At 34.1% G+C, this 54,408-nt stretch overlaps 6 protein-coding genes and 1 long non-coding RNA gene across 12 annotated transcripts; 3 read left to right on the top strand and 4 right to left on the bottom strand.

Annotated features, from left to right (window-relative positions):
* Positions 1-3,892: 3,892 nt before the first annotated feature.
* On the top strand, positions 3,893-9,771 carry LOC120253419 (WD40 repeat-containing protein HOS15). Its single transcript, XM_039261763.1, has 14 exons — positions 3,893-4,044; positions 4,717-4,862; positions 4,991-5,318; positions 5,662-5,744; positions 5,849-5,895; positions 6,460-6,610; positions 6,848-6,911; positions 7,048-7,206; positions 7,307-7,428; positions 8,065-8,139; positions 8,573-8,626; positions 8,708-8,781; positions 9,104-9,178; positions 9,283-9,771. The coding sequence occupies exons 1-14, from the start codon at positions 3,978-3,980 to the stop codon at positions 9,500-9,502; spliced, it is 1,665 nt and encodes a 554-aa protein (XP_039117697.1). The 5' UTR covers positions 3,893-3,977; the 3' UTR covers positions 9,503-9,771.
* A 2,153-nt stretch (positions 9,772-11,924) lies between these two features.
* LOC120253398 (zinc finger protein 4-like) lies at positions 11,925-12,570 on the top strand. The gene has a single exon (XM_039261738.1). It carries the CDS (start codon positions 11,991-11,993, stop codon positions 12,477-12,479), a length of 489 nt encoding a protein of 162 aa, XP_039117672.1. The 5' UTR covers positions 11,925-11,990; the 3' UTR covers positions 12,480-12,570.
* Positions 12,571-12,789: 219 nt separating this feature from the next.
* On the bottom strand, positions 12,790-14,623 carry LOC120253397 (cyclin-A3-1-like). The gene is given in 8 exon segments (XM_039261737.1): positions 12,790-12,930; positions 13,021-13,155; positions 13,239-13,388; positions 13,472-13,582; positions 13,661-13,736; positions 13,836-14,068; positions 14,179-14,341; positions 14,343-14,623. Coding segments are annotated over 8 exon segments (1,092 nt in total). The 5' UTR covers positions 14,495-14,623; the 3' UTR covers positions 12,790-12,858.
* Positions 14,624-24,161: 9,538 nt separating this feature from the next.
* On the bottom strand, positions 24,162-25,235 carry LOC120253425 (putative F-box protein At1g19160). The gene has a single exon (XM_039261771.1). It carries the CDS (start codon positions 25,233-25,235, stop codon positions 24,162-24,164), a length of 1,074 nt encoding a protein of 357 aa, XP_039117705.1.
* A 2,092-nt stretch (positions 25,236-27,327) lies between these two features.
* LOC120253388 (protein NPGR1) lies at positions 27,328-32,047 on the bottom strand. Of its 4 annotated transcripts, none has more exons than XM_039261726.1 (7): positions 31,811-32,047; positions 31,553-31,610; positions 30,702-30,955; positions 30,366-30,624; positions 28,716-29,932; positions 28,432-28,579; positions 27,328-27,857 (listed from the first exon to the last, which is right to left on the bottom strand). In XM_039261726.1, exons 3-7 carry the CDS (start codon positions 30,900-30,902, stop codon positions 27,547-27,549), a joined length of 2,136 nt encoding a protein of 711 aa, XP_039117660.1. In that variant the 5' UTR covers positions 30,903-30,955; positions 31,553-31,610; positions 31,811-32,047; the 3' UTR covers positions 27,328-27,546. The 4 variants fall into 4 exon arrangements, with proteins under 4 accessions (XP_039117660.1, XP_039117661.1, XP_039117663.1 ...); XM_039261727.1 differs by lacking the exon at positions 31,811-32,047 and adding an exon at positions 31,725-31,790; XM_039261729.1 differs by lacking the exons at positions 31,553-31,610; positions 31,811-32,047 and adding exons at positions 31,182-31,229; positions 31,335-31,407.
* Positions 32,048-35,912: 3,865 nt separating this feature from the next.
* LOC120253416 (ADP-ribosylation factor-like protein 8a) lies at positions 35,913-39,188 on the bottom strand. Its single transcript, XM_039261762.1, has 6 exons — positions 38,970-39,188; positions 38,471-38,552; positions 38,350-38,382; positions 38,125-38,246; positions 36,422-36,583; positions 35,913-36,306 (listed from the first exon to the last, which is right to left on the bottom strand). Exons 1-6 carry the CDS (start codon positions 39,005-39,007, stop codon positions 36,189-36,191), a joined length of 555 nt encoding a protein of 184 aa, XP_039117696.1. The 5' UTR covers positions 39,008-39,188; the 3' UTR covers positions 35,913-36,188.
* Positions 39,189-45,878: 6,690 nt separating this feature from the next.
* LOC120253417 lies at positions 45,879-47,352 on the top strand. Of its 3 annotated transcripts, none has more exons than XR_005534259.1 (4): positions 45,879-46,382; positions 46,471-46,775; positions 46,899-46,964; positions 47,056-47,352. It is a non-coding gene; the product is annotated as an uncharacterized LOC120253417 (long non-coding RNA). The 3 variants fall into 3 exon arrangements; XR_005534258.1 differs by having other exon boundaries at positions 45,879-46,215; positions 46,306-46,775; XR_005534257.1 differs by having other exon boundaries at positions 45,879-46,775.
* The last annotated feature ends 7,056 nt before the right edge of the window (positions 47,353-54,408 follow it).

Raw genomic sequence — 54,408 nt, forward strand, 5'->3', positions numbered from 1 at the left:
ATGATCCTTCCTCTATATTATGTTTATTTCTCCCACTAATATTATGATATAGTTGTACATGTGTGTGCATTTAATTGTATTATATTATTGACAAACTTTATAATATTTAATCGCTACTACTTGTGTAAAAGCTTTGTATGTGTGTTTATTTTAAATAAAATTCTTGTTACATTTTATTATTATTAGACCTTATCTACCTTTAATTTATTTAATTTATTAAAAAATAATTATTGATATATTTACAAAGCCAACAATTTATATATTTACATATGGCCACAGCGTAAATATAGGCCACCCTGCCAATTACAAATTAACATGACATAAATAAACCTTCCTAATTTTATATCCCATTAATTATAATTAATAATCATTTATTATTTATTTATTTATTGCCAAATGAGGCCAAGCCCTAGGCGGATCTAGAGAGGGCAAGGGTGCGCTTAAGCACCCCTTTGCCCACGAATATATATATATATATATAAATTAATAATTATAATTTATATATGAAAAGGTGATATTATTTATTTATTTTTCATATTCTACCTCACAATATTTAAAATAAATTAAATAATAATATTATATTAAATAAAATTAATGTTGGGTGATAATAATTAATAAATAATATGGCTAAATGAATATTCAGATTTTTTTTAATTTTATATTTAGATTTATTTTTTTATTGAACTTATTAATACATAATTATAGATTTTTTAGGGTATTAATATAAAAAAAGTAATAATAAATAAAAATAAAAATAACCCAAAAAAATGCAATTGCTATCTCAAAATCTCTAAAAAAAATCATTGTAGGTTACTCAATTTGTGACTTTTCTCTCTTTGCTTAATCTCTTCTGAATTTATATTTTTTCTTTCATTCTAGGGATTTATGATCAGTAATGCTATTTAAGCCGAACTGATAAGCCGAGTTAGAAGTCTGAATGACGTGGATGCCAAGTTGGCAACCATATCAATATTGATGTTATTCTTTATATCACTCTTTTTTAGAAAAGATTTAATTTTTTTTTATAATCTAAATACTTGTTTTATAATTTTAAAAGCTTAAAGATTTATCGTAAACTCTAAACCCTAATACCCTAAAATCTTTAACCCAAAATTCAAAAAACATAAACCCTAAATCCTAAATCCTAAACCCTAAATAATAAAAATAATTGTTGGATATTTGTTAAATATTTGTTTGATTAATTATTTGTTATGAAAATTGTTATTGTCACACCCCGAACCTGGCTCGCCAGACCTGGTGCGCCGACAAACCGCCACACACCTACAAGGGCGAGACCCCGTAGGTGTGCAAGGCCCCAAAACCCAATTCTCAAAGCGGTGAACTATTAAACTCTTGATCTGAAAAAAATTTAACAACAGATTATGAGCTTGACAGCCCAGTAAGTACCCACTAAAAAATAATGGGGTCATAAAAGTTTCAAAATTTCAAAACTCAAACAAGTATAATAAAATACAAGTTTATCAGAATAAAATTCAGAAGTTAAGTTTTTCAATAAAATATAACTGATCAAAAAGTCTAGCATATATATCCCACAAATAACTATTGTCAAAACAAAATGTCAGAGGTCATATGTTTATCCTCGGTGACCCGAGCCAAAATATCATAGGTCATAAGTTTACCCTCGGTGGCCCGAGCCAGAATTATCATAAGTCATTATTCTTCACCCACAGAACGGTGAAAAACTATAGTTTCTATTTTACAGATACATATCTACACAGTCAATGTTTAACCTCCAATGATAGGGTTATTGCAAAGTTAGTTGAAGATTACAAGTTGCTATGTCAAAATATATACGTAATGTCCAAACATTTATCAGAACAGAATACATAAATTTGATGATACCGTCTTCAGATAAAAATAGTTCCAATTCATTTCCAAAACTAAATACTTACATACGAATTGTAAATAATAAATAAATAAGTAATTCAAAATATAAATCGAAATAATAAGCATTTTTTTCTCAAAAATTTCATAAATTCAAAAAGACTAGAATTTTCAAGTATATACATATAATAGGATTTATATGTGGGATACTTACCTGATTAACGATCAGATTTTGAATTCTTTCACCAATCGAGTTTTCTTAGGAAGTCCTATATTTGGGAATAACCCATCAGAATTACAAGTAAATCAAATTCTAAAATTCACACCAACGTAAAAACATATTCAAGACACTAACAAAACTACCAAGGTCGAGACTAATAACTAATTCCCCTACAAACCTTAAGATTGAAATCAACATAGCTTTGCAAATTATAACCCAAATCAGAAATTTCAATCTTCTAAGAAAACTAGACATCTATATCTATAACATATCCAAATCTCACAATGATTTGAGATCTACAGAATTTAAGCCATCACTTTTAAAACTCATAAATATGTAAACCAACTATTTCAGACATGCCCTTTTTAATAAAATATAACTCACAACATATAACTTCAAATAAGATTAAACTTTAGGAGCATATAATTAACTCAAAATTGAACAACTTCCTTATTAAACCATCTTTCATAACTTTCTTATATAAATATAAATCTAAATTAGAACTTATAATCATGAAATTAATCAAAAACTGTTCAAGGGCTGCACAAAAGTCTTATAAGCGTCACTTGCGTCTAAAACTTATAATTTACAAGATACTTATGTAAAAATTCTAAAATTTTGCAGGTATTTATCCAATGTTGAACTCTACAAGTTTCTTATTCGACTCTCCCCCAAACTCGGCCTCTAAGACCTTTAAAATCGAAGATGAGTTTATGCTATGCTAACAGGAAATTTTGAATCTTATCCTCAAATTAAATCAAATCAACATCCTCACCAAACTCTAACCCTAACTAGTATCATGCCACAACAATCATAAGAAATAGCATAAAAAAATAAATCAGAACCTTACCTCAATAATAACAGTGAAACGAATCCCTACCCTTCTCCCGTCCTCGCCCCCAACACCACCCGCAAAGAAGGAGAGAAAGATATGAGGTAAGGTCTCTCTCTTTTTTCCCAAAACGGCAATCTAAAACCGAAGGAGGTGAAGAGACGGCTAGGGTTTCAAAACTAAAAACAAAATCAGAGGCTAGAATTAAAAGTAAAAGCAATGACAAGGATTTAATTAAGGGGTAGGGCTCACAGTTATGAAAACGGTTTGATATTTGTCATTATTAATTACAACAAAAAATTGAGTATTGGTTAGCTTATTTGTTAAATAATTGTTATATTTAATAATTGAATTAAATTGTGAATTTGTGTTAAGTTATTTTTAAAATAATATTATTTGTTAATTTAATGTTTAACTGGTAATTGAGTTATTTACAAATTATAGGTTTTTTACACCTAAACCAAAAGTTTTAGATGATGTATATTTATATTTTCGAAATATTAATTATTAGGAATAGAACCTTCTCGTCGACTCATAGCTCCAGACTACCTCCCATTCATTCCCTTTCTTCTTAAGTTTGAATTAATAAAATTATTTAATATTTAAAATTTTTAAAATTTGAATTCACCAAATCCTAAATTTTGTTTCTAGTTTCGCTACTAAGTCAAGCTACGTGTCAAAGATGAACACATAAGAAACTAAACTTTACAGCACATGTGACCTCTATCTGTGTGACTAGGTTCAAATTCACCTTCTCATAGGATGAACATCGCATGCAAGGAACTGTGTTGATAGATCAAACCGTCTGTGGATAATGGCCATTATTTAATATAAACTGTTCGGATAAGTTCAATTGGGCTTTTAAGTAAATGGGCTCCTCAATGGGCCCATGGATTTAATGAAAGCACGGTGGATTTTTGTGGAGAAGTCCTTATCTTTTTTTATAATAACATCAAAAAGCCACATGTTCTCCACGTGATCCTTCAATTTCTTGGAAATAAAAAGATTAAAAGCCCCGAAGAAGAGAGCAAGATCCTTCTTTTGCTCGCCGGAAACCTCCGATGCTTGCTCGGAGATCCAATGGGGGCACCGTCGATCACTTCCCAGGAACTCAACTTCCTCGTCTTTCGTTATCTTCAGGAATCAGGTCATCTTCTCTTTTCTTGTATTGGTTTTCAATTTTGGTTTGAGTTCCCTGAATTTTTTTCATCTATAAAAGATCAATTTTTTTCGGTTCTTAGACTAGGGTTAGGGTTTGTGTGGATTCTAGAGTGGATTTGTGTGTGGCTTTGCTATTTTGATCTGTGAGGAAAGATGATTTGCGGTTCAATTGAAGAAAAAAGGAGTTCTTTTGCACAAAAAGGGGCGAGATATGGGGATTAGGTTTTGTGAGATTATAGAGATGAAAATAAATAATCGTATTTTTAGAAGGGAAAACGCCTGGGGATGGATGGTTAGGGTTTTTGTTCATTGTTTTGAGATGGTTGGAATTATGACATGGGTACTTTATGGGTAACAGTGGTGAGGTTGCTTGGCAATTAGTTTGAGCTGTGAAAATCCTATGCTTTGTTGAATTTATATTTCAATAGCTTATGTGTATGACCAATTGTTTGGTGGATTGATATTTCGATTTGGAGGGGCGCATGGCCTAGTTCAACTATGCATTTTTCAGTATTTGAATTGATTAGGTTACTGCTAAAATAGATCAAGTTAGAGGCATAACAAGACATTTTATTTTGGAGCATTAGACAACATTTGTTCTTAAGCCAATGCTATGATGTTTAGAAAATGCTTATTCCATTTTAATTGCATCTCTCAGGTTTCACGCATGCGGCTTTTACCTTAGGTTATGAGGCTGGGATAAACAGGAGCAATATTGATGGGAATTTAATTCCACCAGGCGCCCTTGTCACTTTCGTGCAGAAGGGACTTCAATATATTGAATTGGAAGCAAATTTAGAAAGTGTAAATTGTTTGTGCACCCTTCTTTTGTTGCATTGATCTTGAGAAATATTGTTTTTGTAAAGCATGTTACTTACTGAAGTTGGAACATATATTGTTCTTATACTTATCCATGTTTGATTCAATGCTAGAATGATGCAGCTGTGGATAGTGACTTCTCTTTCCTGCAACCCCTGGATCTTATCACAAAGGATGTCCCTGAATTGCAACAAATTATTAAAGAGAGAAAGGAACAACTTCAGATGGCTAAGGGCAATGATTTAGACAGCCAACGTGGATCAGAAAAAGAGAGAGAAAAGCAGGACAAAGATCGTGATAAAGAAATGCAGAAAGAAAAGATGGACAAGGATTGTGAGCGAGAGAAGGAGAAGGATAGGCATCATGAAGAGAATAAAGATATGGCTAAAAATCGTGAAGATAAAACAAAATCTAAACCAGATGAAAATGATGTTCGTGGAGGTAATATCTTTAATGTCTGTTTTCCTTCTTTTTCTAAGTGTGTTTCTTATTGTTTATGACGTTGCGATCGGTATAATATATTGTTTCTTATTACTGATTAAATTTTCTATGATGGGAATATGGAAAGAGGTTAGGAGCACTCTGGACTAGGATTGATGAAACCTAATCTGATTTGGATTATTTAGTACTATTAAGTTTTGTTATTTTGGGTTGTTTTTAGTTGTAATTTATTATCTTTTGGTGTAGATTTGAGATTGCTGAATTATTCGTTGCCCAGATGATGCTGATGTGTGCATCTAGCTAACGTTGATGTATAATATTCATGTTTGTTGAATCTGAATAGGATCTGAGGCAATGGATTGTACGCCTGTGAGCTTTGAGATTCCATCATCTGAAGTTACCATTTTGGAAGGACATAGTTCTGAGGTTTGGATATATAATCACTTATCTCAACATGCCTGATATTTTCTTACTACATGCTTTATTTTTCTTTTATGTTTTTCAATTTGTTCTCCATTTGTGTACTTTAGGTTTTTGCTTGTGCATGGAGCCCAGCAGGTTCTCTTCTAGCATCTGGGTGAGTTTGCTTTCCTTTTGTGCGGACCCCTACATCTAACTACGAGTCAGCATTTCCCATAATTGATTCTTTTTGTTATGACCAGTGGCCATAGTAATTCTTCTTTGATGCAAAATCCTTCTAGTGGCACTATTATATTTTCCAAAAATTTAAAGTATGCTAGATTATTGATCACACCTTCAGCTCTTGGAAAACCATATCTTTCAAAATCATGTCACCTGCCACTTTGTGCTTGAAAAATAATCCAACTGAGTACTATAATCTTCAAGAATCATGTAAATTCGATGATGCTGGCACATAAAAAATGAATTGTTCAAGGACAATGTAGGGTAAGTTACTGGTTTTAAAATAATCTTTTTAAAGAAACTTTTGAATGAGTGAATGTAGTTACCATCAGTTGTTTCCCAAACAGCTTTTCTGTTTTATGAATTCATATGCTTAATTTGGCATAACAATTATGATTATGCCTATATATTGATCTTTCATATTTTATGAAATCCATTTGACATCTTTTGTGTGCAAATTTTGCATTAGCATAATGTTTTGTTGTTCTGCCACTGACAGCTCTGGAGATTCAACAGCACGAATTTGGACAATTCCTGATGGACCCTGTGGCCCTAATTCACAAATCACGGCGCAAAGTGTACAGGTTTTAAAACATTTTAGAGGAAGAACTAATGAGAAGAGCAAGGATGTTACTACCCTAGATTGGAATGTAAGGTTTATTTTCCTTTTTGATTAGCATGTTGTTGATCACCATTTTCTTTGATATAAATGAATTCATTTGTTTCCTTGTCGATTATGAAATTAAACTCTTCTAATCGAAGATTTATTGATATGATAAGTTTTGGTCAATTTTTGTGCTCCATTATAAATTTTTGTTTCAGTGTTATTCTCCAATATATGAGCAAATATTGATTTGACCTATCATGATTTATGTACGTTTGTCTAGGGTGAAGGGACACTGCTGGCAACTGGTTCATATGATGGTCAAGCAAGAGTATGGACTAAAGATGGTATGTTAGGCGTATTTAGGAATAACAGGCAAAATTATTGCTTAACTGATTATATTTATGGCCTATCAGATAGTTCTTCTTTATGCTATTTGGGGTTCTCATTTTTATGTTTTAATAAGATTTGATACATGAACAGGGGAGTTGAAGAATACTTTAATCAAGCATAAAGGACCAATCTTCTCCTTGAAGTGGAATAAGAAGGGTGATTGTCTTCTGAGTGGAAGCGTGGATAAAACTGCTATTGTTTGGGATACCAAAACATGGGAGTGTAAGCAACAATTTGAATTTCACTCAGGTACTGTGTTTGCATTGTAACCTTCTCCGTTTTCCTTTTGTGTTTGTTTATCTCAATAGCATTGGAGTGTATTCTTCCTTAATGGGTGATAAATTTGCAGCTCCAACTCTTGATGTCGACTGGAGAAACAATAATTCTTTCGCAACATGTTCAACAGATAGCATGATTTATATTTGCAAGATTGGAGAGAATCGCCCTATCAAGGCTTTCTCAGGCCATCAGGTGTGCGCATGGAACATGCATATTTGTTTGTAATTACTTAAATCAAGTAAAGGTCATTATATAATTTCACCTCCAATCTGCCTTCCTCTATTATTCTTTGCTTCTTCCAGCCTCTAACTTTTATTTATTTGTCATCCTCTAACTCCTTTTATTTTAAGGTTTGAACTTTGTGGTCAAACTAGTGTCTGCTTAAAGTTAAATAAATTGAATTTTATGAAGTTTCAATCTAGAAATTCATAAATGATTTAACATGCAAAATTTGTTGAGACGTCTTAACTCAATACTATTGCTCTAGGTTTGTCAATTCCAATTATACCTTAAGGAGATATCTTGATTTCCAAAATAATATTTGAATACAAATACAACATTGAAGATGCATCTATTAAGAATGTTAAACTGATGTAATCTAATTAATTTCTGTATGTGAACTAGAATAGTAAGAAGACCAAATTATGTGCTCTTTTTGAGTTGAACTAATTGTAAATAGGATTCCGCGTGTATAGCCATAAGTGGAGAGATATTAAAGTTCTACGTCTTATCCAAAACTTATTGCTAACATTTGTCCAAGTTGAAGCCAAGCATCTTTTGTTAAAGACTTGCATATGGTTGGTGATTAACTCTTTACATGCCACCCAGGGTGAAGTTAATGCCATCAAATGGGATCCAACTGGTTCGCTTCTAGCATCATGCTCTGATGATGGAACTGCAAAGGTGAATATTCCACACTCTAGTTGCATGTGCTTACTTTATGGTATTATTTGCATGTTGTTCTTACCCTACTTCTCATATAAAAGAAAAGCTATTTTGATTCTCTGGATAATAATATTGTTTCATAGGGTCTGACCTCTCTAACCTGGAGTCAGCAATTCGTTTTTTATATGATTGCTGAATTTATGGAAAAATTCAAATGGGGACTATCATTTTTCAATGTAAATTTGGAAGAAACCTTTCAGCGGTATTTAACAGAAAATATGCAGGGGTTGTTCGATGTTGTTCATACTTATAGAAGTTTTTTGAGAGCACAGCCTGCCTGTTCGTAAAATAGCGCACTGCTGATTTACTTGCAATCAGATTACTTAGGGTCAGATCCGATTTCACTTTGCAAATAAGGTACTGAAGATAGATTTTATGCCTTTCGTAATAGATCTGGAGCATGAAGCAGGACAAGTGTTTGCATGACTTGAAGGAGCACATCAAGGTTCTTTTATCTTACTTTAAATCATTTTTCTTCTCTGTATCTGAAACCATTTATTGACTTTAAGAGTTTATTCTCTTTCAGGAGATATATACCATCAGATGGAGCCCAACTGGACAGGGAACAAATAACCCAAACAGGCAATTAGTGCTTGCAAGGTAACTTTTTTCTGTTCCTAAATCATCTAACCCTGCACGTCTGATTGAACCATTAGTTTTTATCACTTTTTCAGGCAATACATTCAGATATGCCCTTTTTTTTTTTTAATAAAATTCTTCTGTGTGGTTGGTGCTTAAGAATTTTCCTAGAAAATAAAATGTTTGAAAAAGTTCCTTTCACACATAAATATTAGAATGGGAAATTGTTCAAAGCGGAGAATCAAATTATGTTGATGACCCTTTTTCTTTTTCTTTTTTTCTTTTTTTCTTTTTTTTTTGTTGTGCTGCTTCATGATGACGTTTCATTTACACGTATACTTAGTGCATCCTTCGATTCAACCATCAAACTATGGGATGTTGAACGCGGAAGCCTTCTGTATAGTTTGAATGGTCACAGGTACGCATTTCACATGCTAATATCTTATCGGATCATCTCATGATGAATCTACTGAAATCTTACTCTTATTTTCTTGTTGCTTCCGTCCTCAACTCGAATATCAGGCAACCTGTGTATTCTGTCGCATTTAGCCCAAATGCAGAGTATCTAGCCAGTGGATCACTTGACCAGTGTGTCCACATATGGTCAATGAAGGAAGGAAAGATCGTTAAGACATACACGGGTGGTGGTGGAATTTTTGAGGTGTGTTGGAACAAAGAAGGCGACAAGCTTGCCGCATGTTTCTCTAACAGTACCGTATGTGTCATGGATTTCAGAATGTAGTCGATGAAATTTATGAGCACAATCCATGAAGTTACAGATAAAATTTAATCTATGTATATCCTGATTGGAAAAGATAGTTTCATTCCCTGACTTTTTAGGGCTTCCTTGACAAATTTAGATGACCCATTTTGCTGCTAATTGTTATGTTATGCTTTGGATTTGTTTATCATCTCAGCTTAGTGTTATGTACAGTCTTAAACTGTTGCTTATTGTGGTAAAAACCAACTCCCATTATGTTTTAACTAGTGATTTATTGATTTAGACTCTCATCTTGATTTGCTTTGTTGTGTCTTGTAATGTCTTGCTGATTCAATCCTTTTAATTATTGTTATTATTTCTTAATTTGAGTTCTTAGTTTAGAAAATTAAGGAATTGTATCATTTATCTAAGATGTCCCCATGGCATGCTCCCAAGGACCTCACAAACCCTAGAAAGAGAAGCAGATCTAATGCTTTGCATGAAAGATGGGGAACATCAGTATCCTCAATATATTGTCTTTACATAATAGAGGAACCCATCATAGAACCCTATCATGCACAAACACCAAAAATTAATAACAATTATTATAAATAAATTAAAGAGAATTAACCAAAAATTTAAACATTTCAAAATGAATGATTCCTTAACCCTAAAAAAGAACACTCACAATGAAGTTCAACCACCCTAATCAAATAATTCAAAAGCAAGATCTCTCCACCATAAGATACTCCATCTTTATCCAAAGTTGAGCATGAGCTAAGACTTCCCAACTAGAAACCCTAGATATCTAAGCCTCAGGAAAAGAAAAGATCCCAATATCTACTGAGAATATAAATGAATGAAGAAGCACATGTGGATGAGAAATCATGGCCTCTCTTTCTCATGTGGATGTCCAGTTTGATGAATAACAACACCATGAGCTTTGTGCCTTCTTCTAAGTAAAGGATCCCTGCATCACTGTTGTCAAACACTGTATTATATAGTTCCCCACACACCATAATTTGCTTTGTTAGACACTGACCTTGTCCACTTGTATAGTATGAAAGAAAATAACATATCATAAAAGAACAGCAATGCTTTCAATTATTTAATGGCATCTCCACTTAGTTCCATCTTTGCACATGACCATCTCCTGTAATCCAGTTAGGAAACCTGGACTTGGTTTCTATCTCTCAAAGGGCTTTGAATTCAAAACTATAATGCTGGCAAATATGGTGATTGATGCATCTTGTGTTACAACTGTAGTTGTATGTGTGTGTGCTAAATTTTTTTTTTTTTTTTTCTTTGAAGGATGTGGATAATTATTGATTTCAGATGGAAAAGATAATCACATTCACTTTGATTAAAGAAACATATTGATGGTCAAATTAAGGTTCAAACTAAACAGAGGTGTCATTGTCTCTCATCCACATTTGACTTTGTAGAATTGAAGGCCATTCAGTCATATTCACATGTGGTAAACAATCAAATGTAGTTTACACTTTTCAGTCAGTACATTTGTTGTGAAATATTCCTTTACTTTATTCAAAACAAATGTTTCATGAGATTGCAAGTATTATATATATAAGTTGAGATATAGAAGAAAATAGTATACCTCACTTCAAGTAAACTGAAGCCCAAACTAACCAAACATGTTATTACATGGTGAATAATCAAATATAGTGTCCTATCTTTGTTGTTAAATGTTCTTCTATTCTGTTCAAATCATATGTTTCATGGGATCATAAGTACTTTATGGTCTTAAGGTACAAAAGAATAAAGAGTATATAGCGTTCAGTACAAGTGAAGAAAAAAACCTAATCTAAGATGTTATGATCTTTTCTCAACATCCCACTTATCCCCCACAACTTGGCATTATTTGGAGTCCTTAAGTAAATGGTAAGTAATCAAATGCAATTTTCAGGTTCTGACAGTATGTGTCAATGCAAATAGAGAAACATATTGAGGATTAAACTGAGACTCAAGCTAACCAAGGATGTCATTTTCTTTATTTTCTAAATGACAATGTTATCTCCTCAAACTAGCACAGTTGGAGTCCTTGATTGCATGTTAAGTAACTAAATATAGTTTTCTGTCACAATTGTTATGAAATGCTCTTCAATTTTATTCCAACCAAATGATTCTACAGTACTAATGGTCCCCTGTTGATGTGCTTGCTAGTTAAATCAAAGTTAATGTGAAAGAAGTTTAAGAGGATTGACATCAATACCATTGTAGTTGTAGTGTCAACATTGTATCATACTTTCAAAAAAGAGAAGCATGAGAGTGGGACACACCTGGAGAAGAAAGTGATGAATGGTTACAGTAAACAGTAGACAGCAAACAAGCATTGCCCCTGGAACAGTAAACTCCACAATGTGGACCAATTGAGAAGGTGGACATAAACAGCTGAAACTATTCAAACCACTTACTTCTTCTCTTCCTAATCACTTCTTTTGCACTTGTTCCCTTTATAAGGAGACCAAGTCCGCAATACAAAGTCTTCAGGGATTTCCTCTTTCTCTTCCCAATGGAACATGATCAGAATGAAGAGAATTCAGAAGCATTAATTACCTTGAGCCTTGGGGGGAGCAGCTCAGCAGCAGGGACTGCCTCTTCAAGTACCCAGTTGAAGAACAGCCCACACAAGGTCTTTCCCTGCCACTTCTGCATGAGAAAATTTTACAGTTCACAAGCATTAGGAGGTCATCAGAATGCTCACAAAAGAGAAAGAGGTCAAGCAAAGAGCTTTCACCAGGCTCAGAAGATGATCATGAGTTCAGTCTCACTTGGAGTTCAACCACACTCCTTGATTCACAAGGCTAGTGGTGATAAAAGTACAGCAATGAAGGCTGCAAGATTTGACAAAGCTAATTCCAGCATGGAGTTGAAAAGGCTGCCCCCTTTTGCACTTGAAGAACCTGTTGAATTAACATGGCAAAGAAGCTTTAGCATGAGTTATAAGCCTGAGAAGAAACAACCTGAATCAGAGAAGCTTGATTTGACTCTCAGACTTTGAGAATGTTCATCCTGGTCATCATGTACAGAGTTGCATCTAGTGCTGTCTTTTTGTTTGATTGTCAATCAATAAAAGTATATAACATGTGACATTTTGTTTGAGAAAAACCAAAAAAATATTTCTGATTAGCAACTGTTCTGATGAGTATTATATAACAAGTGCCTCATGGCTGATTTGCAGACAAATTGTTTCTTTCTTTCATTTAGATATACAAGATGATCCACAAGCAGTGAGACACAACAATCAAACAATTAGGTTCTATCTTCTTGTCCTCTCATTGAGATTGAGTCACAAAACAAAGCTCATGGCCATTGAGGTTCAAAATGGCCTTCATGAGCTCCAAAAATGTTCAGCTATCACTTGTTTTCCACATGACAAACTATTCTTTGAAGTCTTCCAAATATGATTCTGGGATTTCAGATGGTGACAACAATGCCGACACACATTTGAACTGTTCAAATAAGGAAAAAAGTTACAATTATATCAATAGCATTTATAACAGTGATTAAAAGCATCCACTCCTTGGAACATTATCTCTTACCTTATGTTGCTTGTATTTCTCTCTTGTGGATGTCAAAGAAGACACTTTCCTATTCAATTGCATATCATGGATGGCTAAGATACATTCTTTAAGCTCAGTAACTGAATATCCTGTGTGATTTTGCATTGCAGTGCTCTGGAGAAACACATAAAAAGTGTCTAAGAATCTCATATGATAAAAAAAACCTAATTTCATATGCTCACATATCTAATTCTTACCCAAGGATGTCTATCAGGATTAATGGTAAATCTCGCAAGAAAAACCGCTGAAGCAGCAACTGCAGATGGCAAATGTCTCACACAACCATAGTCCAGTAAACTCAACTCAGCAAGATAATTACACAGGAACTCCAACTTCAGATTTGGATGCTGCATAACATTTCATTGCTCATTCAGTGTCAATGATCAAGCCCAATATCAATTATATAAATTCATTGGTTAGTGTCACTTACACCATAGTCTTCTTGACACACTGAAATGAATCTCCTGACAAATGTCTTGACTGTAGGATTACCCATCTCAAAATTGAGAAATTTCAGTATATCAGACTCCATTTTCACAACCTACAATCATATATAATCCACATTTAATTTCAGAAAACACTTACAGATTCAAGAGAAGACACAGAAAAGAAGTAATACCTCTTGTTTAGAGTAAGTGTTGTCAGTAATGTAACAGAAATCTTCAACATGAGGAGGGCTTATCTCTTCATACTTCCTGAAAATAACAGCAAAGCAAAACTTTGTTAATCAGATTAGCCCAATCAAACACACACAGACACAAAGAAAAACAAGAGAATGAAGATGAACAACATACGAGGCAATTAGCATGCAGGAAACTCCAAGAAGCTGCAGCATTTGGCGATTAAGAGCATTGGAAGACAAAAACCTATCAATGTATGAGATTGTAAGGTATAAAGTATCAGGAACCAACTTGTACTCCTCTGCCACCTCCACCAACCAATCAACCAAAATGGCTCTCATATTCGCAGTGATATCATTCTGCACTGTTTCAATGAAATTGGCCAATGGTTTCCTCTTGTCCTCCATCTAAAAACCCCCAACAAGATGAACAAACTTCAAATCAAATCCCATTCGAAGGTTGAAACTAAGAAATGAATTCAATCCCATAGAAAAAAGGAAAATCATAAAGCCATTACCTCCATCGATCGGAGATAGAGATGGATATCAGATGCATAATGGGGGCACATCTGGGGATCCTCAGCATCAGACCTAGCAAGCTCCTCCACCGGAACGGTCCCCAAAGGAGGAGCCTTTCTACTCTCCTTCTTCCCTCTACCCTCCCAATCTCCGCTTAGAACGACGAGGCTGGGTCGGATTGACATTGGGAGTAATCGATAGCTCACCGAGCGGCACACGCCTCCTCTTCGCTGGAGTTTGCGAGGCTTCCCCAGAAGCAGCTCGCTTCTTCGCCGCAGCGCGAGTTAGACGGACAGAGTTCTCCTTGTCCGCCATTGCTGAGCAAGAGGAGAAGAGAAGAGGGGGATTATAGAGAGGGATTTGGGAGCAAAGAGGAGGAGGGATTCATGCCGCCATTGTTAAAGCTTTGGTTTTGCTTTCGTTTTTTTGGCTGCGCGCGCGCTGGAGAAGAAGTTTTCGGGTGGGCTTTGAATTTCGAGTTTTAATTAATTTTTATATTACTTTAAAATTTTTAGGTGGAGGGAAACTTGAGTTTTTCTTTTGAACTTTTGAACTTTGAACTCTTTCCCAGTTATTTATTTATTTATTTATTTATTTATTTATTTATTTATTTATTTATTTGGTTTTGAGCTAAATTTCCTTTTATTTATTTTACTTAATTGGGTTATTAACTTATTATTAATTAATTAATGTTTAGAGGTTAATTTGAGGGATTAATGCATAGATGATAGATTGAAATGTTTTATTATTTTTTAATTATTAGTTTTAAAAATTTTCTTAATTGAATGACATTACGTTATCATAAACAAAAATTGGATAATATTCATAGTATGGTTCGAGGAATTAATTAATAGATTGCATTTCTTAATTGAATTTTAATTACTATGTTTGAAAAAGTTGGGGTTTATGTGTCTTTGAATAAACTTTTGTATCAAAATTATTGAGTTTGATTTATGTGCTGTATGTAGTTTTGAAAATTTTAGTTCTTTGTAATTAAATATATAACTGAAATTTCATGTGAAAATTGAGTATTAGTTCGCCTCAATGGTTTGAATTAAAACAAAAAAGTGAACAGGAGCAAAAAAAGGTTTGGAGGGAGGTTTGACGGCATTGAAAATTGTGCATTCTAAATTTGTTTCTCATTTTTTTTTTGTTCATACTATTTAGTTTTAATTTATTTGTTTGAGTTATTATAGACATATGAGTTACATGTTATAATTAATTAATAATAAATATGCTATTTATTAACAAAATATTTTCTATCACATTCGTGCTCATAAAAGTTTCACAGTGAAATCTGTTTTTTTTTTTAATAAAAATAAATAAATCTCTGATTTATTAAATAAAAAAAATAACAAGATACAACCAAAAAAAAGCAACAAAATAATAAGTGTCAGAACAAACAACAGCTCGCATTGGCTCTCACCAAATGTGAAACACACAAAAAAGTAGAAAATAACAAACAAGGAACAAACAAGAAAAATAAGGTAAAGAGAAGGAAAGCAGCTAGGCAGACGAAGTCCACTCTCTGGTTTCACAAGGCTACCTAAACTGTCTAGAGTACCAAACTACTTCGAAGCTGAGTCTTGGTTTGTATTGCCGGTGTGAGCTGTAGTTCTTGCGCTCATGAAATCCAAAAAGCGTTTTATCCTTTAAGAAGCTTCGTTTGGAGTGTGCTGTTGTGAATCTGTAATTGTTAAGAACCGAGATAGTAGCATATTAGCAATTTTAATAATAATCGAATTAAAAGGTAAAGTGATTAAATTAAAAATCCGATTATTTCTTTCTAGCAAAATATTCCAAATAATAGCTCTAGAAATGAAGTCCCAAAGGGGTCATTGTTGGGTTTCTAACAACGGTATCCATGAGGTCCAAATCTTTGAAATTTTTGGTGGAGGTGAGTGAAGTTCTAAGATTTGAAAAACAGATGTCCAAATTCGCTCTGCGTAGTCACATTTAAGAAAAATGTGTTCCATTGTTTCAAATTCTTTGTGACACATCTCACATGTATTAGTGGCATTATGAAAATTGCAACCTTTCTTGAAAAGGTTCATGAGAGTTAGAATTTTGTCGTCCCATGCAAACCAGCAAAACAAGGAGATTTTACTTAGGCACCGAATTTTCCAGAATTGTGAGTATAAAGGGTTGCGAACACCTCCATCTATTAGGAACTTATAAAGGAATTTACAGAGAATGTTCCAATTTTATTCTAGTGTCCAATTGTAAACATCAGCCTGATCATTGGAGCAATCAAGAATTGAAGACAGAAGCTGCGAAAGGTCGTTGAGAGTATTTGTATGAAAGAGTCTCTCTAGAGATGACAGATTTTGAAAGAATTGTCGTATTGTTAACCATGGAAAGATACTATCATTGAAAAGTGCAGGCCATAAATCTTTAGGAGCTCTCCGATTATACCATCTATCAAACCAAAAGAAATTAGTATCACCATTCCTGATAGTCTTAGATAAGCACGAGCTTAACAAGGGTAAGATGGTGTTAATTCCTGCCCAAAAAAAGGATTTGTTCCTTGGCGGGGTGTGGAATAGAATCAAGGGAGTTTCTTATCAAGTAATTTGTGTGGATGATTTTAGCCCAACAACTGGAAGGGTTAAAGGCTATTTTCCACCACCATTTCCCCAGAAGGGTTTTGTTGAACTCTTAGAGATTAAGAATTCCCCAACCGCCCATATTTTGAGGTCTGCAAATCCTATTCCATGCCACCAATCTGATTTTGTTCGAACTCATTTGTATGAAATATGATTTTGAGTTCAACAGAATTAAAGATGTGGTTGAAGTCGGATGTATGATTTTAGAACGACTTAATGATCAACTAATGAGCAAGATTTGATTTTAATGTGATTGACTTATCATTCTCAATAGTGTTTTCATTCACCATTTTTGTTTCTTGGCTAGACGGGCATAATGAACAATTCTTTTTTGAAAGAGTTAAACATGAATCTCTCTTTCTCCAATATTCATTGTGAGGAAGTAAATGAAGCTAATTCAAATGTTTGTGAAACCTCAACTCATTTATCTATTTTACTCTTTGTACTCTTTCCTTGCATTGATCTTCCCTTCATTATCTCTATATATATACACATAGACTTGTTCAATGTGAGTCCTACGGGACCTCCATGTTGAGTTATTTATAATTTATTTGACTCCTGTGGGTCCTAGTTGGTCCCACATGTTTGGTACACTCATACCAAACTACTCCATTTGGTTTAGTCCCACATTGGATATTGAGAGGATCTTTGGAGATTTCTTTCCTAAATTTATGTGTCCAAAAAAGAACCCTAAACACACACTTACTTACTTCATCCTCTCACATCCTCCTTCTCTCAGGTGTGCTCTTTTGCGTACCTGAAAAACCCAAGTGTTATTGTTCTTGGATCCTTTGCCTGAATCTTGTGGGTGTGCTTGGTATACCTCGACACCGAACGTGCTAGGTGACAAGAGTTCTTCCTTCTCGAGTTAATGTATCATGCGCTTAGAGTGAGGCCAAAAAAATCCTACACGAGGGAAGCCAATTCAGCGTTAAGTCAGCGCTTACGCATGCCTACCCCAGGCTGAAAATTTCTAACTATTATTTCTGGATTATTGTCGATTTCATATGCTTGCTGAATTTATATGTTTGATTTCTACAGAAGCAGTTTGTAATATTTGCATATGGATTGTATTTCTTACAATCAAATGTTGAATTGTTGTCTTATATGAAATCTGTTTAGCTGCAACTATATTTCTGTATTTTGAAAGCATATTCTGTAATACTATATTAAATACATATAATACTATAGAATACTATATTCCAGTATGTATACTATTGTGCACTATATTCATGTACACATAAATTTTGTAGAATGTATTTTTATATGTAAAAATTCCTGCATACTTATTCATACATATAATATTGTAGCTTATATTTCCATACATATATTTCTACGATACTATATTTGCAAGCTAAACTCTTGTAAGTTAATTCCTACAATTTGTTTCACTTCTTTAAAAATCTGAAAACGTTAAACTTGCTTGTGCCACATTAATTGGTAGACCTTGAAATTGATTAGCGTACATTACACACACATGGATACACAATCTGATACTTCGTGTAAACCTGTCAAGCTTGACAGTAAGGTGAACTTTAGGAGGTGGAAACATTAGGCTGAATTTTGGTTGTACACCTTAGGAGTATCCACAACCCTTACTCTATCATGTTATTCTGATTTCTCTGATCTTGATCATAGTAGACTTGGCCGATTATCCATCTTGACTGTAGACCAAACCTCTAGCTCATTAGCTCTTAGTAAAACTCCTAAAGAGATCGATTTCTACTGTTGCCATAGAATTCTTAGCATTCTTTCTGATCTTTTTTATGACAAATACTTTGATTATAAGACTGCTAAGGGTATATGGAGTGCCCTGGAAAAGAAGCATGACCCTGAAAAATGCCACTAGGATTAGCCACCTGAGCATAGAGTTTGAGAACTACAAGATGGTAGATGATGTAGAGATGGGAGAATAGATTCATACCTTTCATGACTACTTTAGGGCCATAGAAAAGTGTGGTACCGTGTACACTGAGAGCCACATTGTGCCCATTCTCCTGAACAAACTACCATGTTCTTGGTCAGTCTTTGCAAACAGACTTAGACACAAGATTGATTTCATAGACCTTGTAGTAGTTTACAATACCATTAGAATTGAGGAAGCCAACCGGATCTTCTCTAAGGGTGTAGATTCTCATAAGGCTAGAGTTTATTTAGCTGAACATAGTGGTAGCCCTAATAGTTCTAAAAGCTCTAGGAGTTCACACTCTTCTGATAGAGGTTGCCATGTTTTCCCCTAAAGGGAAACCCTTTAAGGCCAAAGGCAAGCCAACCCACTCTAGTTCTTAAAACTCTTAGCAACCCAAATCTTCTACTCCTAAACCTTTTGAGAAAAGTCTTAAACGTTGTTTTGTTTGTGGTAGGACAAACCATGTTGCTCATGTTGCTTCTTCCGCAAGACTGAACCTGTCAAGAAAAATTCTGGTCCACCCAAACCGCAAGTAAATGTGCTTGAGATGGGTGAACCCTCCTCTGGGACTTTCTTTAGGCCAATGTCTTGCATTCCTTCTGTCAATTTGACTAGTCAAAACCTAGAGTGGTTCCTTGATTCTAGTGCTAACGTCCACATCTATGCTGAACATTTCTGGTTCTCCACTTATCATGTCTCAAGTGGAGGATGTGTGACTCTTGGAAGTGGCTCAGTAGCACACGTGTTAGGCAAAAGACGGATTGATTTGAAGATGACATCTGGAAAAGTTCTCACCTTATTAGATGTTCATCATGTACCCGACATTAGAAAAAATCTTATCAATGGTTCCCTTTTGATTCAGTCTGGTTATAAGATTGTACTTGAGTCAAACCGTCTTATAATCTCTAGAAGTAATCTTTTTGTTGGTAAAGGTTTTGTATCCGATGGTCTGTTCAAACTCAATGTATGTGAACCTTCTAATTTATTGGTTAATGAAAGTTCCGATTATCCTTCTTCTTCTATTGTTTTGAATGTTGAGTCTTGTGATCTTTGGCATGGAATTTTGGGTTATGTGAACTTTGGATCCATTAGAAGGTTGATGAACCTTAAAATGATCCCTAAATCCAAGATTGATCAAGGTTCTAAATGTCAGATCTGTGTTCAAGCCAAACTACTTAAGAAACCTTTTCCTCGAATCACCCGAAACGCTAAACTTCTTTATTTGATCCATATATAGTGATATTTGTGATTCTTGCAGACCTCCTACCAAAGCGGGAAATTGTTATTTAATTATCTTTATTGATGAGCATTTCCGATTCTGTTATACCTACCTAATCAAATCTAAAGATGAATCCCTTAGCAAGTTCATGATTTTAAAAGCCGCAGCTGAGAACCAGCTAGGCAGGACCATTAAGGTTCTTAGGTTTGATAGAGATGGAGAGTATACTTCTAATGCTATGTTTTCATTCTATGAACAGAATGGGATTATACATGAGTTTAGTGCTCCTTACACTCCTGAGTCCAATGGGGTTGCTAAAAGGAAAAACAGGACATTGATGGTCATGGTAAATGCCATGTTATTAAATTATGGTATACCCGAGAACTTGTGGAGGGAGGCTTGCTCTCAGTTTGCTTTATCCCGAGTAAGATTCCTTTTGAGGACCGTAGCATAACACTCTATGAACTTTGTAAAGGAAAAGCCCCACAACTCAACTACTTCAAAGTGTGGGGATATCTAGCTAAGGTCAAGATCCCTGATCTTAGAACTCGGAAGATAGGTCCTAAAACCCTAGATGCAGTGTTTGTAGGGTATGCTCTAGATAACAATGTTGGGAGATTCTTAGTTATTAACTTAGACGTGAGTGAAATAGCTAGAAACACCATCATTGAAACTAGAGATGCTGCCTACTTTGAGAATATCTTCCCTTTGAGATCAGCCTCCAGTCCCACTTCTTCTATACCTCTGACCTCTAGCTCCACTTCTGGATCAGTTCCTCATCCTGTACAAGAACCTAGAAGAAGCAAAAGAGGTAGAGTGGAAAGGAACCTAGGTGATGATTTTGTCATCTTCATGATTGAGGATACTCCTACCACTTATCAGGAGGTTATGGCTTCCGTTGATTCAGTTTTCTGGAAAGAAGCTATAGATGATGAGTACCACACCTAGATACTTACTTCCCTGCCTCCTAGGAGTAAACCTTTGGGTTGTAGATGGGTCTTCAGGAAGAATTTGAGACATGATGGATCCATTGAAAAGTTAAAGGCCAGGTGAGTTGCAAAAGAGTTCAGACAGAAAGAGGGATCAACTTGATTACTTTGACACCTACACACTAGTTGCTTGTACCACCACTATTAGGATTCTTGTAGCACTTGCCTCTGCTTTCAGTTTGAAATCCATCAGATGGATGTAAAGACTGCTTTCCTGAATGGTGATTTAGAGGAAGAAATTTACATGGAGAAACTTGAAGGCTTTGTTGTCCTCAGACAAGAGCACAAGGTCTGCAAACTTGAATAATCTCTTCATGGATTGAAGCAAGCCCCTAAGCAGTGGCATGCCAAGTTTGACTCTACAATCATCTCTTATGGATTTGTTGTAAACAACTATATCAAGTGTGTTTATAGTAAATTAGTAGATGGCAAATGTGTTATTGTGTACTTGTATGTTGATTATTTGCATATTTTTGCTTATGATCTTGATCTTGTCTGTGATGTCAAGAACTTTCTGAGCAATAAGGTTGATATGAAAGATCTAGGAGAAGCTGATGTTGTCCTAGTAATCAAGCTTAATTACAAGATCAGTATATGGCATCACGTTATCCCAATCTCATTATATTGAGAAAGCGTTGGAAAAATACCGATATCTGGATTGCAAATCTATTGCTACACCTTTTGATCTTAGTGTACACCTTAAGAAGAACAAAGGTAAACCTGTGAATTAGGATCTCTATACTTAGATCATAGGATCCCTGATGTATCTGTCGAACAAAACTAGACGTGACATTGCATATTCTATATCTAGATTGAGTAGATATACTAGTAACCCTAATCAAGAACACTGGTTTGCTCTTGAGAGGGTTCTCAGATTCCTAAAAAGCTCTATGTCTTTTGGATTGAGGTATTCTGGATTCCCTAGTATGGTAGAGGGATATGCAGATGCTAGCTAGATATCTGACTCAGTGGATCTTAAATCAACCTCAGTCCAAGTATTCTTACTTGGTGGAGGAACTGTCTAATGGAAATCTACTAAGCAGAAGCTCAATGCTAAGAACACCATGGAAGTTGAATTGATTGCGCTTGATTCTACATGTATGAAGGTTGAGTGGATTAGAAATTTTCTTTATTAGATTTCAGTTATGTCTTCTCCTATGCCTCGTATTGCTATACATTGTGATCCTAAATCTGCTATTGAATTGTGCAAGCATGAAATTACTAATGATAAAATGAACATGCATATGTGGATACTCCACAAGTCAGTTTGGAGACATTTGAAGCACAACGTTATGAGCATTGATTACATAAAGTCAAAGCTAAATCTAGAAGATTGCCTAACAAAAGGCTTATCGAGGCAGGTGATATTCGAGGCATTGAGGGGAATTTGGCTTAGCCCATAAAGGTCAATACCAATAGTGACCTTGTTTCTTTGAATGGAGATTGCATGATAGAAGTTCAAGGGGAAGCTATTGATTGGTTGACTGGGAGAGCACCCTACACATATTTGAGATATGTATATTTTATTTCCCCATTCCTATGACGTGCGCTCTCATATAGTGGTGTAAAGGTTGAGCATAGCTCTTAATATGATCAAAAGCTAGTTAAACGAGATATTCCACTACAGATATCTTTAGAGATCTCACCAATGTGGAAATAGCTGTCAGGCTGCAACTATGAGAGTTAGCAGACTAGCTCTCTAATTATTTCCATGAAATGATATTGAGCACATGGCCAATAACATGCCAACCTTGTTTAACCAAGTGCAATCACGAGATCATCATTAAAGTTGAATTCTTATTCAAGGAGTTGTAGTTCAAGAACTCAGTTCACTACTGTCTTTATCAGTTGGAAACTCTAATGAAAGGTTAGGGTTAAAGTCTTTAAAGACAACTTATCTTGATCGAGTGAAAACCCAAGGTTCAAGCTGTTCATTCCTTCATTATTCTTTTGATAATTTCTTCTGATTATCTTCTGAGATTCCTTGTTGCATTTGTTGTTGTTGTTGTTGTTGTTGTTGTTGTTGTTGTTCATACTTAGGTTTTGAGTGTAGTGGGGTATTATTAGATGTGGGTCCTGCGGGGCTTACTTGTTGAGCTATTTATAATTTATTTGGCTCCCGTGGGTTCTAGTTGGTCCCACATGTTTGGTACACTCAAACCAAACTACTCCATTTGGTTTAGTCCCACATTGGATATTGAGAGGATCTTTGGAGATTTCTTTCCTATATATATGTGGCTAACCAATAACCCTAATCACACACTTACTTCATCCTCTCACATTCTCCTTCTCCCGGGTGTGCTCTTTTGCGTACTTGGAAAACCCAAGTGTTATTGTTCTTGGGTCATTTGCTTGAATCTTGTGGGTGTGCTTGGTATACCTTGATGCTGCAAGTGCTATGTGACGAGAGTTCTTCCTTCCCGGGTTAGTGTATCATGTGCTTGGAGTGAGGCCAAAAAAATTCTACACAAGAGAGCCCAATTCAACGTTAGGGCAGTGCTTACGCACGCCTACCCTAGACTGAAAATTTTTAATTATTATTTATGGATTATTGCTGATTTTATATGCTTGCTAAATTTATATGTTTGATTTGTACATAAGTAGTTTGTAGTATTTACATACGGATTGTATTTCCTACAAGACTTTCTCCATCACATTGATGACCAACATATTACTCTTCTTTAATTGCATCCCCCTTTTGCCTGCTTTCCATGTTTGCATCTTTGTGCGCACGCGCGCACACACACACATTTATACATATATGCGCATGCGTAAGCATTGAATAAACTAGGAAATAAACGCTTGGCCCCTTCTAGGCAAATCTCTCGGTTGTCTTTGCAACCCCTGCCTCTCTTATCATTGAGTAGTCATTTAGGAGTCTCAACTAGTGATTTGGGTTATTTCCTTCTCGAAAATGAAGCTTATCCCCATCATCTCGCTAGTTGACCTTAACCCCTGTTATTCTAAGGTCATGTCTAGTATTTAGAGTTTGCCTCGAATTGGTATAGCTCTTGCAACCTACACCGAACATTGATCTTAGAAAGCATGGATTGTCGGAGAATTGATCAATTTATTGGAGAGTTTAAAATGGGTCCAGGAAGAATGAGAAAAATACAATAATAATCCTTCAAATAAAAAGAGTTCAATCTTTCATAAAATTATTACTTCAACTTGAAACTTTCACAAATTTATACAATAAACATGTCCAAAACAAGTGACCATTTGGAAAATATGATAAGAAAAACACGATCATGCACCATTAATTCTTATTTTCCAAAACATCCTGACCAAAGAAAGGAGAGAAAACTAAAACCCACTGCATAGTCCTCTGGCTCAATTCACAAACCTCCTTCAATTCACCATTGCTCATCTTGCAAGACATGATCTTATCTTTCATCCTCAGGAAAACAATGTCCATGTCTGGATGAAAAGGCAGCAAATGATCAAACACAAGCTCCAACCCAATACTATACTTCAACACCCACTCACTTTTCTCATAGTCCTTGAGCATCCATATCTTAATCCCCTTCTTCTCTTTCAAAGCTAAATGCAAGCTCCCTTCAGACTTCCCAATGACTTCTTTCATCATCATTGATTTAGCCTCAGGCATCTCAATAACCTTATCACAAACCATGCTCTCAAGATCAATGCAAACCATATGTTTCGTGCCGGCAACCATATATATGATGCCATTCAAGTATACTCTGCATAGTTTCCTACAACCATCCATGTGAACAATGCGATACAAATACGTCAGGATATTATCTTTGGCCGACACTTGAATCTTGGTCCAACTATTTGTTTGAGAGGAGAATTTGTCGACCTCAACACAAAGAGATTCTTGCTTAAGTTGAAGTCGAACAAGAGTGAAGTAAGGCGATACGTTTGGATCGAAAGCAAGGTAAAGGGAGTTGTAGGTGGAAAGCTTCAGGTTGGGAAGAAGAGTCCAGCTTCGAGCCGTGGGATTGCATACACAAACATCGGGGGATAATGAATATGGTGTGTCCCAGAAACGGCAAAGAAGCAAACCGTTGCAGGAGTCGAGAATTTGAATGTTCCCGGGATAAGAAAGGAAGCTCAGTACAGTATCAATGAAGCCATGGTTGTAGCTTGGTACGGAGATATATCCATTGTTAATGTTCCAGCTTTTATCTCTGAAATGATATAAGAGGCCGGTCATGGTTGGCGGCCGTTGAGCTTGGAAGTAGGTGTCGGAAATAAGATTGTGCCATGCTTTTGTAACACAGAGAAACCGGCAAAGAGATTTGGTAGGTAACCGAGAGAGGATGTTGATCAGTATATCATCTGTTAAATTTTTCGCGGTGTGAGACATCCTTCCTATTTCTGTTGTAAGTATTAATTTTTGCAGAAATGAAAGCCTTATTTATGGTCCATGAAATGTAATTAGAACAAGAATGTGATACATATATCTGACAAATGTATGAGTTTTTAATAAGTTAAACAAGAAGCCTAGCATTCAAGCAAATGTATATAACTCCAAGAACTAGAAGACCAGGTTTGCCATCAATATGATAGAAAGTTTATCAATTATAAAATGAAGGAAAGATAAATTTTAAGCAAGAAACTCAGTCCACAAAGCTTCATATTGATGGCTAATATTGTTCTTTAGTATTTGGAGTATATATTAATATTATAGCTTTGTTTAAAAGCTAAACTTCATGTGTAGTTTATTAAAAATAGATTCATTTGTTTGATGTTTTAATGAGTTTTTGAGAATTTAATTGAAGTAGGAATATTTATGAAAAGTAAAGGGAATGTTTATAAATATATTTGCCATATCATGGCCCTCTTGTAAATGCCATCACCATTATATGTAGCTCCATTAGTTTGATAAAATCTATGAGTTTCTGCAATAAGTTAGAAAAAAGACAACTCAATTCAATTTGTTATTTTAGACAATAGAACAATTCAATTTATCCCATCACACTTAGTCAATTTGGATTTCCAGACTTTGAAAAAGAAGTCACCAAGAAGAAATAAATCATCAACATCCTCATGATCATAACCTTCTAATTTTCAGGAGCAGCAGCAGTAAAGACAGTTAAAAAAAAAAGGTGATCACCAATGAGCACTTATTGAAATAATCTATTAAATAAATATCGAAAATTGCAAATCAAATCTTTATAAAGACATCAATTAAGGCAAAACAATTGAGGTCATAGTAAAATTGTAATATAAAGATCTGATGTATGTTTTCCTCCTTCTACCTCTCAGTGTTCCTTTTCTTATCAGTTTTTTTAAAGGAAAATCCATGGTCAAAAGCAGCATGAATCATAAATTTCATGAGCTTAACTTTATCAAACCTTCATCATAATCAAGTATAAAGTAAAAGATCCAATCCAACATTTGATGTAAATAAACGAATTGATGCACAAACAAAATATATTGTAACAATATATTTGCAAAATGAAGTTTCTATGCAAAACGAGACATGCTTCAACACCCACACACTACTTTCATAGTCCTCCAACATCTATATTTGTTTCTACCAATGATCAAGTGGTCTATTAGTAGCCGAGTCTCCAACAGAACCCTTCACAAGTGGTGAGAGTTCAAATCTTATTAAGTGAGGGCACATTTATGGGAGTGTGAGTAGTGGTTGTGTGCGGGTGGTCCTAGCGCGCATGTGTGTGCAGGCCCCGCTCCCACTTGCTCCGCCGAGGCTTGTGCACGCCCTTGTCTTTCTTAGCGGCTAGACCGCTCATCTTGGCAAAAAAAAAAACATCCATATTTGTTTCTCCTTCTCTGTCTTAATTAACAACACAATGCAAGCTCCCTCCAGACTTCCCAAGTACAAAGTTCCATTTTTTGTTCGTCGATATCTTTGGCATATCAATTTCATGACAAACCAAATTCTCAAGATTGATAACAATGATATACTGAAACTTAATATCTAGCAAAAGAATGTTGTCTTTGAAGTAGATGAGTACACAAAGTGGACTGAAGTACACGATCAGGGACATTATGCACACTGGCTACCCCCCAACTCCGTGTTCAAGAAACAAAGGTGACTAAATTCAAGCATCCGGTTATTCTTACATAGTAGCAGAGGCAAACAACAGTGAAGCGCGAAGAGATTTCTGAATCAAAAGCTAATAAAAATGAATGGGTAGCACAAGTGTTCAGCAGACAGAGCATAGTCCAACTCCGAGTTGCAGGGTTGCAAACATAGAGACGAAGAGCTAAAGGTGGCACAAAGTAGCAAGATATTGGAACGGTCAAGGATGCTGAGGTTATTCTTATAAGGGAGAAAGCTAAAGCTGTTGTCATTGGATTGTATTCGACATAATTGGATATACAAAGTAGCATAAATTACACAAACATCATTTGGGTTTTATAGAAAAAGAGAAGCAGCTTTCATGGAAAAATTATGAATAAGTGCACAAATATGGCCCAGGTTGTAATTACATAAACCACAGGGTGAATTTCACATAATGTTTACAATCTTATCAAAAGTATATATGAGAATTATGGCCAAAACATTAGTTATGAACTTCAATTCAATGGAATCAACAACGCGGGGATGCTGTTCGAGTATGAAATTTATGGAATGTGTATTGACTGCAAACAAAGTTTATAAGAGACTGAACTTACATTCTTTTGTATTTACAATGAAGCAACTTTCACACGAACTTGTGCACAGGAGATGATTGACTGAGTTCATAAGCTGCCTGAAAACAATCTGCAGCTTGTTCCAGTTCACCTTCAATCTTTGAAATGAAGCCAAGGTTCATCCATGCATCATGGTTAGCAGGATCGAGTCGCAAAGCATTCATCAAGAAGCTCTTTGCAATCACCATCGCATCACCTCCCAGCACTCTGAGCACTGATGCTGTCGAGACCATGCTTGGTACATGCTCTGGTTCTAGTGAGAGTGATATTAAGAAGGCTGTTAGAGCTTCCTTGTGTAGTGACTGTGCTTCAAACAATACTCCTGCAGGGATTAAACAATCTATAAACTGTTTGCGTTTGATGTATCTCAAGATTTTCTGGTTTTGATGTAGTTTTTCTGCTTTTCAGTCTTTCTATATTGTTTGATGTTGCAAGAGAAATACCTCTTTGCAATGACAGTACAATGATGGCAAAAGTTTGTTCTTGGCAAAGAAAGGAAGACCAAAAAACTAATTGCTGTGTCATCCATAGACACAAACTATTGATAAATTCATATATTTTTCCCCTTCCCCAGTGAAGTTCAGTGATGTTCTGATATTACTCAAAAGTGTAGACAAATGAACAATGCATGGTTATCAACACAGATATAATGTCTTAAATTGTGCTCATTTAGTTATGAAAGCATTTTAAATTAGGAAAGGCAAACAAGCCCAAAGATTCAACATGCTTTATTTCAACGATGTTTTTAGAAAATTCAAAGAACCATGAAGGAGACAGGATGTAGATTATCAACATATCGCATGCCAGCAAGCACAAAAATTCAACATTCTTTATTTTAACAATTTTTTCCAAAAAAAGGCAAAGAATTATCAAGGAGACAGGATGCAGGTACCAACCTGTTGCATGCCAGCTCTCAGGAGAAAACAATCCAATAGACTTAGCTTTGTCCAAACACACATGTGAATCTGCCCATGATCCAAGTTTCATATAAATGGCTGACAAGTCCAGCCATGCTTCCATTTCTACTTTTCTTTCAGGTTTAACCTGCAAAGAATAAACAATTTACCACAGATAAAGCAACTGTGACATATGAATCAGAATATGACGAATCATACATCAAAAGGATTTATCTTCGGGACTTCAGCAGAGTTTATGTTAAAAAAGAGTGGAGCATGCGCACCTCATTGTTGGAGATATGGGACCCAACCTCCCTCTGTGCTTGAATCATCGCAAGCAATGTCCTATAAGTTTCTATTGAATGCTTGGGCTGCTGTTGAGCAGCTTGCAATAACGCCTTCAACCGTAAAAGAGCCATTCCATCCACTTCTCCAGTCTCCTGCACGGCAAGATCAACTATTGCTTCTGAATCTTTTAAGTTCTGCTGCGCAGATACTACAAGACATAACAATTTCCAACCATCCGTGGAGCTTCCAGTAATTTTATCTAGATATTCTGCAGCATTTTCTACAGCTGCATGAATATTTCGTTGAATTGCATTCTCCATTCCCAGACTATATAACACCTCAGGATTATCTCTTTCAATTGTTAGAGCAAGTTGTAGTAACTTCAAAGATTCTTTTTGAAAAAACAGCCTTTGTGAATCAGAGATAGAAGATCTCGCACAAAGCCCATATGAAACACCAAGCAAGTGGCTGGCAACACCCATCAGATGGTTTTCTTCATTTTTGGTTAATTGGAATGCCTTCATTCCAAAATGTATTCCTTCATAAGCATGGATTGGGTTCTTGTTGCACAGCTTTGCACCTAGTAAAACAGTTGAAAGATGTGGTTTATGCTTTTTTTCTGATTTACCCAAAGTTTTTCTTAAAATGTTGATCGCAACATCATCCAAACCTGCAGCTGCATAGCAAAGTGCAAGAATGTACCACCTTTCAGCTCTACTGTAAATACCCGGTAACAATTGTTCAATATGACTTGCCAAAATTTCATATTGTTCGGAGACCGCAAGTGCATAAATGAGGTGATCCATGATCTCAGGATCCCAACTTATTTCCTGGAAAGCAACCTTTTTCATCAGTATGAACAACAATAAAATCGCCTCCTCTACATTACTTGTAGGAGCTGCGGAACCCCAGAGCAGTTGCAATTGCGGAGGAAGAGTTACTTCAACACCTCCATAGAGCAGAGTTGCAGCAAGGTCTTTCTGTAAGATAGCACACCTTTGGGGATCTAAATTCCAGGGCGTGACTAGAGCGCAACGGTATGCAGCAATAGCTTCCTCAAGAAAACCAGCTTGTTTCCATAGTTTTGGAAGTAACTCAAGTGCTTTGTGAAACATCTCCTTCAACTTGGAATCGTGTCCAATACCCTCAGGCAAACCATGAGGCCACGCAGATTCAACAATGTCTAAAATATTTCTACATTCAATAGCAGCATCTGCTAGTTCAAAATAAAAGGCAAGCATGGTATCACTAATACTGCAGAAAAATGACAGTGCATAAATATCTAATGGGAAATGATGCAATAACTTAGAATGAAATTCAAATCATTTGTGTCATATAGGACTGTATAACCAGATATAATTAGTCAGAAAACATTATCTTTATTGAGTTGAACATGACCTTTTATCTCCAATGTCGATAAAAAATATTTCCATTCCAGACATGCTAAATGTTTTTCCGCGAATTCAACATCATACATCAGTAATCAAGACCATATCTGATTGCAAAAGATGCCGCACTCTCATTCTCAATTGGACCACTATTCAGCGATTCATATTCACTATTTGAGCCATCAAACTGATATCTCAAACTGATATCATACTTGCAAAAGAAACATGCAATTAAACACAGAAACAGCACTAAATTACCTCTTGCACGGCCAAGACCTTCCAAGGATTTGGATTTAAGCAGCATTGCCTCAAGAATCAAGGTTACTGAATGCATTGACATCAAATTGGTCTGCAAATGCTGGCCTTTCGACCGAGCTCTTCTCGGCCGAGTTCTCTCAGCAATGGCCTTAGCCATCTTCGCTCTCAATCCACGAATATCAATCCCCTGAAATACCTGCAATGCAGCATCAAAGTTGCCTCTTTGATACTCTAATCTTCCCAACAATGCCCTAGCTTCCTGCAATAACAAGCACCATATAACATAAGAAATACGGACTCCATTGGGTGTAGAGAAGAAAAGGAAAACAAAAGGACCTCATAGTTCAAAGAGAGTGTTTCTTTGAGAGTGGATTCAACATCATCCACTTGGCTATCATCAAACCGAGACTCCCAGTCCCCTCCGGTCCTTGTTGAGAGGCCACTGACTGAGAAGTCCCTTGTGGCTAAAGACTCCGGTGACTGTGGTGCCTCTTCCAACTGGAACTGTTCACCAGAACAAGCGCAGAGCATTGCCATTTGCTCCTCTTAACTCCACAACCAATTCAATGTCCTGCTTCTTACTCTCAGAACTTGAGAACAAACAGTGAAGAAGAGAGTCAACAACCAAATGAGTCCCAGAACGCATGTAAAGCCAATGAACTAAAAAGAAAAACAACTGGGAAATATCAACGTTATTGATTCATTAAATTTAGAAAGAAAATGAGATTCGAATGGTTGAACTTTTTGCACAAAACATGAAAGCATGAAAATTTTGGATTCATTAAACTCAGAAATAAACAAAGATTCAAATTTAACTTCTTCTTGCACATCATCTACCCCCGTGGAGAACAATAAAACATCCAACTGCAGCAGCATTGCACACGAAAATCAAATTAGTACCAAAAAGAAGATCAAATAATGGAGTTGAACCATGTGTAAAAAGGGGGGAAAAAGAGGAAAAAACTAGACCTTTTTGGATGTTTTAAATTTGGAAAGCAACATGGATTCAAATGCCACAACTTTTTGTATAACATTTACACTAACGAAAAATACCACAGTAAAATGTAACTTTTTCTCCCACTTCTTCTTCACCATTTCAAATCAAAATCAAATGAATGAGCACCAAAACAAACAAAATTAAAAAATAATGAAAAAACATGAACTTTTGGGAATGAAATCAAACTCACAGGGTTCAAACTCTGTCCCACTGCTCTTTCTCAGCATTTGACAAGAAAAATCAAATCACTGCCAAAAAATGAAGACCAAATGATGAATTGAAACACAAAGAATCAATGAGAACCAAAACAAACTCAAATGCTCAAAAAAGCTCCACATTGATGGAGAAATCCAACAGAGAACCTGGCAAAGTTCCCATCCACAAGGCCAAAGCCCGTGAACATCAAAGAGATGAGGAATCAAAGCAGCAAATGACACCGTACACTTACACAAACAAGTCCGGAGAGAAACAGAGTGGCCCAAAATTGGGAAGATCGCCAAAGAAAATGACAGCCTGAAAGAAATTCCAGGAAAGATCACAACTTTTTTTTTTTTTTTTCTTTCTTTCTTTTTTTATAATCACATATTCAACATTTTGCTTGCTTTTGATTCTTTGTGTATTTGGGAATTCAAAAACAGTGGAATCAAGGATGCATTTGGATTCTGTCTAATGGATTTGTGCTCATTTATAAATTAATATATATATATAATAAATTAAATATATAGATTTTTTTATTTACGGAAATTGTTAATTAAATATAATGTTTGCACATTTTCTAGATGGGAGATAATCCAACGCACCCATTTTCATGGTAGTTAGGACGGGACCAAACCCATTTTTACGGTAGTTATGATGGATCAAGATGTGGCTTATTCTTACATGTTAAATTATCTTAATTTAGTAATTTTTAGAACAAATATAATAATTTTTAATTAATTACCAATTTATTCTTATAGTATGTAATAAATAAATTATAAAATTTATAAACTAATGGTTAAGAATGAGTTACGTCTCGGTTCCGTGGTGGTTACTTTTAAAACAAAAGGTAACAATCTTTTAAGGTAATTATCAATCTATTTTTATATTATATAATAAATAAAAAAATAAAATTTATAAATCCTTGACTAACCATGAGTCACATCTTGATTCCGATAATTATCAAGAATTATTTTTCATAAAAGTAATAAAAAACCTATCACTTCTTTCCATTCCATAAACAATCACTTTTTTTCATGTCGTCTTGAAATTTTTTTTTAATTATTTAGTTTTAAATTTAAATTTATTAAAATTACCAAATTGTCCTTATTTTAGAGGTGCATAAGAAGAAATATTAAAAAATATGATAAAAAAATAACATATGGACTAATAGAGAGAGTTGTGAACTTCTAGGGGCTGATAGATAATTGCACCTTTTAAAAATATATATTATATACATATTTCCTTTCATAAGTTTAAAGATTTATTTTTTTTGTATACTTATATTAGAAAAATGTACACCTGAAAATTTAGGATAAATTATTGTCAATGTGTATATTTAGGATAAGTTTAATGAATAATTATCCAATAATAAGCTGATATTATATGAGCAATATTAATAATAAAATGGTCATTTTCTTAAAAAAAAAACTAAATGTTAAAATAAAAGCAAAAATAATTATATACTTTTGTTAATTTTACTTTTGCTCGGCCATCATATATCATGCCACTCATTAAGCAACCACTGTTTTGACTATGAAAGTAGAGGAATGGTACACATTATATGAATATTCAATTAAATTTATAAAATTTATTTATTTATTTATTTTTATTATTAACAAATTAAGAACAAATTATAGGATTAAAACAGTGATTGGAGACCTAGATATCACTTGGTTAAGTATTTAATAATAATATATTATATGATATAAAAATAGGAACATTTTTTTAATATGTTCAGTGTGGCCCATGATTCTTGAATACAAAAAGGGTGTCATTGGGCAGCAAGAGTTCATGATGTTGTACTAAAAAGACAAATCCTTTTTAAAGAAAAATTTATGACATGCATGTACTTATATAACTAGTTGAATTTTCAAATATGAATGCCCATTTGTTAATAGTGTAATTAATATATACTTAATAAAACATGCTTAATACTAGACTCAAAGCTAAATCACTCAACTTTATATATATATATATATATATATATTATTAAAATGAATAAGTTATACACCTCAATCAATGTTGTGCATCAACATAAAATAGTTATTTTATTAGTCTCTCACTCAACTAAAAACAAGATTTATTATTATTTTTTTAATATAAAGATGATCATTTTTACATCACTTAAAATGAATGATCTCTTATGTTGATTATTTTTTTATTGTCATAAATTTTTATTACATGTTTATTATTTGTCTATATTGTCAACTTTCACCCTCATATATTACATGGTCTTTTGAAAAAGAAACATATGAAATAAAAAAAATCTTATATTTTACTTAAACAAATAATTATATGGGCACCCCCAAGTGTTGGTGCCACTTATATTTGAAATGGGATTAATATTTGTTACCAAAACCTTTAATCTTTACCATCTATTTATATATATTGGTGAGTAAATTTTAAAAATATAAATCTGAAAATCTCCCACTCTAAATCGCAGAGAAAAACATAATAAAATCAGTTAGAAAATATTAGTTGTACAAGTAAGTTGTGCAATAAATTTATTTGCTTTGTTTTCTAAAAAACCAAACTGTCCCTTTTATGTATTGTTAAAAAAATATAAATAAAAACATAATTGAGGGATTATAAATAAAAAATAATCATTGAAAAATGTATTCATCTAAATAATAAGTTAAATAAAGTTATTCGAGGAAGAATGTACAAATATTTTTTGAACTATCACTATATAAATAAATAGTAATGTGATTAACTCTCATTTAGAAAATAGAAATTTAACTATTTTATAAAGCATATTAAGGATTGAGAGCATTTGTGATATGATTTTTTTTTTTCATTCATTATTTCATTGGAGCAAAGAGATGTTTATGTTATTTGTATGATAATGTTGGAAATTTAGCTTGATTTAATTAAAATTATTTGAACTTTTAACAATGAATTTTGTTGGTTGATCACTGTTCTTATAATAAGATTCCGTATAAATTGTCTTAAGGTTTTTTAAGTATAAATATGAGCAAATACTAGATCTTCAACCCTTTGTTCAGAAGATAGTCAAATTTTTAATTTTTTTATTTAATGAGAAAAATGAAATATAACTCTCCAGTGAAAAGAGATAGTTATTTATTAATTTTTGTTAATATATTAAAAACCATAAAATTAACCAAATTTTATAATTAAAAAATAAAATTCTCACCATTATCAAAATTAATGGAAAACTAACAAATCGAACCAGATCACCTCATAAAATCGATTCACTAAACCAAAATTAGAAAAAAAAAAAAGAGAAAGAAACAGTAAAAAATCATATAGCCCATCTTTTTTTGACTTATTGTAACTCACGGTGCTCGAGGAGACAAAAAGACCAAACTTCATGCCACGTGGGCCACTGCCCTCCACAATTATTTCCTATTTTTTTTAATTTTTTTTTTAATAATTTTGTATAAAATCATAAAATAGTTCACTTTTAATTTGCAGCTGTGTTTTAATTTGTCAACATTAGAGATAAGAAATTTGATGCCACGTGGGATCGGATGTTCACGAAGATATACTATATATATGAACGGTGAAGGTTCTTTTATCCTTTCATCCACAAGGTACTCTATAAAGTTTTCAATATAAAAAACGGATTTATAATGTAATTTTTGTGTTGTCGATGAGAGAAAATCATTAAATGATTAATTTTCAGTTATGCACATGATTTGATAATTAATTTTTTTTTTATCACGCACACATTTTAACTGAGTTTATCATATTTATAAAATTTTTTTATTATATTTATAAAAAAACTATATTTTAATTTAAAAAATAATTTTATGAACTTAGTTTCACGGTAGTTATGACAGAACTGAAATGCAGCTCATCTTCATCAGTTAAATTACTACAATTAAGTAATTTTTAAAACAAAAATAATAATTTTTAATATAATTATCAATTTATCTCTATATTTTATAATAAATAAAAAATAAAATTTATAAACGTTAAAATTGACTCATAGTTTTATAGTAATTACCAAGGAGTATAACCCACTCAATCATTTTGAGTTTTGATTTAGATTGCAATTATTTTATTTTAATTAAATTTATAATCCTGTGCAACGCACGTGACTAGTTGATGGCATGATAAGTGTCATGAAAAGGCAGGCAGGCTCTGACATGGCAGAACAAAAGGCTGGTGTTTTCCTTCTGAATTAATTAATTACTCAAAGAGCAATAAAAGTGTCCTCTAGAAAGACAAAAATATATATTAAAATAACATGAAAAAGAAGACATATTTCAATTGCTGATAAAGGATAAGAGTAGTTAATTTAGTTTTTTAAATAAAATCAAAATAACCAAAATGAGGGGAAAAAATATAAAAACCAGACTTACAAAAAGGTACATAGATATCAACTCTTAATCTAAGCTCAGATGGAGCAAATAATACCAAGCGTTTATTTCATACATTCAAATTGTGCAAATAGATACATTTTTTTTCAAGCAAACACTAAGATTGTACATTGGTGCAAGATTTCATGGATTTTATGGCATTGAGGCTCAAATGTCTTCCCACACCCCCACATAAGTAAACCAGGCCACAAAGTCAGCTAAGATCAGCACTCAATCACCAACAATAAAACTAAGTCACAAGGAAAATGCACAGAAAATAGCAGACTCATTTCACAACAGCACTTAATTTTTCGATTTTGAGTGCTTTACAAGCCAATCTATAACAACGTCGATATTGGTTGAGTTCTTGCATGAGATCATGAAACAACAAACCTCTCTATCTGTGATGGATTTCAGCCCCCTGTAGAGATTACCGACAAATACCATTCAAATTTGTGAAGCATCTAAGCCACAAGTAGCTCTTTTTGTTTAACAATTAGAGTCTCATTAAGAGTTAAAAAGTATTGAGCACTTACATTTCGTCGGTGAAACTTTGTTTGGTCAGAGCCCCAGGCTTGTCAATCTTATTTCCAAGAACCAACAAAGGAATTCCATGCAGAGATGGTTTGCTTAGCAAGTCATGAAGCTCATTTTTTGCGACAGACAAGTTATCCTGATCGGCAGAGTCAACAACATAACTGCAAAAGAGTGGAGGTCAGCACCAACAAGCAGTATTGCAAATGCTATGTGGTCTCCACATCTTCAACAAACAGTTTACAGTGGAAATGTAACGTTTCAATTCTCTATGAATAGCTGGTAAAATAAAACAAATTAACAAATAATAGCTGTAAGGGGTATAACTATACAAGGAAGACACATCAATACCACAACAGGAACCTGCAAGTTATATCTCAACTCTCAAGTATCAGTTTAGTTTTATGTCATTTTATAATCCACCTAATTAAGGCCTAATAACAAAATGAATTATTCCAGATCATTCTGATAGCTGCCAACAATGGTCCAAGCAGGTGTTCTCCACTTCAATCCTAAACTAAGCTCTTTCAGGTAATTTATAAAACACTGTTTGTCATTTCCAACAATAGTTTTGTAAGTGTACTAAACATCCACAATAGTATCTCTCTCATAAACTAAAATTTGAAGCTATTTAACCAAACAAAAAGCAAAAAGTTAACCACTGCTCTGTAGGTATAATGCAATGCACGCTAGAAAAGAAACAGCTAATCCACAAAGTCTCCATTTAGGCTAGAAGAATTGTTGTTCATCTCTCAGTTGATAAGGAACCTGAGGTATAAACAATTGAATGGAAAGATAACACTCCTGATTATCTCTATACAAACTAGCTATCAAGATAGAATTCCCAGTGTTGCTTTATCATCAGAGCATGATGGATAAATAAGGGGAAAATCAAGTAGGCTTTGAAAGCCTTCTATAACAACCCATATCAAAGGCCAAACAACCATTGATTTGATGAGGAGTACTCAAAAGACCATAAACAGAACAAGCCAACAACCATCTGGAAAAAAAACATTTTATAAGTAAAAAAAGAAAATCATATAATATCTCAAAAGAAAATTTGTTTTCATACAAAATGCTCAACACTGAAAGAGTTCATCCATTAAAAAAAAATATAAACCTTGATGGTTACAAGAATCTACAATGAAAGCTCTAATGCTATTGCAACAAAGCTCCAAAAACACTCAGAATTAAACCATGAATCACATGAAAAGAGCACAGCGTGCAAAAAAGAATTCTCATGCTCTGGACTGATCTACTTAGTAGTATATCAATCACAAGAGCTCCCCAATGCAAATAACAGACTGCTCATTTAAGTCAAAACAACAAACCTTATAACTTAAGACGATACTAGCAAGATAAGGAGCTTCATGAGCACAGGTTAATACCTACTTAAAAGATATCAAGGAATTATAGACTGTTATATAAGAACACTGCTAAAAAAATGTTATGGATATTTAACCCAAAAAAAAAAAAATTGTTACAGATCGAGATGCAACACTTTCTTCTCCAGCAATTTAGCAAGACAAAACCAACAATCATGACAACTCCATATAACGAAAAAATGTCCTAGCTAACATGTTGAGCCATAATCCATAACTGCTAAACATCTGAATCCTATCCAACACTTTTAAGCAAATAATGAATGTCATATTTCAAGCATGGTGATTAAGCAAATAGTAGTTTTTGGAATTAGTAAACATACACAATTGCAGAAACTGCACGGCAATAACGCTCCCACATACTGCGGAACCTTGGTTGGCCACCAAGATCCCACAATTTTATTGTCACATTTCCCTTCGTCACCTTCCTCATATTGAATCCAACCTACCAAATCCAATACATATGGAAAATTAGGAAAAACGAAAGTAGCTCAATTAAATTGCATGAATGAAAACTCATGTTCTTCCACATGAAAATGTCTACTCACAGTAGGAATCATATCTTCGCTGTATCCACCAGTCTACACAGAAAACATGAATAGCTCATCAGTTCACCAGAAAAGCATCTAAAAAGATAAAAACCCAAGAAAAATAACCATAGACACACACCGCAATGACATTCACTAATGATGTTTTCCCAGCATTCTGAAGCCCAATCAATGACAACTCCATCTCTTGCTTGAAAAAGAGGCTGCAATTCAAAGAAGCACATAAACACATCATCTAACAATTTATCCATTTGAATAAAAAACATAGAAACTAGAATAATTAAGTAAACCGACTCATAGAACAATGTACAATACATCCTATAAATTTAAAACTGAAATCACAAATACACAAGAAATAACCTTTCTCGCTCAAGCTCAACCAGCGTTCATGATCAATCAAAGCAAAACAAACACACAACAACCAATCACACAATACCCTAATAAAATTCACTTTTTTCTCACAATCACACCCTTCAAACCCTAGATCACAACCTCCAAATCAAACTCCGCACATCAAAAATCAAATCAAAATTCCACTTTTAATAAAAAATCGAACAATAAAAAACAAAAGATTAAAAAAAACAAACGAAGATATAAATTAGAACGGAAAAGACTGATACCTTCGCAGCCAATTCAGGAAAGCTTCCCAGAGCCCCATGGACGGATCCAAAATTCAACAATTAGGGCAGCTTTGATGGATGAAAACGAAGATTAGGAACCAAGAATCCGTCGGAACGGGGGAGAGATGGAGAGATTAGGGTTTCACGAATGGAACTCTCTCCAGCTCCGGATCATTCCTCGCCCCCGCCCAAAAGCTCTCTTTTCCCCGCGTTTGCCACCAAGATAAATCCCGCGAATTTATATCGCAATAAATAAATAAATAAATTAACAGTTAATTAATTAATTAATTAATTAATTAATTAAATGCGATTATTTTGGAGATAAATGGTTGGTCGGCAGGACAAGTACTCTGTTTAGGGGCCCACTCTTAACCAACAATTATCTGCCACGTCATTTATGATAGCCGATGTATGAGTGGGGGACCATAGGATGGGGCCAATAAATGAGTGACACGTTTAACTTAATGCATTTTGCTGTTAAAGAGGAGACAGCTGTTCCTTGTTTAATAAATGTTAGATAATTAAATGCTGGGACAACTGTTAAGTCGCTTTTATTGGTTTATTGTTTTTTATTATTTTGATAATTTGTTGGCGATTGCGATTGGTCAATTGGTTTCGATGAGACACGTAGACTTATTTTTTAAATAATTTTATTTTAACGAGTTATTTAAACAATATAAGTATTATTTAATATTTAGTTTGCATCAAAAGGCATGCATGATCTAGTTTGAGTGGAATTAACGGATTAAGTCGACTTAATCTAATCGGTTTAGTCCAATTAAAAATTATATTTTGTCCCTTAATTTTGGTTTTACTTGAGTATAAATCGATATGCTGATATGTAACTACATAATATTTTTGTATTTGTTAGTCAATATTAATTTTTTTTAATAGTGTTTATATCAAGAGTGGTTTAATAATTTATAACTTGTCAAACGCAATCTCTAATACTTTTTCTTCTCTTGGCGCACACGCCAAGCTTGCTCCAATGGCGAGGGGAAGGGGACGAAAGCTTGATTTTCATGGTAATTTTGCTGTTGTTGCTAGTGGATCGCTTTCATCAAGCAATTGGAAAGATGTAGTGGAGGTGATGGAAGGATGCAATGAGAATTGAGAATCGATGAGGTACGAGTTGATTCGGGAATGGTGAGTCGGAAGGGTGATGATTCTACACTGAATTGTGAAAAGAATGTAAGCATTGATACTGATTTGAAGCATGATAGTGGATCAAAATCATGGGCAGAGCTCTTTGCTAATAATCGGTTGAAGGAGAAGGGTAGTGAGTTGAAGTTTGTCACACCAACAATCTCAAATGAGAAGAGGATGGCAAGGTTCCATTTTGCAGAAGTTATTCAAGAGGAGGAGAAATGGAAGAACTCCTTAGTGGGTTGTGTATATGGTTTACAACCAAGGGTGGAAAGAATTAATGCCTTTGCATAAGCACGATAGAGGAAATATGCCTTGATTTCTGTATCAAAGGTTAATTCTGCCTATTTCTATTTTCAATTCAATAATGATTTGGGATGTGAGCAGCTTTTAGCAAATGGACCTTTCACTGTTAATAATCGCCCAATAATTTTAAGGAAATGGAAGCCGAAGTTGAATCTTGGTACAACAGCGTGTGTTCTTCCTATATGGATCCAATTGCCAGGGCTGTCGTGGGAATTCTGGACAATGGAGATGTTAAGCAAAATTGGTAGCATATGTGGCAAGCCCCTTTACTGTGACAAGTGTGCCTTGTCAAAGATGAAATTGGGTTTTGCTAGAATTTTGGTGGAAAAGGATGCATCAAGGGATTTCCCTAATTGCATTGATATTTGTGATGAAAATGGTGTTGGTTTCTCACAAAAGGTGATATATGAATGACGACCACTGGTATGTTCAAATTGTAGACAATTTGGACACTTGCAACAAGATTGTAGAGTGGGGAAGGTAGAGAAAAATCAATGGAGAATTAAAGATAAAGATTTACTAATTGATAATGGCCAGAAGGTTTAGAAGGAGCAGTATCCTAATGTACCAAAGATGAATGAAGGGGACAATCTGAATGTACCATCTAAGAAACTCCCTGTTGGTTCAATACCAGGATGTAGTGGGAGTGGTGATGTGCAGGGTAATATGGGAAAGAATTGGAAAGAAGTTGTGAAAGGAAGAAAATTTATCCTTAGAGAAAAAAAGGGAAAATACACTAGCCAGATGAAATCCTCTCTAAATGAGTAGAGTATAATGGGGGAAAAAGCTGAGATGGGGGTTATGAATAAACAAATCAAGCTGAGGAACACTAATGAAAATAACATAATTGTTGATTTGAAAACAACCACTTTGCCTGGATGCAGTAACAATTTTGAAGTCCTTGAGGTAGAGAAGGAGGGTTCTTTTGTATTGTCCCAATGTGTTGGGATAAGTAGTTGTATGGGTGGAGATGGTAAGAAGGGTAGGAAGGTTGGCTTGCCAAAAATTTTGTAGAATGATTATGTCATGGAATATTAGAGGGTTGAATGGCCCTCTTAAGCAATCTGGTATTAAGTCTATTATTACCAAATATAAGATTGCAGTGTTAGAAGTATTGGAGACAATGGTAAGAGGGAAACAAGGATGCTGTCTGGAAAAAAAAATTGGTATAGAATCAATAGAAGATGAGGCACAATTATTCTAATAGTGATCAAGGGAGGATTTGGGTGCTCTATAATCCTCAGCAAGTATCTATGAATGCCATTAAAAAACACATGTAGTATATACATCGCAAGATTGAAAACGAAAATGAAAGTTTTCATTGGGCCTGCACATATGGAACTGAGCATTAGAAGGGAATTGTGGGTAGAGCTGGCAAGAGTAGGCAGGAAAATTAATGAACTGTAGTTGATACAAGAAGATTTTAGTGCAGTGAGTTATGATGGAGACAGGAGAGGAGGTGTACTTGTTAATCTTGAAGTCGCAGGAGAATTCCAAAAGTGGATATTAGGCCTGGATTTGGTGGAGATATAATGCATTGGCCCCAAATTCACTTGGACAAATTTTCAGGAGGCGGGACAGAGAATATACAAGAAACTTGATTAGTATTTTGTCAATAATGGCTGGTTTCAAAAAATTGGGGAACCAGTATGTCTTGTTAGGAATTGGAGCTTGTCTGATCATTGCAGTCTTTTAATAGAGATTAGAAGAGATAAGAAATCACTGAAATCTCCATTCAGATTTTTTAACATATAGTGTGAGCATCCAAATTTTTTCAGACTTGTTGAGAGGATATGGAGAATTCCTATTAGGGGGAGTAATATGTTTAGGGTATATCAAAAGTTAAAATTGTTGTGGGATGAGTTGATATTGTTGAATAAAAATGAGTTTGGACTGATTTTTGACAGAGTTATGCACAATCGAGCAACTCTAGAAGACACTCATAGAAGCCTACAGAATGATCCTTCTAATGTTGATTTACAGAAGACTGAAAAAAGATTAATGTGTAAAATGCAAAAACTGATAAGTTGGGAAGAAAATCTATTGAAGCAGAAATCATGATGGCAATGGATTAATCTACGTGATCAGAATACTAGGTTTTTCTTCAAGATATTACAGCAAATGAAGGCTAGGAATTTTATTTCACAATTAGTCATGGCTGATGGGGAATTATGTACTGATCAGGAGGGCATTAAAGAGGCTATGTTGAACCATTTTAAAGGTGTACTTGGTACATGCCTACAAAGGAGAATATATTTTGATAGCACAGTGTTTCAAGAGAGGTTATTTTCAACAAATGAGTGGGAAAAGCTATGTAGTATGGTTTATAAGTAGGAAATCAAAGATGCCTTATGGAGCATAAAAGATAATAAAAGCTCGGGGCCAAATGGATACAATAGTCTTTTCTTTAAGAAAACATGGTCAATTGTTGGAAAAGAAATTTTCTTAGCCATTCAAGATTATTTTGCAAATGGAAAAATGTTGAAACAAGTGAACTCTACAGCTATCACATTGATACCTAAAGTTGAGTGCCCTACATCTGTGAATGATTTTAGGCCCATCTCTTGCTGAAATGTGATTTATGAAGTGATCTCAAAAGTGTTGGCAGGGAGGTTGAAAGGTATACTAGGAGATATTGTTCAGCTCAATCAGGTAGCATTTATCCTTAGAAGGAACATTGCTGATAATATCTTGTTGGCTCATGAGTTGCTACAAGGATATCACAAAGACAAGTATGATTGTTGTGCAATGAAGGTTGATCTTCAGAAGGCCTATGATTCTGTATCACGGAATTTTGTGGAGGAAATAATGATTGCACTCAGGTTTCCTGGCCATATTATCACCTTAGCGATGGTGGTTGTGAGGTCATGCATGTTTTCTATAATGGTTAATGGCCAATTAGAGGGATTTTTTCTGGGAAAAAAGTTTTAAGGCAAGGGGACCAAATTTCACCTTTGTTGTTTGTTCTATGCATGGATTATTTGTCCATAACTCTGAAAAAAATGACAGTAGTCGGATTTTCATTTCACAGGGGATGTGAAGTACTGAAACTCACTCATCTTTGCTTTACTGATGATCTAATGGTGTTTTCTAATGGTGATGTGAGGTCAATTGGAATTATCAAGTCATCTATACAACATTTCTAGGAGGTATCAGGATTACAACCCAATGTACATAAAAGTTTGATTTTTTTTCTCAGTGATTGACAAGTATGCATAGTTATTGGTCCTCGATTTTTATATTGCCTAAAGTTGTAGTTAAGGAAGTTGAAAAGTTGTGTAGATCCTTTTTATGGCATGGAACTGATAAAGGAAATAAAGGAGGATTGATGTCATGGGTTGTGGTGTGCCAGAATAAAGCTTGTGGTGGGCTAGGAGTTAAACCAATGTTGTTATGGAATCAGGCAGCTATTATGAAGTATATGTGGGAATTGATCATGGAGAAAAACACTTCATGGGCAATGTGGGTGACACAAGTCAATTTGGAGAGGCTTAGTTTTTGGGGAATTACTAAACCTACTGATTGTAGTTGGAGTTGGAAAAACCTACTCAAATTAAGGGAAGTAGCAAAAGCTATGTTTGTGTACAAGCTTGGAGATGGGAAGAAGTTTTTGTTCTGGTATGACCCTTGGTGTAATGGACATTCTCTAGCAGATTTATTCCCCGAAGTTAAAGTGAGAGACTCAGGTTTGCTGAAAAAATCTAGGGTCTGTAAATTTTGGAGGAATGGATGTTGGCGTATTCTAAATAGGTGGAACTCTGATATGATGAGAGTTTTAAATTTTTGAATGGAAATTTTGCTGTACATGATGGAGAACATGATTTGGTGTTATGGGGGCCAGAAAAGAGAGGAGAGTTTACTGTCAAAAGTGCATTAAAAAGCTTGATGAAAATGGGAGGAAAATTAGAGTGGGCAAAAATATTTTGGGCACCGAGTAATTGACTAAGACATTCATTCATCATGTGGTTGGCATTGAAGAATAGGCTAATGACTAAAGAGAAGCTATTTGAATGAGTGTGACTAATTCTAGTGATTGTATGCTGTGTAATCTGCAATTGAAAGGGTTGATCATTCATTTTTCTTTGAATGTGATGCTATCAAAGCCTTATGGTCTAGAGTGTTGTAAACTGTAAAGGTACAAAGAAGGTCATTGAATTGGAGAAGAGAGATCAATTGGTTTGTGAGGAAAGTAAGAGGGAAAACTTTGTTGGCTAGAGTGAGAAGAACTGCCTTGTCTGCGAGCATTTATTTTATTTGGAAGGCTAGAAATTGCTTCATCTTCCAACAAAAGCAATTGAATCCTGATGAGATCTTCAGACAAGTGAGAGAGAGATTATAATGCTTAAGTATATGGGTAATTTTTCAATAGATGATGGTTCCGTGAGAGATTTAATGATGTGATGGTTTGAATAGTGAAAGTTCCCACTGGTAGGAACCCTGAATACCCAAGTTGAATTGGTTGCAATGGAGAGAAGTAGTTAAAGTTGTTGAAATGTGGATGGGGATCGGAAGGAAGTTGAAGGAAAGAATGTGATAGGTCACTCGTTGTTAGTGGAGAGTTATGGCTACGTATGGTGGTATGAGTATTAGGGGAAAAGTTTGATCAGTGGTTAGTGGCATTAGGTTGTGATGATTAGATGTTAGATGTTTTGTGGAGTGCTAGTATTGGCTGTGGAAAGTTGTTTTTTTTTTTTTTACTTTGGTTTGACAAAAATAAAAGAGTGCTTTGATAATTTGATTATTTGATTTTAACTTTAATTTTTTTTGAAATTATTAACTAAACAGAATGATAACTACTTTATATAAACTCTAAATACCAATGAGGTATTATACACATTTAATCTGATTTTTCAATTTTTGTGATTATCTAACCCTACTATGAACAATGGCATAGATTGGAAGTACCATGGTTTCTTCATATATATATATATATATATATATATATATATATATATATATATATATATATTTACTCTTAAAGTTATTCCCTAAAAATATTCCCTTCCAAGTTGATTCCAGAGCAGACATTTGGCCCTCTCGTATTGGTTGAGTGTTTTGTCTTTTTAATGAGTTTGATAAAACCAAAACATCACAATCTCCTCTATCATTAATACCTCTGCCGGCCCACTTTAACTTCCTTCCTGATTCCCCATTGTTCATCAACGGGCCAATGAGAAGCCGACAACGATATCATGTTAGGAACACCCGCGAGTGAGCATACCCAGGCATTACTTCGCATTAATTTGTCCTGCCGGATCATTTTAGGTTTTGCAATGAAATTAACACTAGACCATAACGATCATCCGTTCAATCACGGGGGTCCACTTTGTGATTCCATGATTGGTCTGCTGAAGTGTCTGGTATCTGTTTCTCTACTCCTGCGGATTAGTGTACCATCAATTCAAGAGGCTTTTATCGGTGATTTTTTTTGTAACCCTAACCCTAGCCCTCAACGCCAATGTCGTTGCCGCTGCTGCCTCCACCCCCTACGCTCTCAAGCGTGCCGCCGCTCTCCGTTGATCTCGCCGTTTACCTCCTAGCCATTGCTTTCCTTTGCCCTTGTGCTTTTACCTTTTTTTTTTTAAAACCCTAACCATAGCTCTCAATGTTTGCAGTCCAGATGATGGTTTCCTCCAATAAGGTTTGGAGCCCTCGATCTTTCACCCCGTCTAGTCCTTTTGATCAGCGCCGGAGGTTGGAGGACTAGGACTTCTCGGTTGGTCCAGCACCGATCTTGACTCTAACTCTCCTCTGTTTCACATTGGCGACCTCGGTGGCGATCCTCTCTTCTTTGGTACCGATCTTCTTCTCCTTCTTACCAGCGTTGCGCTTCTTGCTTTTCTCTTTCTCATCGGCATGGGCCTTCTTGCCTTTGCCAAAGTAGAATATCATGTTTTGGGATGGTTCCAAGCGGCGGTGAGGAGGCTGATCATATACACTCTTCTCTATCTCTCGATCTGTGTGCGTGTGTTCCTATCTCTGTTTTATGTTCTTCTCTGAATCCCTCTACAAAGATCCTGAGTTGATTGATGATTCTGTGTTATACCAGTAGCTTCTCAAAGAATTCTTGGAATCATGTGATCCTACATCTTCATTCATCTCATGAAGTCTCGGCAAATTATTATAATAGTTCTCTTAGTATGCATACTCATAGTTGAGGTAGGCCACTCATTTTTTGCACTTTTGCTCCATCTTGAAATTGTATTCTTTCCAACCTTTTATTCCTATAATAAGATTGCCATGAAGTGCAGTGTCTTCATCAAGATTTGTCAATGCAAAGGACACCTTGTTGAAGTTACTTCGTCTTTGTGGAGATTCGCTCTCTGTGAACTTTGTTAATGTTGTTAAAAGAAGGTGTTTTATATTTTCCCCCCATATGTGCCATTGACAAGTTTCTTTTTATGGATAATAGATATTGCTCTATAAAAGTCTCATACTTTCCATGTTTATTTATCTTTGGATACTCTGTACATGCAGCTTACTGACAAATTGACCAAGGTAGAGGAAAAGCTAAAATTAACTGAGTCTTTTCTTGAAAACAAGGTATCTATAATGGCCCTCATTGACACTTATCATATATTTTTTTTAAAATCCCATAAGGCAATTTTTAATGGGAGATGGCATGCCATGACAGAATCTTGAAATCAAGGAAATAAATGAAGAGAAAAAAAAAAATCAATGGCTGCTCAATTTGCAGCAAAAGCTACACTTAAGAGAGTTCATGCGGCACAAAAGGATGATGGCATGCCTCCAATTGAAGCCATTCTTCCACACCTAGATACAGAGCTTAAGCTTGCCCGCCATGAGCTATGTAGTGAAAAGTTTTGCCTCCTTTAATTAAATCTGGAATGACTATTTTTTAGATAATAAGTATGACAGTAAATGTCACATGTGCAACTTTGTCAGTACACCACATTAATGAAAACAAGGTCAGTAGTATAACTTTTCTTTTATCAGATTGCAAAGCTGCAGGATGATAATAGAGCATTAGATTGGCTTACCGAATCAAAAGAAGCAGCATTACTCGAATTAGAAAGAACCATGCAAATAGCATTGGTAAAGGCTTCTATGTTGGATGATCTATAAAATAAGAACCAAGAATTAATGAAGCAGATTGAAATCTGTCAGGTAAAAAAATAAAACTTGGTTATGGACCATTCTAGCTTCTTAGGATGTTTATTTTTCCCCCATGTTAAAGGTATAGTGTTTTCAAATGATGCACATTGTTAGAAGACATGCTTAGCTACTTCATACTAGTTCATTAGCCACTTCCAAATAAGGTTGTCCCCCTTTTTATGAATTTATGGATTGTGATATTCTATAGAAGACTATGTGAGCCTGAATGGTAAGAAAACTGTTTGTATTTTGTGTATATTAAAATGCATTATGCTTTGTTGAAGATAAGAATGAATTAGTTGTTAGGATGAATATCTTTATATGTTGTATATGAACTCTATACAGTGTTGTGATATGGAGATCAGTAGTGGTGTCAAACGGGCCAGCCCGGCCCTGCACGGCCCGGGCCCACACGGGCCATGCACTATGCGTGCTCGGGCCGGCATGGCCCGTCTAGAAATCGTGCCGGGCCGGCACGGCCCGCCAACCACCAAGGTCGGCCCAGCACATGGCCCGACCCAGTTATATTATATTTATATTTTTTATTTTAAACCCCAAAAATATAAAAAAATGCCCTAAATTTGCTAAAAAAATATTAAAAAAATATACTAAAATTCAAAAACATAGAACTAAAAGCCTTATTGACTAAAAAAACAAAAAATATACCAAAAAAAAAAAAAACTTACATTTAGGCGTCTTGGGACCATGTTGGCTCGAGGCGGGCCGATGGCTCTGGCCCGCAAACCCCTAGCCCGAAAGACGGTTTGCGGGGTATGGGCAGGCCCGCCCGAGCACGGCGATCTGTAGCAACGTGCTTGGGCCAAGCACTGCACCAACTCGTCGAGCCCGGCTGGCCCAGACGGCCCGCTTTGACACCACTAGAGATCGAGAATCATATATATATATATATATATATATATATATATATATATATATATATATATATTTGTTGGTTTGCTTCCCATAATCTCCTGTGTTTTCACTTATGAATATCACCTTCATTTGGAGTTAGGTTTGTTTCCTTTTCTTTTAATTTATTTTTCTTTGTAAAGTATAAAGTATGAAGCTAAATGACACAAACTGGATAGAATCAACACGTTAGCATAGTACTCTTTTGATAAGAAATCGTATCTTTAAAAATCCAAATCTTCGTTTAGATTTGGCTTGGATTTTGATGATTTTCCAAATATATATATATTATAACCAAAGTACATCTAATGGGACCATTACATGCACTTATGCACAGGGGTGTGACCTCATTTGGAGTTATGAAGCTGAATGATACGAACTAGATAGAATCGACATGTTAGTAGGATAGTACCCTTTTGATAAGAATTAGTCAGTTATTTTTTGAAAATCTAGTCCTTTTTTATTTATTGAATTGAATTGAATTGATATTAAGTTCATTTCTCATGTAAATTTATTTTACACGGCCCCACTTTTGGATTAAATCGCCTCAGTTGTTGACATGTGTATAATTTGTTGCAAATGTGATCATGGAAATCTTTTGACATTCTAACATTTTATTGAAACTGTTTTGACTTTTTATGTACGTATACAAGAAGTAAAATAAAAACAATTATCATCCATTGCTTATAAAAGTATGTCACTGCATTGTAACAAAGTGAACTTTTACATTTGATCCATACACATTTTACACAAAAGTTAAGATTGTTTGAAGCTTGACAGATTGAGACTATCCAAAATCAAGTAAATTTTATAATTATGATCTTTTTTATTTGATAATGTTAATAGCTAGCATCCTTGATATTCATTTTATGATAATTTAAAAAAAAAAAAACAGTTGACTACTTACGATCATATTAACACCTTATAATGTTTAATTCCACCAATAATTGAAATTTGTTTATTACAACTTGGTCATGTTTTAACCAAAAAAAATTTCATTTGTTGAATCAACCCCGGTGGTGTATTATTATTATTATTATTATTATTATTATTATTATTATTATTATTATTATTATTATTATTATTATACAACCGGTTGAGATATAATTTTTTTTCAAAATATATATATATATATATATATATATATATATATATATATATATATATATATATATATTTAAGAGAACTACTATACATTTTCTTGAAAGAAGTTAAGATAATGTAATATAATATAATGGTTATAGAGATATGTTAATAAAAAAACTTTTTGTATATCAGTTAAGATAATGTTATTTGTTGAGTATAATACCAATTGGTCATTCTACTTTTCTCTCTCTTCTCTTTTCGTCCATCTGCTCAGAAATGCTCTAAACTAGTCTCTCTACTCTTGAAAATTGGTCCACTTAGTCCCTCTTCGCTTGAAAATGACTCAACTACTCCCTATATTTTCAAGAGTGGAGGGGTTAGTTGGAAAGAGACTAAGAACAAAGGGACTAAGTGGGTCTATTTTCAAGAGAAGAGGGATTAGTTGAGAGCATTTCTGAGCAGAGAGACCAAAAGGGAAGAGAGAGAAAAGTAGATGGACCAATTCGGGTATTATACCTATTTGTTGCTTATCATAATTCAAATTCATGAAAATAACCATTTTAATTTTTGCAAAATTTAGCATTCTTTTGTTGAATTGTTAGTACATTTGTTAGATTTAAAAGTTTTGTATTTTTATTAATCTTCATGTGAATTCATAAAGGAAATTCAAAAAGTGAATTTATTAAGCAAAATTACATCCTCAAAAAATAAGAATAATATTGAGTTTTCCCATTGCATATGAAAAAACAATTTGCAATCCCATTATTATCAAAATAAATGCAAAAGATATTTATACACCTTTCGAATATATCAAATAAATTATGAAAATAATTAATACATGTTTTAATATATTTTATCATAATATTTATGCTTTACATAAAACAAGTAAAAAGATATTTATACCCATTTCGAATAGATCAGATAAATTGAGGAAATAATTAATACATGTTTTAATATATTTTTGTTATAATATTTATGCTTCACATAAAACAAGTAAGCTATACATACAAAAAAAACTTTGACAAAGTAGATTTTACTCCTATGAAAGTAATTGGCATGATATGGAGTTAGCCCATAAAAGGCTATCCTATCCACTAAATAGCTCATAAAGTCTAGTCTATTTAAAAATTATATATTCTCTATGTGTTTTTAAGGTCAATTTATTAAATGAAACTTTTACCTGTTTTTAATAAATCATAACAAGTTGAAAAAATGAAAGATGTCGGGCATGTTGTTATTGATGTACAATTTAAGGTAATACTTGGAGAACTTTTGAAAAAATTAATATTACCACCTGCAATTTATGAATGCCGAAAACATGGACCAGATCAAAAACCATGTATTGTATGTAAAATCACATTTGAAGATACCTGTGGAGTTCATGAACAACTTGGATCAGAAGGATCTACCAAAAAGATAGCTGAAAATAATGTTGCCTTATATGCTATACAGCACCTTAAAAATAATTATAATATTATTATTAAAAATGTGAATGAGAGAGAACTATTTGAGGTTAAAAGTGAATTACAAGAATTAAATGATGCTAACGAAATATTATTAGAAAGTGTTACACTGCTTTCTAATGAGGTGGAAGAGCTGCAGGCCAGAATTAGATCGAATAAAGCAGACTAATATGAAAGTAATCAAGATTTATTAATGACTTGACAGAAAAGAAGACTTATTTCAATACATGGTTGCTTTTTTAGTTGTGGGAAAAAAGAAACAGTTGCCTTAGTTATTAAAATTATGTGATGTATTTAATATTGTTCTACTTATGACGTGGTTGCTAAACAACATTAAAAGTGTGTATTTCTTAGTAAGTGCTTCATCGTTATACGTATCCTTAGTTATGTTCCATGTCATGAATTTAAGATATTCTAATAATGCTTGGCACAATCACATATATGCAAGTATGCATAGACACACACAAGCTTGGCTTCCATGATAAACTGGCATTCCACCAGTGCTATTCTACTTAATATATATAATTAATTTGTGAAAGATCTAAAATATACAATAATTAGAGCAACAAATCTAAGAAAGAAAATATTTAAGAATACTTTGAGTATCATTCTAACATATTATATCCATGAAAATACTTATTTTTATTTATTTTTAAAAAAGGGGGCAAGCCACTAATTGAACCATTGATCTCCAATTAAGGAGTAAAATTAAATACCAACTTTTTTATAATAAAGTGGTTATAAAGTATTTATTATAGATTATAAACTTCTACTTTCCCAACTCATTTAAATTGATTGATCCATTTCTTATTTAAGCTTTGAATTCAAATCATTGTAGTAAGTTATTCAAAGTATTTTATGGTGTACTTTAATTCTAAAAAAAAAAATAGAATTAAAGTTGTGTTAAGGACTATAAATGGGCAAGCTAAGATTTTCCCCATATCTCTTTCCATATAATATAATCGGTTATAGAGATATGATAATATAATATGTATTTGATACAATTTTTTTAAAATAATATATCTATTTTTTTAATATAATTTCTATAAGTTTTTAATAAAAGTTAAGATAATGTAATATAATAAAGATATATAATATAACCTATGACCATCTTTGTAAAATCTATCTAAATAAATAAAACTACTAAATATTGAATATATATGAACTATAAAATTTAATTTTTTAAATAAAATAAGTAAACCATTATTCTAATTTTTTCTAAAGAAATATTTCATTATAAAAATCATGCAATTTTAACTTTTAACAGCATACTACCCCTAATAAAATCTACACAACCACCTTTCATACCTTTGATATTATATACAATTACAATAAATCTCAACTTTAAAATTATCAATCATTCTACACTTAAGAAAAATATAAATATTTTTTTATTATCCTTCCATCATTATATGAGAATATAATTTTAAAAATTCCATAAGAAACCAAAACCTTACAAAAATTTGAAAAATATGTATAAAATGAAAGTTTACGTAAATAAATAAAAATACTATATATTAAATATATATTTAAAAAAATGTAATTTGCTAAAAAAATAATAATAAGGATCTGTTTGGCTGCAAAATAAAAAAAAGAGACATAATTTTATTATGTAGGAAGTGCAAGTGATTATTACAAAAATTATAGCATATTTTATTCCTACAGAATGAGTGTTTGGTTACCAAAATAAAAAAAATTACTAAGATCGACCGATCAGCAACTAGACCACCGGTGGACCTGTGGCCGGTCGTCGGAGGTCGGCTGGAGCACCGGTGGATCGCCGGTGTGTCAACGGGGGCTAGCCGAGCAGACCACCAGTGGATCACCGACATGTCACCGGAGGTTGGTGGACCGGTGACCAGTTGCCGGAAGCCTGCCTGACCACCGGTGGATCACCGACGTCTCACCGGAGGCCGGTGGACCGGTGATTGGACCGTCGGTGGACCAATAACAGATCGCCAGAGGCCGGTTGGATCGTCGGCCGGACCGGTGGCCGGAGACTGGGCGAGCCACCGGTGGACTGGTGGCTGGTTGCTGGATCAAAAGAGAGAGAGAGATTTTTTACAATAAAAAAATATTTCACTAAGAGTGGAATATTTTTTTATGCTATAATGTCTATATTATGCCATAATTTTATATTCTAAAATAAGTACCCAAACAGTCAATATGCCATAATTCTAAAAAAATATTAAATTATGTCATATTGTATAAATTATCCTATAATTCTGGCCTATCCAAACATGCCCTAAGTAAACAGTAAATCCATTTTTTTATAAAGAAATATTTAATCAGAAAACATATTTCAGTAATATATTTTACAATTCTTCACATCTTGCAAATATACTTCTTATACTTAAAATGATTTTAAAAAAAGACAAACAATGTCTTTTTCAAAATTTATACTAACTTAATTATTTTATTGGAATTTTTTTTAACAAATAGATAATAAATGCCTTTTATTTAAAAAAAATTATGGAGGTACATAAGAGTGAAGCATAACCACAAGCTCAATAAGCACATATACAAATGTACTCTCACCTTATGTGGGTTTTAGAATTTATTTTTTAGTCTTTATGAGAGGTTAATTTTTTTGATAAATCACTCAACTTTATCGAAATATCAGTTTGCTCACCGAATTTTGGTTTGTTTCAAAGTGCTCACTAAAGTCACTAACCATTTCACAAACAAGTCACTCGGTGGATTAACATTGTCATTACATGGCGTGGAGGCTCGCGATTAGGGTTTTTGGGCGCCACGTCGCCCTAATGACAATGTTAATCCACCGAGTGACTTGTTGTAAACGATCAGTGACTTTTAGTGAAAGACTTAAACAAAACCAAAATTCAGATGAAGAACTCGATATTTCAACAAAGTTGAGTGATTTATCAAAAAAATTAACCCTTTATGAGACAAATACTATACGTAAGGGATCATATGTTAATTAACCTAAAAACCATTAGTTTGAATTATTTTCTTCATTCAATCATATTACTTAATTATATTTTAAATCAATTTTCCTTTTTAATTGTTGTTGTGCATTAAGATCCTTATCCTGTTCATTTATATATATATATATATATATATATATATATATGAGAGAGAGAGAGAGAGAGAGAGAGAGATATTGTAAAAAAAACCTTCATATTTACTTAGTTAAATATTAATTTTGGTTTATAGAAGAAGCCTCACAATGAATCAAATAATTGTTTTTACAATCTATTAATAGTCTAATAATAAAGAGAAAAAGAATAAATTTATTCCGTCACGTCACATCCATATCCACAGCATTTAATGAGGTCATATTCATTCACCGGTGGTTTATGAGAACAATGCATTGTTGAAGTGCGAAGAACATAAATAGAAAAATTTCATAATTAATTCATGTACGTATACATATTAGCACCAAATTGCCC

Source organism: Dioscorea cayenensis, unplaced genomic scaffold (assembly GCF_009730915.1).
Source record: "Dioscorea cayenensis subsp. rotundata cultivar TDr96_F1 unplaced genomic scaffold, TDr96_F1_v2_PseudoChromosome.rev07_lg8_w22 25.fasta BLBR01000075.1, whole genome shotgun sequence".
In the NCBI taxonomy this organism is placed as follows: Eukaryota; Viridiplantae; Streptophyta; class Magnoliopsida; order Dioscoreales; family Dioscoreaceae; genus Dioscorea; species Dioscorea cayenensis.

Bases quoted from the DNA above. Each gene is read 5' to 3' on its own strand.
- LOC120253388 (XM_039261726.1), bottom strand. From the start codon at position 30,902: ATGGCAATGCTCTGCGCTTGTTCTGGTGAACAGTTCCAGTTGGAAGAG. The intron at 30,625-30,701 runs GTCCTTTTGTTT...TTGTTATTGCAG, and splicing joins CACTCTCTTTGAACTATGAG to GAAGCTAGGGCATTGTTGGG. The intron at 29,933-30,365 runs GTAATTTAGTGC...TTGAACTAGCAG, and splicing joins AGGTCTTGGCCGTGCAAGAG to ATGCTGCTATTGAATGTAGA.
- LOC120253398 (XM_039261738.1), top strand. From the start codon at position 11,991: ATGGAACATGATCAGAATGAAGAGAATTCAGAAGCATTAATTACCTTG.
- LOC120253416 (XM_039261762.1), bottom strand. From the start codon at position 39,007: ATGGGGCTCTGGGAAGCTTTCCTGAATTGGCTGCGAAG. The intron at 38,553-38,969 runs GTATCAGTCTTT...TTTGAATTGCAG, and splicing joins TTCCTGAATTGGCTGCGAAG to CCTCTTTTTCAAGCAAGAGA. The intron at 36,307-36,421 runs GTAAGTGCTCAA...TAATCTCTACAG, and splicing joins CAAAGTTTCACCGACGAAAT to GGGGCTGAAATCCATCACAG.
- LOC120253425 (XM_039261771.1), bottom strand. From the start codon at position 25,235: ATGTCTCACACCGCGAAAAATTTAACAGATGATATACTGATCAACATC.
- LOC120253419 (XM_039261763.1), top strand. From the start codon at position 3,978: ATGGGGGCACCGTCGATCACTTCCCAGGAACTCAACTTCCTCGTCTTT. The intron at 4,045-4,716 runs GTCATCTTCTCT...TGCATCTCTCAG, and splicing joins TCGTTATCTTCAGGAATCAG to GTTTCACGCATGCGGCTTTT. The intron at 7,207-7,306 runs GTACTGTGTTTG...ATAAATTTGCAG, and splicing joins ACAATTTGAATTTCACTCAG to CTCCAACTCTTGATGTCGAC.